Consider the following 72089-nt stretch of genomic DNA (forward strand, 5'->3'; position numbering starts at 1 on the left):
GTGTGTGTGTGTGAAGATTCCTCTACTGACCACTTTCTCTAAAACATATCCACTAATTAATAAATAATCAATAATTAAAATGTCATACTTAGATTCACATTTGACTCTGTTGACAAAGGATAGGCTAAAAAGGTTTGGCCAATTTCAACAGTTTTATCAGCTGTATCTAGAAAACTGTATCCCTCTCCTGTCTGCTCCTATCTCCTCCCCTTCCTTCTAGACTCTTTCTCCTCTCTTCTGAAGCATTTGCATCATGCCGTTGCTTTTCTTTTATACCTTGCTCTTGTATAGACCTCGATAGTCACGGGACGCTGTGAAACTATGGTTTTAGCAGAAGTCCCCTTTGCACGGAGGAGATGTCTGTGAAGAAGGGACAGAGGCCCATGAACCGCAAAAGCTCTGTGGGCTGGTCCAAGATTCCAGTGTTGCTCGGTGGAAGTCAGAGCATGAAGAAGAGACAGCTGAGACTGGCGCTTGGTCTTTCAGTGCACGGGCAGATTGCAGCACACTTAAACTTGGGTACTGCAGTAGCCACACAGCAGGGCTTTCGTCATATCTGTTTCCCTTTAGGTACTACCACTGGCCTCTACTCATCTCGAAGAGGTAAATGCTATTCCCAATTCTTTATGGATTAAGAGACTTATTTGCCCCAAGTCATAGTCAGTTAGTGTAGATGCAAGTGGTTTTTCTGATTCAAAGCTTCTGCTCAAAGCACGGGGAACAAAAGTGGCCAGGGTGCCTGGGGAAGTCAAAGAAACTCAAGTAGGAAGACCAGAGGACTGTCAGTAGAGACACCAAACTGGATAAAAATAATTAAGGACTATAGGAAATGAGCTGCACTTGTATTTTCTTTTTTATGGCTCCAAAGGAAATAAAAAGATTACATGATATAAGTCTCTGAGTCACAGAAAGAAGGCCTTTCTAAATCCCTCTGGTCTAGAGGATTGGGCTGGTTTTTGGAGGAAGTCTGAGCCTGTCTCTTGGCATTAGATAAGCAGTTATCTTTAAAAATCCTTTCAAATACACAATACATGGTTCCGCTTACTTTATAAGCTAGGAAACATGATCTGGAAGTTTGTGTCTTTTCATCTGATTTGTGCACAGTGCTGTTTCCCTAGTAACCGCGAGAATAAGCCGCGAACTCTGTTTTTCTGTTTCCCAAGTGTTCAGTGGGGTGGATTTAGGAAATGTATGCCGTGGAGGTTGACATCTGTGATAGGAAAAGCTAAAGCTTTCGTTTTTAGTTTTATTTTAAATTGTGTGTGTGTGTGTGTGTGTGTGTGTGTGTGTGTGTGTGTGTGTGTGTGTATGCATGCAGGTAACATAGGAGTGCCCCATGCCCAAGGAGGCCAGAAGAGGGTGTTGAATCCCCTGAGGTGGAGTTATAGGGCATGGTAAGCTACCTGACCTGGAACTGAACTTCAGTCCTCTGCAAAAGCAGCAAGTACGCTCTAAGCTGCTGAGACATTTCCAAGACTCATGCCTAATGCTTTCCGCTAACTAAACGCTGGTGCTTCAATTATAGGGTTACACGTCTACCTGTAGTACCTACTGTAGCTGCTGTCTGGATGGAAACTGTGTTCGTGCCCAGAGACAGTACAAGTGTTTTTTATTATCTTTTCTGAAGTGAAACAGTCACATGTCCAACGACAGAAGAATGTGTCTACCCATCTATAGAACGACTTAAGCTTGACGAAGCAGCAGCACCTGGGTGACGTTTCCTTTCAGTACCCAAATGCCTCTGGGGAAGCTGATGTCTTTCATATCTCTTCAGTTGGGGTTTCCTGACTGATATGCCTGCCATTTCACTTATGGTTGACTGTATAAACCCGGAAGCTGTGTGACACGATTACCAGGCAACGGAGAGTGATGACTTTTAATCCATGGAACACACGGAACTCGAGAAGACAGATGCAGAATGTCTCACTGCCCAATCTTGCAATGCCGTACAGTCATTTAATCAAAATAATCATCATGCAAAGCACAATAAAGTCACAGAAACCCATGTGCTGCTTCTCAGTCACAACCGAGGAAAGGCAAGAAAAGAAGTTGCAGTGTTTTTAGGTCAGGTCGAGTATTCTGAAACCTTCTGTGGATCAAGGTAAGCGTTCTGTAAGGATTATTTAGGGTAAGGGCCCAGCCTGCTTAGACTCAGAAGGAAGAGTGATAACCTTATGTAGTTCCTTCTCAGAGTGAGGCAGATGTCACTATTTTATATTCTTTTTCATTTAACTTACTAAAAGATTGTTATTGTATGAGTGTTTTGACTGCATACATTTATGTGCACCACCGGTGGGCCTGGTGTCCATGGAGATCAGAATAGGCAGGGCATATCCCCTGGAATTGGAGTTATGGATGGGTGTAGACCAGCATGTAGATGCTGGAAACCAAACCTAGCTCTTCTTCAAGAACAAAACTTGCTTTTGACTCTGGATCCATCTTTCTAGCTTCTTCATTGTCTTCTTAAGGTATAGTTATCAAAGGTTTTAAAAAATTTATTTTTGCAGGTATATGTGTCTATGTGGTCATGCTTGGGCCATTGTGCCATTGTGTGTGTGTGTGTGTGTGTGTGTGTGTGTGTGTGTGTGTAGGTCAAAGGGCAGTTTGCGAGAGTCGGTTCTTGCTATGATGTGGATTTTGGGGATTAATTTCAGGTCATCAGCGTTGACAGCAAATGTCTATGTCCATTGTCTTAGACAGTATTCTATCGCTGTGCAGAGACACACCAAGCAAGGCAACGATTATAAAAGAAACCACTCAGATGGGGCTGGCTTATGTTTTCAGACAGTCTTTTGTCATCGTGTCAAGGAGCATGGGAGCAGTCATGTTAGGTGCTAGAGCAGTAACTCTGAGCTTTACATCCTGATAGGCAGCAGGCAGAAGGATCCACTAGGCCTGGCCTAGGCTTTTGAAACCTTAAAGTTCACCCCAGTGACATACTTCTAGTAACAAGACCACATCTTCCAAACAGGCCAACCACTGAGGGTGAGCACACACAGGTATAAGCCTATGGGAGGGCGTTCTCATTCAAACCAGCTCACCCACTGAGCCGTCTCACTGGTCCCTTTGTGAGAGCTCCTAGTCACACTGTATTGTCTGTATTGTAAGTCAAATGATGTAGCCCAGTTTGAGGGACTCAAAATCCTGATTTGTACTTCTCAGATGTAGTTGCTTTTGACTTTTAAGTTATTGCTTCAACTTACACATCCCTAACAAGACTCCTATGACACCGTATCACCAGGTGTCATGTATTTATTAACTGTGAAGCATGGAAAACTTGCTTTTATATACCTTAGTCCCCCCATATTTTTGACAGTCTTGCAAAATTGCTTTATAGTTAAGATTTTATTTGTAGTGTCTGATAATTTGACTATGTGAATACTTACCATCCAGTAAGTATCTTGCGTAAACTTTTATTTTTGTCCTGAACTTGACTTCTTTTGGGTTTCTAGTTGAGGTTTCCCGCGTCTTCTAGCAGTGCTGTAAGTTGTTTCCCACACATTTCCATCTTGTTTGTGATTCACCTTTGCTATCATTTGATGAGGTTTCTTCTTGCACTGGGAATAGGGATCTAGGGCAGAGGTCCCACCGTCAGGGAAAAGTCCTCGATTTGATCCATAGCCAAGAAAACGAAATGGTGTTCTCTCACTGTCAGCTCTTATTCTGCAGACATCTTTGTTTTGAGGGGGTGCAGTAGCCAGCAGTCTTCTAAAGGGGAAGGGTGGAAACCAATTCTTTGTGAGATTTGGACCTCACAAAATAGGTTTATTCCTTTTAATGTTTGGTTGATATTAATTTGGATTTGTCAAAGGTCTTCCTTTGGGGGAAATATTCAAAGTGGCAGGAGTTCACAGTTCCTTGAGAAAACTGTGTCTGGTGTAGTCATATTTAGGAAGAGTAACCAGAAAGATTCAGAGCCTGCGCACAGCCGTTTCTCTAAATGTCTTAGGGACAAAATGAATTTATTTCCACCACTTGGAAACAACATTCAAAGCTGCTGGTGTGGTGTCTCCTTAGCTGGTCATGATGTATGTTCATTTCTAGGTTATTTCTATTATTACAAGGAAATGGACCATACCGTGCTATCATTCTGTGTGTGACTTAAATGGGAACAGGTGCTGTCTCTCTATTGTAAAAAAAAAAAAAACATACACTTGTAGAAAGGTCACTCACTCTATCTATCTATCTATCTATCTATCTATCTATCTATCTATCTATCTATCTGTCTATCTATATGAAATTTTAGTTTTAAGTATTCTGTTTTGAGATATACCCACTCTTAATGTAGCTGTAGGCATTTTGTTCCATGCCTGCCAGTTATTTCATATTGTTGCTGTAATTTGCCTGCCAGCCATTGACATAGAAAAATAATGGACTCAGATCAGGGTCCTGTTGAACACATACCCTGTTATGTTCTGAGGTTTGTTAATCTTGAGAAATTTGACAACCGTAAATTCCACTTAGGACCAATCAGAATAAAGGTCAACTAGAATTCTTCTGTCTAGCTAGCCCAAATAGCTTGAGTCAGAACTGACCACTGGGCAGCACTTCCTGCACCTGCATATGAGCTCACTGTGTTTTTTTCCCTTATAAGCTGGCCCTGAGAAATGTTCCAGGCCGGAGCCCCGAAATTGTGAGCTATGACCCTGATGGATCGGTCTTAGGGTGTGCATTCATTCAATAAACCCTCTCTGTCTAACTGGGATCAGTGTGTATGTGGTTTGTGGGGCAACTCCTGGACATAAACATGGTTCATGGATTCTGAACAGAACTGGGCCAGAGTGCTCGTTTTCTTGACCCTCAGACTGGAGTGTTCCTATGCCAGTCTTATCAGAGAGGTGACAGGGTCAACTCCGTCTGTGTCATTTACTTCTTTCCCCAGAGAAGGCCAGGAGAAGGCTCCTCCAGTTCAGTGTGACTCAGGGAGATCGCTCCTCCAGACACTGTTAGAGGATAAGTATCATTGTTCTCTCTTCTCACGCTGTCAAGGAAAAAGCTGACTATGGATAAATCAGTGCAGCTTTAGAATCTTGACAATATTTTATGACTGGAATGTACATCAACCCTCAGGACAAAGGTGTTGGAAGAGTAAACACGCCATTGAAGCACTTTTGGCCAAGAATCCTTGTTTAACTGATTTCTTTTGAAAACTCAGTTAATATAATTCTCTGGGAGTAGCCTTATTAATTGACATATTGTGATCATGAAATATGTAGTTAAAAAATTACATTGTTTGGGTATATGTAAAAATGTGAATTCGCATGCCATAGCATAAAAGTATAGACCAGAGGACAATTTGAAGGATTCTGCTCTTTTCTTTTTCCATGTGGTTCTCAGGGACTGAACTCAGGTAGTGTGGCTTGGCAGCAGACTTCTTATCTGCCAAGCCATCTTGTTAGCCCACAAAGTCTTACATTTCAGTGACTAGCTACCTATCATTTATTACATGTGAATATTGCTCATTGTTCACAAAATAGTTTTATATATGACTTTATTTAGCCTCAAAACAACTCAGAACGTCAGCTTGTTATTATCTTGGTTTATAAATGAGAAACCAAGGGCAGGGATCTAAGGAGACTTGCTTAGATGGACACGCTCATAAGTACAAGACGCAGAATGGGTGCATTTAAATTCGGTCACAAACTCAGTTACTTTTCATCAGCCCACATGATCTGCTGATCCCCACTGACAGTGATGTCTTTTAAGGTGAAAGTGAAACCTGAGTTTCTGTGGTGATGGTGAAACCTGAGCCAACCATGCTGTCTTCAGTAGTTTGCAGCCTCGTTCCAATCCCTTGCTGGGCAGGGACAGTCTGTGGACCTGTGGCTTCAGAACTGGCCGGCTATGAGATCCTTGGGAGCCTAGATAGGCCCAGTCACTCTCTTGCATCATCTTTCCTCATTCTGAGTGTTGCAAGAGGGAAGAAAAGACATTACAGAGACTGTGAGGCAGGTGGGCCAGCAGACTTATCCTCCTCAGTGGGCTCAGTGTACGTTCTTCTTGTCAGTTATGTTGATCAACAAAGTTTTTGTTAAAATCATGACTCATCTAGATTTTATCCCAAGTGAAGTTGGCCTATGTAGATAATGGATTTCATTTCCCTTATCCTTTTGGTGCCTGAGTGTGTCCTGACAGGTGAAGGGTTTAAACTTCAGTCCTGTTTAGTCCAGGTCCAGGTCAGGACATCTCACCACTACTATGGATGTGTTGCAACCTTGATTTTCACAGACTCTAAGTAGGAGACGCTTATCAAAGAGCTTTTGATATTTTCTATGAAAACTAAAAGCTAATAGGGTCCTTCTTGGATCCTATTCTGCTTTGGTCTCTGGATAAGAACCTTGCCATTGGCATTAGTCTGATTGTTTGAGGTATGGCACACACTGAGACTGAGGAACTTTTCTAGTGAGATCTCTCAGAGTCCACTCAAAAGAACCCCACTCGACTTCATGTCCAGGGTACACAGCTTTGAATACTTAGGGTACCCGTTTTATGCAACTGGAATTTTCCTCACTCCAACCTCACGATTTTGCTTCAGTACTGTCTTAGTTATGGCTTAGTTATTGCTGTGATGGAACACCATGACCAGTTGGGGAGGAAAGGGTTTATTAGGCTTATACTTCCACACTGTACATCATTTACTGTACTCCGTTAAAGGAAGTCAGGGCAGGAACTCAAGCAGGGGAGGAACTCGGAGGCAGGAGCTGATACAGAGGTCGTAGAGGAGTGCTACTAACTGGCTTGTTCAGCCTGGCTTCTTATAGAACCCAGGACCACCAGCCCAGGGTTGGCACCACCCATGACAGGCAGGGCTTTTCACATCAATTATTAATTAAGAAAATGCTCTATAGGCCTGCATGCTTCCCAATCTTATGGTGGCATTTTCTCAGTGAAAGTTCTGTTAACTGGCAACCTTCCACATTTCTTCTTTTAGATCTAGTCCTAAGTAGACCATTACTGGCTGTTCCTTGCTCTTACTTTGTGTGGGTTTGATTATTTTGAAGTAAACTCCTGGGAGGATGTCTCCAAGCTCTGGACAGTCTCTTCTTAGAACACTCCTGCAAACTTGTACATGGAAGAAAGCCACCTAAGGGGGTGTGTATAAAGGGTTACAAAATTACTGGCCCTAATCCACCGGAAAAGAGAAAAACAACTTTGTTCAAACACCATCCTCCTCCCCCATCTTTGTGGTTTCAGATGTTAGCACTTGTGGAGCTCAGGTACATTTCTTCCATATTCTACTCTCTGGAGAGATGGGGAGAGGGGAGGGTAGTGTGTGGAAGCAGCTTAGCAAGTGCTCAGGTATGTGGATAGACCTGCTATCAACATGCTTTGCTATTATCTTTTAGCTCAGATTGTGGTTATGAATTCTTTGAAGGCTGAAGAGAAACCCTTGTACTTGACAACTGAAGGAACAGCTTGACCGGAGGAAGTTGAACAGTGATGAAGCCTGTCAGTGAATGTAGCTAACATATGTTGTATTTATAGACAGGGAGAAAACAGAACTTAGCAGGTCCTTGGAAAATGTGCAAGCTGTCTGACAGGTGTGACACTTCTGTGCAACAAGTAAGAGCTGTGCTGAGCCGCGACCATGTCTAGTGAGACCTGATTGGTCACAGATGGCCATTCCAGCTCACTGAAATGTTTCTTTAGGGTCTGCTGCAAGTAACACCAGAAGTCAAGTGAGGCAGACTACCAACAACAAGGTTGGGAATACACTCTGCTAAATCAGCCAAAGATGGCTGGAGAGAGGCTCAGTTTGTAAAGTGGTTGCTGTACAAACATGAGGGCCTGCGTTTCGTCCCTTGGAAATCATGTAAGGGAGACAGAGACAGGACAATCCTGGTAGCTTGCTGGCCAATCAGCAATTAGTAAAGTCCAGGTTCAGTGAGAGACTGGATCTCAAAAAATATGATAAAGAGGAATTGAGAAAGACATCTAATATCTGTCCTTCACACACACACACACACACACACACACACACACACACACACACACACACACGTGCACTCACACACATACAGAAAGAGAGTGTGAGGAAGAGAGTGAGAGAGCAAGAGAGAGTGGGAATGAGAAAGAAAGAGAGAGAGAGAGAGAGAGAGAGAGAGAGAGAGAGAGAGAGAGAGAGAGAGAGCCAGTGAACCTAACTTAAGATGTTAGGTTCCAATGACAGAATTGAGCTATCCAAGACATTTCTCAGGTATGCCTACTTCTTCAGGACAAATTAGTGTAAAAGGTATGGCCACTATAGGGTAGCCATACTCCACTGGGTGGCTTTACACCTATGGGCATTTGAGCAGCACACGTTGGACTTCTTGGTGTGTTATTAATGGATATAAATGGCATTGGAAGGGGGAGGGGAGGTGAGGATTGATCCCCAAGGAATTAGAAAGAGGAGTAGGGGTTAAATATAATTAAATACACTATGTGGATTCTCTAAGAACTAGTAAAAGATACTAAAAACAGAGATGTTGTTTGATTTTTTTTAGTGATGGCTGCATACATGTTGCTTACAAATATGTAAGCACACCACACACATACATGTATGTATATCTTCTTGGGTTTGATGACTGCAAAAGCCAGAAATACTTTATAATCACTTGTTTTCTAAAGATACATTCTCAGGAGATGAGTATGAAGATACCATTGAAGGCTTTGCTTGGTTTCTACCTTTCTTTTCCAGAAATGGGTTCTTTGATGTTCCACGCTGTCAGCTTGTTTTGAGTTGTCAGACTCTTTTTTTTTTTTAATTTGGCGGTTGATGACAAAATTAGTTTTTATCATTCTATTTCCAATATCTTGGATCAGAGCTTTTTGTCAAAATATTCCTATTTTTACAAATGTTTGGATTAAATACCTATTTTTTGTTGTCTCCCAAACCCACTTTGTGAATTTCATCTATGCATGTGTATATTTGTCATCAATAATTCCACAAAGACTTGTAATAATGACACAAATAATAAAATAATACTGAAAATGTAAAGTTAAGGTTAAGACTAAGCGCACTCTGTTCCACCCTATAGGCTATTCATCTTCTTGTTCTCCTGTTCCTTTGTCACTAGGTGCCAAAAATTCCCAACCTATAGGCTGCCATGTTTCTCTGGGATCTTGCTTATCTGTGCTTCCACATTGATAGGGCCCCTGATATCACACCAGCCTCACTTTTTCCACCCCATAGGCTGACCAGCTCTTGCCTCTCATCTCTAGTTAGGCCTGTTTGTCAAGTTAGGTCTATGCTCCAGGTAGGCTTCATTCCTTCCCACTGAATAGGTCTCCTGCCTCATATGATCTAAAGTCCCTGTGTTGTTTGGATTCTTAACCTCACACATAACTCTCCCAGAATCTCACTTCCACTGTGCTTTCTCTGCTCTGCCAGGATGTCTCATCCCCAGGACGAATACTATACTAATACTTTCCACTCCATAAACTTCCCAACTTCCCAATTGGTTTCCTTGGGATCTCCTGCATTTCAACCTCTTGTTGACCAGAGATGACTCAAGGTAGGGCATTCAGGCGTGGAGAGCCAGAACAGAAGGTGGAGGACAAGTTCAAGAAGGGTTATGGGGTGTGCTGACTGTGGTGGTCTGAATGAGCTGTCTCCCATAAGTCTTATTTTGAATACATGATCCTCAGTATCTAGCTGTTTGGATGACTAGGAGGTATGGCCTTCATGGAAGACATAAGTCACTAGAGTAGAAGTTTGAAGTTCCATGTCTCTCTGCTTTCTTTGTGTGGTTCACGATGTGAGCTTTCAGCTGCTACTTCAGCTGTCTGCTGTTTGCTAGTTCAACTTTGTCATCATGAGTTCTTATCCCTCTGGAACCATAAACCCAAAACAACTCTTCTATAAGTTGCCTTGGTCATGATGTTATGTCACAGCAATATAAAAAAGCTAATACACTGGCCCTTAGATACTGACTTAGCGCAGAAGCAACAAACTCTTAAACGAAGACCAAGCACAGAACCTGCAGCATGCAATACCATTCCCACAGAGGAAAACAATGCCTCTTATGACTTAGTCCTCTCGTAAACATTTTACACAGATCCACTGAAAGAGGAAAGGTGATTTGAATAGAAAGAAAGGCTCAACTAAGATGCACAAGTTCCCATGAAGAAACGAAAGTAACATGGAAAAAACAAGACGGCATTCACACACTGTTACTAACCCAATAAAGTCGACCCCTCATTCGGATGACCTGGAGGAGCTTCTGGATGAAAAAGTGTAGAAGGACAATTCCAAATATGCTCAAGCACCTCACTGAGGACATGGATATACTCCAGGAGCACAAACGCACTGGGCTGAATGAAAGGAGGAGGTCAATTCAGGATATGCAAAGAGAATGCAACAGAGACAGAATTGCTGAAGAAAACCCAACGTGAAATAATGGTAAAAATGAAAAACTCAGTAACAGAGAAAATTTGAGTGTAAAGCCTCAGCAGCTGGAGGGACCATGTGCAGAATTGAGTTTTAGGGTTGGAAGACAAAGTAGAGAATTGGATCACTCAGTAATAAATTAAAGATAAAATGAACTGAACAAAAGAGAGATCTATAGAGAGGTCTCTTTTCTACAACATGAAAAGGTCCAACCTTCAAATTGTGAGCAAGCAGAAGGATAATACAACACCGAAGGTATGGAGAATATTTTCAATTAAATCATAGAGTAAAAATCCCAAACCTAGAGAAAGAGATGCCAATTCAGGGACAGAGAGGTCTGCAAAAAAAAAAAAAAAAAAAAAAAAAAAAAAAGAAAGGAAGAAAAACAAATAGATCAGATCAGGAAAGAAGCTCCCAGTGACATATTGTAGGTCAATCACTAAAAGCTCAGAGCGATGAAAAGTTACTAAAATCAACAAAAGAGGATGGTCAAGTCACTTATGGAGGTAGCCCATCAGAACAGCACCTTATAATCTGGTAGAAACACTTACACCTAGAAATGTCTAGAAAGGTGAATTCCAAGTTCTGAAAGATTATTTCTGTCAGCTAAAGCTATTCATCTCAATAAACTATAATTATTGAAGGAAAAATAAAATTATTTGATGATAAAAAACATGTTAAAGTAGTTTATAATCACTAAGCCAGCTCTAAAGAGAATACTGGAAGGAATTCTCTAGGCTAAGGAGAGGAATAAACACATTTAAGGGGCCAAAAGATAAAGAACATTAGATAAGTTAACTAAAGATGTCTAAGGAAACACTCCCAAATTTCAGGAATCAAGACATAATTTTCAATAATAGCTCTGAATATAAATAGCTTCAATTTCATAATAAAATTACAAAGTCTAGCAGAATAGACAGAAAACAGGATCCATCTTTTTGTTGATTCCAGGAAGCATGTCTCAGTATCAAACATAGACCTCACCTTAAGGAACAAGGATGAAAAACAGTATTCCATGTGAATGGAACTAAGAAACATGGGTGTAGTTCACGTTACATCTGACAAAATAGACTTATAACCAATACTAGTCAAAAGACATAGGAAGGGCAGAACTTATTTATTTAAGAAAAAAAATCCACTAAGAGGATATTGCAATTCTCAACACAGAGTCTCCAAATACAGGAGGACTCAGTTTCACAAAAACATGCTACTAGACATAAACCAAAGATTAACCCCAACAGTGATGGTGACTTCAATACTCTACTCTCATCAATAGGAGGATTGTCTAGATAAAGAGAGCAGAGTTGGAGTTCAATAACATCAGAAATCAAATGAACCTAATAGACATTTATATAACATTCCACCTAAATAATAAAGAAATTGCTAATGTTCTCATTAGCCCTTGGAAATCTCTCCAAAAATCTGCTACATGTTAGGACACAATGCAACTATTAGCAAATATTAAAAAGTTGAAATAACTTCCCATATTCTATCTGACCACAGTGGATAGCTGGATTATCAACAGCAATAGCAACCACAGAAAGTATGCAAATCTGCTATACTGACTAATTTTATATATTTTAAAAATTATTGCATTAAAAATTTGAGGTTATCAAGCAGTATTACAGAGCAATAGTGATAAAAACTGCATGGTATTGGTACAGAGACAGACAGATAGACCAATGGAACAGAATTGAAGACCCAGAAATGAACCCACACACCTATGGTCACTTGATTTTTGACAAAGGAGCCAAATCCATCCAATGGAAAAAAGATAGCATTTTCAGCAAATGGTGCTGGTTCAACTGGAGGTCAACATGTAGAAGAATGCAGATCGATCCATGCTTATCACCCTGTACAAAGCTTAAGTCCAAGTGGATCAAGGACCTCCACATCAAACCAGACACACTCAAACTAATAGAAGAAAAAACTAGGGAAGCATCTGGAACACATGGGCACTGGAAAAAATTTCCTGAACAAAACACCAATGGCTTATGCTCTAAGATCAAGAATCGACAAATGGGATCTCATAAAACTGCAAAGCTTCTGTAAGGCAAAGGACACTGTGGTTAGGACAAAACGGCAACCAACAGATTGGGAAAAGATCTTTACCAATCCTACAACAGATAGAGGCCTTATATCCAAAATATACAAAGAACTCAAAAAGTTAGACCGCAGGGAGACAAATAACCCTATTAAAAAATGGGGTTCAGAGCTAAACAAAGAATTCACAGCTGAGGAATGCCGAATGGCTGAGAAACACCTAAAGAAATGTTCAACATCTTTAGTCATCAGGAAATGCAAATCAAAACAACCCTGAGATTTCACCTCACACCAGTGAGAATGGCTAAGATCAAAAACTCAGGTGACAGCAAATGCTGGCGAGGATGTGGAGAAAGAGGAACACTCCTCCATTGTTGGTGGATTGCAGACTGGTACAACCATTCTGGAAATCAGTCTGGAGGTTCCTCAGAAAATTGGACATTGAACTGCCTGAGGATCCAGCTATACCTCTCTTGGGCATATACCCAAAGATGCCCCAACATATAAAAAAGACACGTGCTCCACTATGTTCATAGCAGCCTTATTTATAATAGCCAGAAGCTGGAAAGAACCCAGATGCCCTTCAACAGAGGAATGGATACAGAAAATGTGGTACATCTACACAATGGAATATTACTCAGCTATCAAAAACAACGAGTTTATGAAATTTGTAGACAAATGGTTGGAACTGGAAAATATCATCCTGAGTGAGCTAACCCAATCACAGAAAGACATACATGGTATGCACTCATTGATAAGTGGCTATTAGCCCAAATGCCTGAATTACCCTAGATGCCTAGAACCAATGAAACTCAAGACGGATGATCAAAATGTGAATGCTTCACTCCTTCTTTAAAAGGGGAACAAGAATACCCTTGGCAGGGAAGAGAGAGGCAAAGATTAAAACAGAGACTGAAGGAACACCCATTCAGAGCCTGCCCCACATGTGGCCCATACATATACAGCCACCCAATTAGACAAGATGGATGAAGCAAAGAAGTGCAGAAGTGTAGATCGCTCCTGAGAGACACAGCCAGAATACAGCAAATACAGAGGCGAATGTCAGCAGCAAACCACTGAACTGAGAATAGGACCCCCGTTGAAGGAATCAGAGAAAGAACTGGAAGAGCTTGAAGGGGCTTGAGACCCCATATGTACAACAATGCCAAGCAACCAGAGCTTCCAGGGACTAAGCCACTACCTAAAGACTATACATGGACTGACCCTGGACTCTGACCTCATAGGTAGCAATGAATATCCTAGTAAGAGCACCAGTGGAAGGGGAAGCCCTGGGTCCTGCTAAGACTGAACCCCCAGTGAACTAGACTGTCGGGGGGGAGGGCGGCAATGGGGGGAGGGTGGGAGGGGAACACCCATAAGGAAGGGGAGGGGGGGGGGGGATGTTTGCCCGAAACCGGAAAGGGAATAACACTCAAAATGTATATAAGAAATATTCAAGTTAATAAAAAAAAAAAAGAAAAAAAAATACAAACTTTGAAACTTTCAAAAAAAATTGAGGTTATACTATAAGTATATTATTTTTTACTTTCTCCTCTTTCTAAATCCTTCCATATAACCCTTGCTGCCCTTTCAAATTCATGATTTCTTTTTTCATTAACTATTGTTATATGCATCTCTCTCTATATATATGTAGAGGATATATCTTTTTTTAAGAGGATATATCTTAATCTATATCTATAATCTATCTATCTATCTATCTATCTATCTATCTATCTATCTATCTATCTATCTATCTATCTATCCATCCATCTATCTATCCATCCATCCATCCATCCATCCATCCATCCATCCATCCATCCATCCATCCATCCATCCATCCATCCATCCATCCATCTATCTATCTATCTATCTATCTATCTATCTATCTATCTATCTATCTATCTATCTATCTATCTAATCATCCATCTATCTTTTCCTGAACACAACCCGCTCAATCTAAATATGTTGCTTGTATGTAGTTTTCAGAGCTGACCTTTGGTATTGTTTAACCAGTTGATGTGTTGCCCTCTGGGGAGAGTTCCTTTCTCATTCTGAGCATTCCTTAGTTGCCCGTAGTTCTTTGTGTCATCTCGGGGTCTCCTGAGCTTTCCCCTTTCTACTCTGGCATGTGCTTGGTGTTGTTTATATTCAGGTCATGTTTAGGCAATCAGGTTGATTAGACTTTATGTATGTAGCTTCTAACATTAATACAAGACACGATCTGACAGCACACTCTCTGATTCTGTCTCTTATAATCCTTATGCCCCCTCTTCTGCAATGTTCTCTGAGCCTTAGGCATAGGAGTTGTTTGTAGATGTAGTCATTGGGAGTGGGTGCCACCATTCTGCATTTTGATTGGTTGTGGTTGTCTGTCATGGTCTTTATTTGTTGCAGAGGGAAGTTTTCTTAATGAAGAATGAGGACTATGCTTAACTATATGAATAAAGGCAAATATTTAGAATGGGGTTAGGGATTATGTTGATTTCATACTGGCTAGTTTTTATGTCAGCTTGACATAAGACAGATTCATAATGGAAGACAGATCCTTAGTTGGCCTAGAGGGTATTTTCTTTTTAGTGATTGATGTGGGAGAAGGGGATAGTCTATTGTAAGTGGAGTCACCTTTGAGCTGGTGGTTCCAGGATTTATAAGAAAGCAGGCTGGGTAAGACATGGGGAGCAAGTCAGTAAAGCAGTACCCCTCCATGACCTCTGCTTCAGTTCTGAGCTCCAGGTTCTTGCCTTAAGTTCCTGCTTTGACTCTCTTGAATGATGGCATGACCTGCAAGCTGAAATAAACCTTTTCCACCTTAAGATTCTTGTCGGTAATAGAAACCTTAACTAAGACACTCATGTAGAACAAACAGCATGGTATTAAATGATAATTAGGTTACGGAAGAAATCAAGAAAGAAACCAATCACTCCCAGAATATGCTAAGTATCTTTTGTGTTATCGCATTTACTCTTTACAGAACTCGGTATGATGGTGTGTGGGGAACCATCTATTCAGTCATGAAGTACTTAGTATTTACTTGTTGTGGGCCATTTTTCTAGGCACTAGATGAATAGTAGAAAAAGACAATAGTTTTTTTTCTCTCTCTCTCTCATGAGATTTCTAGTGTTTTGGGGGAAATATAAATTAAGAAAATATCCAAATCAAATAACTTGCAAACAGTGATAAAGCTCAGTGTAGCGACATTACCGGGAGCTGTTCTTGTCTAGGAAGAGCCTTTAGCTCTATGGTGGAATAAGTGTTAGCTGCTTTTGTTCTGCCGCTTCGGTTAATGAAGCCGCCTCCTTTATAATGTAATCAGAGCGTGAACAATTCTCTCTCCAAATATAAAATGACATGCATAGGATCTTGTCAATGAGTGTCCCTCGGGAAAAATCACCAAAAACTGCTTAAACATACAACCTGACCTGGTTGTGTAAATCCAGACAGTTAAGAAAGGGATAGATAATTTCACGAGCGAGATTTTAATTCCTATGAAGGATGTTTAACAGTGTCTCTTTTGTATAAATGTACTTGTCCTTTTTGGAACAAAGGAAGCTGTTGTGTAAACATGTTTTTATTTACCCCTTGTGAAACATTTTTATAATGGCAGCAATACATTTATTAATAAAACGTTAAAATTTGAGAAGAAAAAGACTTGGGACTTGGGATAAATAACAAAATTAAGCTTTTAAATTTTGTCATTTAAATGCTAATTAGTACAGGATAAGTCCTCGAGCAGATGGTGCTCCAGCAAGAGGCAGTACCCTGTACTCTAGTAGGTCAGATCTGTACCCTAGTAGGTCAGATGTGCTTCTCCTAGACAAGGCACTCTTCAGTCCAACTCAGAGCATACACACCAGGTCTCCCTTCCATAAGCATGGGGTGCCTTTATATTTGATTGGCTAACTTTACTTTTATCTTTTCAACTCATTGTACACATTTTATACAATAAGGATTTTTTTTTTTTGCCTTGGGACTTGGTACAGTTTGTACCCTTTCCTGATGGTAACTGACCACACATAGTCAGGGAGATAGGCTCCAGTATGTGGTTGAAGAACAATGATTATATTTTAAACCACAGAGTACACAGTTTTCATATTTTCAGAGATTCATAATCTACTGTCAGTCACTTTTTGATGTTCACATCGCTTTGAATTGGGTCTGACTTTGTAAAATGTGGGCTCTTTTAGGTCTGGAGTTTAGACGCAGTATGTAATGTTTCTAAGAGGAGACCAGAATCTCTGTCATTAACTTTCAAATCTTTTGACTTTTTCACATAAAACTTGTCAGACTCCATTGGGAAGAAGTATGCTTAACCAGAATAGCCTGAGCTTAGGTTTTTACGGCTTTTGGTTGCTTCTTAATTCATTCAAAATTTGAGAACTACAACCACTATCATTTGCAATTTAGCTTGAATACCAAGAAAAAAATCCTCCTAATTCACATGGGTATGGTTGTTCTTCATGGTAGAGGGTAGTGAAATGATAGCTATGCTTTTCTTTGCCATATTATAAAGATTCAATGATTTGCTTAGGACGTTTATATAGAAGCTCTTTTAGTTAAAACAATAAGTTTGTCATGATGATGCAGAGTTTCAGGGCAGCCTTGGCTACAGTGTGAGATTTTTGTTTCAAAACAAATATGCAAACAACAACAAAACAACACAAAACACAAACTAAAGAAACCAAATCATATTGTCATTTATAGGCGTCTGTATATATAGAAACATTTTGTAAGGTTAGCTCATGTCTCCTGAACTTACAGTAAGAGTCAGTTTAGCCAATACAGAAAGGTTATTTCATTGGGGCATAATGATTGTGCTTCCTCATGGATCAGTGGGGATGCTATTTCCAGGGCCATTCAGAATGGTCTGTCACACATGGCAAAACTGTTTATATATAGTTGGTAGAAGAAATGCCCTGAGCTATTAGTTTGAGAGAGTGGGGTGAGGAGGGCAGAGCTATGTTCAAGCATTATTTGCTAGTGAAAAGGATGTTGGGTAGCTTGGGGTGCCTAAATAAGATGACCCCTTGTTTTACAGGTTGATGAGTAGGGGGAAGGAGGGCCATGATCAAAGCTGGTACCAAAGTCTAGGTCACTGAGCAGAAGTTTGAAACAGCATAGCTGGGAGCAGCAAAAATAGTCAGACTTTTGGTCACCAGTTGTTTAGACCATGGGAAGGGAAACAGATTGAAAAACAGTTTGTTTATCAAGAGAACAGCTTCGAGAAATTGCATGGGAATGAGAATAGACACTTGGGGTCATTCTGCTCTACAATGAAATTGGAGTAAGAACTCCCACAGACACAGTGCTGACAGCCAAGGGACCTTAATTAAGTCTGGGTTGTTTGTGTGCATTTGAGTCCTAGCTGTTTCACTCTGAGGAATTTTTCATCAAAGACACCCCTGTCCATCTGAGTTATCTATTTATTTTACTGGATTTTGTGTATCTTGTCCAACTCACTTCCAGAATGGTGTTCTTGATGCAGTGGCTTCTAAACATCCTTTCTTGCTTGTGCTGTGATCTCATTGGCATTTAATTCAAACTAAAAAAACTAGAAAAGGAAAAGAAAGATACCTTTGTAGAGCAAATGTCTGAAACATCTAAGGTATTAAGTGTTAAATACAATGGACAATACTTTGAATTTCGTGGTCCTGAAATATCAAGAATGTGAGATATTTTTGATGGAAGTATATACTGTGGAGGAGGGGGTGTATCTTAGTTGTGGTGGAGTGCTTGCCTACCACACTTGAGGCCCTGGATTCCATGCCTGGCTCTACTTTATCTGGCTGTGATAGGGCAAACCTGTAATTTCATCATTTCATAAATTCAAGATCATCTCGACATGTTCAAGGCCAGCCTGGACCACATGACATCCTGTGTCAAGAACCAATGACCAGAGTAAGGAAGCAGCGCATTGCCATCTGAAGTGATCTGAAAAGGGAAAGCCTTGTTCTCAACACATTAACCAGTACAACTCATGCCTTTCTAAAGCCCCAAGAGTACTGACCAGAGTCACTAAATAGACCCCAGCACTGGCTGAGGACACGGCACCAGCAGATCTCTGCATGACCTCAGACTAATTGTTGCTTCTTTATATTATCGTCATTATTATTACTTACTAATTACCTGATTTGATGTTTTCTTTGGTTTGTTTCTCAATCAGGCTACTCTAGCTGGCTTTGCTGGATGCTGTAAATTCTCGATTCAATATTTTGGTGTCTGTCTGTGACTTGCTATTTGTTAGTTTCCTTTTGTTTGATATATACATAATAAACTCACTCATTCTGAACCAAAGGTCAGGCTATCATAGATTCTTCTCTGGACTGTGACGAGCATCCTCATTGTCCTATTAGATGAGAGATACATAAAATTTGCTTCTCTAAGCAACAATGCATAAGTATACACAATAAGTACTTAATTAGTAGACATAGTACACATTTAATAAAATGGTATATTAGCGTACCTAGCAGGTACTTAATAAAACTTAATAGAATGAACTTTCTCTTTAATATTTCTGATTTTGTAGATTTCTAAGAGAATCACTTTTTTAGAATGTTTTATTAGCATATGTAAATCATATATAATGAATTTTGTTTTGACATTTTCATGAAGTTATATAACACCTTTTAATCAAATTGACTCCTGCTACCCTCTCTTGTCCCATCTCCACTCCAATTGAACCTCTTACTCTTTCCAACCATCCCTCTTTCTACTCTGCATTCTTTTCTTGGTGTGTAATTCCACAAGTTCCATCAGGGATGAAACATGGGTGAGAGTTTGATTATAGGACATGGGCATCTTACAAGTGGTTATACCATACTGCACCCCCCCCCATTCCCTCTCTCTCCCATCAACTGCTATCTGCCTATAAATCTTCAGGAGGAGGGTGGATCTAGAACTCTTTCCCTTGTACAGGGGCTGTGAGTTCTAAAGGACAATAGCAATGACACGTGTCAGAATTCTGTCCCACTCCAGTCACTTTCCTTTGGCTCTTACATTGCTTCCTTCTTTTCTCCCATAAATCCTGAGACCTGGAGAAGTAGGTATAGGTATCCCATTTGGTACAGAACACTCAACAAAGACAAGAGAATCACTTTAAAAAAACTTATTGTTAAATCCAGAATGAATAAAAAGTTAGGTTTCTTAAAGATAACGAATTCTTGCTTTCTCTTAAAACATACACAAACACCCACTCCCATTCCACAGGAGAAATTCCACACGGAAAAGACAGCTCCTTACATAGATCCCTTTTCATTTCACTTGCAATTGCTCATACAGTATCCGTCCATCTTTAGTCTTATTATTGTCAGAATATTATTCTGTCCTTCCTTAGCTCCCCAGTCCTTGTGATTGTCATTGAGTAAATTCAGATGAGACACACAAAGTCTAGTGTAGAAGTAGAAGGAAGGCAGTGCTTATGACAGAACAGCGTGAGGACACATCAAAGATGGAAGTGAGGGGTGACCAAAGGGAGGGACCATTGCATAGGAAAAACTCTCAAGGAGCAAGAGTAGACAGTGACCAAAGGGATCATTGTGCCAAATACTTGTAGATAGGCTTTACTCTATTTCTTTAATTCTCAATGAGAGACATGTTTCCAGAGGAGTCTTGTTGTTTTCCTGCCTGTTTACCCCCTCTGAGAAAGGCCTAATTGAGTAGCAGGGAGAACTGAAGTTAGTATTGCCATTTGCACTCTACACACCGGTTCCTGAGCCTTGGTTAATTTAGCTTCAGCAGGAGGAAGACTGATTTGTTTTCTTGTAATATCTGTGGTCAATTGATAAAGGCTGCTGGAGACACGAGAAGGATTTGGAGAACAACACTATGCCCTGTGAGAAATGACCCATGACAAATTCATTCAACAGATATTTATTGTGTGTGTGCTATGTAATCAGCATGGCTTCCAGTTGTGCAGGAGAAAAGAACCAGCAACCTTGTGAGTCTTTCTCTGCACTTGAGGAGATGACAGGAATTCAGAAGTGTCTTCCTCTTCCAGCTCAAAGCTTTTTCAACTGTTACATGGCTTTTGGTAGCCATCTTGACTTCCTGCTTCCAGAAGCCTGTCTAATGGAGGATTTGCTGTTAGACTAGAGTCTAAGGTCTTTTTCTCATTAAAACTCTCATATTGTCATAACTAGAGTCTGCTATACACCATGTTCATCTCTTGTTTCTCTGCCCTCTGCCTTTCTTTTGAGAGATATAGTTTGCTCAACTAACTGCTACTGACAGGAATATGAGGCAGACATGGAATCTGGGTCATCTGATGAGCTTAGTGAGGCTAGCCTTTGTGGTCTTTTTTAATGAGAATTGTCCTTGTGAAATCATATGTTCAAATAATGGGATCCTAATTGTTAGAACTGTTTGGGAAGGATTAGGAGGTGTGGCCTTGTTGCAGGGAAGCATGTAACCATGACTGGGTTTTATGGTTTAAAAGGCTTACACCATTTCCTGTCCTACCTCTCCATTTCTCCTGCCTTATGTCTGTAGACCAGGATGTAAGATCTTAGCTACTGTTCCAGAGTCATGTCTGCTTGCCTGCTATCATGTTCCTTACCATGGTAAATAAGAACTCTAATCCTCTGGAACCATGAGGCCCAATAAACATTTTCTTCTAGAAGTTGCCTTGGTCATGGTATCTTATCATAGCAATAGAAAAATAACTAAGACAACCTTGAACTTCAAGCTCTGACATGTCTTATATAAACATCAGCTAATATGTTTAAGCTAATGTACTCTGTCTTCTATTATTTGCATCCAAATTCAAGTCCCAATCATTCCTGCCTTATTTGACTCTTTCTAGGTTCCTTATTTTGCAATAATTTAGATGAGACCTCTCTCTTCACTCATGAGGGAATCTTACAACAATGTGAGATGATACATCGTATGAGGTCAGGGAATAGGACTATTCTGTCCAACAGTGTTTCTGTATTGTCTAACAATCACCTGGTATCCAGTAGTTGGCACAGTAAATATTTGATGTATGAATGAAAGCTTCTCTATGGCCCAAGAAGCAACCAATCAAGGGAGGAGGAACCCCAAAGAAGAGGAAAGAATCTTTGCCAACTATATATCTGACAGAGGATTAATACTCAGAATATACAAAGAACTAAAAAAAACAAAGAGTCAAGGAAACAGATCACTCAATTACAAAATGGACCTGGCCCCTGTTGTTGAAGATTGCACATCCTTTAGGACACAGGACTTTCTAACCTGAAATTCTCCTTCCTGCATTTAGTGTCCATGGAGCCAGAAACCATTATACAAGCTGCCAATGGAAGGAAGAAATCAATAGTTTTACCCAGTTGTGACGCCTATGAATCTCAACAGTATACAGTATGGGAAGGTATTCATGAAGGTGCAGTAACTGACACTCACATGGTGTTGGTGGGAGCCAACAGATATGTAATTGGACTTATGCCCACTACACAGGAAGGAAAACATGCCTAGAACTAGAAACCTTGCCAACTTCCCAGAGATAGTGAGGTCATAGAACATAGAAGAGAATCTACTATGGCCACTTCATTAGATCGATATACTTCCTTACTACATCCTAAATCTTCTGCTTATCCTAACAGGTACGTGTAGCCCCCATCTGTCATCAAAGAAGCTTCTCTTTACAGCAAATGCAGATCATCATATAAAGTGACAACTGGACACAGTGCCATGACCAATGGATCATGGGGAGCATAGCCCTACTGGGTACACCTACACCACAGTTCTGGCATCCATGACTTAGAACCATGAAAAAGGGACAGAAAGATTGTAAAGGCCAGAATACCAGGAAGTCTGCTGTGAAACAGCCTTTCATAGAGATGGCTGCATAAACATGATCTGAATAATGGCAGTGTTGATAGACATGTTGATGCAAAAGTGAAGAAATATCATGGGGTTCATTACCCCTTGGCAAGGTGCTACAGGCAACTGGTGGTTGTTGAGAGACAAAGAGTTAGCCTCTCTCAAGGATGAATCACCTAATACGTTGTCCAAAACAAAGTGGTCAGCACCGAAACCGTACACATACAAAACCTGACTTGGCAGCCTATATTTATATATTTTTGCTTATGTACACAACGTACATATGTACATCTATGAGTACATACCTACACACACACACACACACACACACACACACACACACACACACACACCAATAGTGATCAAGGAAGGAGGAGATCAATTTGAGACATGGAGGAAGGACATGGAAAGAGCTGGCAATAGGGGACTTGGGAGGACCAGAGAAAAGAAAACTGTTACATTTGAAATAAAAAATGAATGACAAAATGAAATGTACGAAAAATTTCATAAACATAGAAAGTTATAATGCATTCGAAATCATTAGCAAGAATGCAGCTACTAGGAAGGAAATTTCTTTTTTTTTTCTTTCTGGATCATTTTGATTTACTCCAGTAAAAGTATGGAACCCTTAAGCAAGGCTTTTCTTCATTTAAAAGAAAAACAAAATAAAGAAGGCAAAAGCATGCAGTAGTCTTTCCTCATGTTCACTGCACAGGTGAGTCCTGCTCCCAGAACTCTACGCTCTGTAGGATTTTGCAATGCGGGAGCTCACTTTTGTTTTCTATCCCAAACACTCGACCTCTTTGGGAGGGTGTAGGAACCAATATTTCTGCAAGATTCACTGGACTTTTTTATTTGTAATTAAAGTTTCTAACACCAAAAGACAAAACAATGAAGTCCTCTACTTATGATGGTTTTTGCAGCTGTGACTGATCCTCGGTTTTGTAGCCGCTTCAGCCACACCGGACTCCAGCTCTACTTTGATGTGTATCAATGCATTGCACACAGGCGAGCACTCTGAAGCAGCACCTCGGGAAAGAGATCTGGGAAGAATACATGGACTAGTGAGTACCAAGACAGCAAACAGCCCAGTGCACACGAGGCAGAGACACCTCACTCAATGAGATGCCTTTGTTCTATTATTAAGATTTCTTTCCCAGGATTATAATTTCTTTTTGTAACAGCCATCTGGTCATCAGAATGGATCTGACAGTGCTCTGGAGCAGCGGTGACTGTAGCAAAACTATTAAGTTCTAAAGGATTATTTATACCTTTTCCAGGAAGGGAATTTCTTAATGATTAATGAAATTTTTCTCTTAAATGGATGGTCAATAAATATTATAATGTATACTCATGCATATAAATATCACCGTTTATTTATGTAAAATAAAAATTATATGCCATTATGCAGTATGGCTTGGCATTTGGTATTCATAAGCAACTTCACTTTAGTTGTAATAATAACGTCTGTTTAATATGGCTTAGTGGAGGACATTAATTTCTTTTTTTTTTTTTTTTTTTTTTAACTTGAGTATTTCTTATGTACATTTAGAGTGTTATTCCCTTTCCCGGTTTCCGGGCAAACATCCCCTTCCCTCCCCCTCTTCCTTATGGGTGTTCCCCTCCCCACCCCCCCCCCATTGCCCCCCCCCCCCCGACAGTCTAGTTCACTGGGGTTCAGTCTTAGCAGGACCCAGGGCTTCCCCTTCCACTGGTGCTCTTACTAGGATATTCATTGCTACCTATGAGGTCAGAGTCCAGGGTCAGTCCATGTATAGTCTTTTAGGTAGTGGCTTAGTCCCTGGAAGCTCTGGTTGCTTGGCATTGTTGTACATATGGAGTCTCGAGCCCCTTCAAGCTCTTCCAGTTCTTTCTCTGATTCCTTCAACGGGGGTCCCGTTCTCAGTTCAGTGGTTTGCTGCTGGCATTCGCCTCTGTATTTGCTGTATTCTGGCTGTGTCTCTCAGGAGCGATCTACACTTCTGCACTTCTTTGCTTCATCCATCTTGTCTAATTGGGTGGCTGTATATATATGGGTCACATGTGGGGCAGGCTCTGAATGGATGTCCCTTCAGTCTCTGTTTTAATCTTTGCCTCTCTCTTCCCTGCCAAGGGTATTCTTGTTCCCCTTTTAAAGAAGGAGTGAAGCATTCACATTTTGATCCTCCGTCTTGAGTTTCATTTCTTCTAGGCATCTAGGGTAATTCAAGCATTTGGGCTAATAGCCACTTATCAATGAGTGCATACCATGTATGTCTTTCTGTGATTGGGTTAGCTCACTCAGGATTTTTTTTTTTTTGGAACTGGAAAATATCATCCTGAGTGAGAGGACATTAATTTCACATCAGCTCACTGAGGCCTGAGAACTTGCTGCCGGCATGGTCCAGGTCACCATCTTTACTTGCTGGATGATGGAAACAAACTTCAGGCTAGCGCAGAGTTTATTCCTACTCACTCATCTCTAGCAGGCAGATCGCCAATGTGACCTGACTCTTGATGTTCTGATACATTCTCTACTGTGACTCAAGTCTTTTAGTTCATTCTGGGCTTAGTGTAGTCTCTAGAGACCCAAGAAAGCAGCTACAAATCTCTGATCTTGATGTCTGTCTATCTCCCTGTGCATGTGCACATGCACATGAGGGTACATGTGTTTGCCTATGTGCACCTGTGGCAGTTAGAGAACAACGTTGTTCCCGAGCTTCAATCATTCACCTTTGCATTTTGAAACAGATATCTCACTGGCTTGTTAGCTATGCTGATCTGGCTGCTGTGTGAACTCCCTGTCTCCCCATCTCTACCTTTGCAATCTGGGATTACAAACCACCCATGTTACCACTCCTGGCTTTTTTTTTTTTTTTGTTTTGGTTTCATTGATGTTGAAGATGAAACTCAGGTCCTCATTTTGCAAGTTAAGCACTTTTCTGATGGCTATGTCCTCTAACCTACCCCCTCATCCTTTTTCTCCTCCTGGGCTTCCTCTACCTCTTCTATATACGTATGTAGGTTCCCATAAATGTCAAATCTGTATGTTCCCCTGGAATTGGGGTTTCAGGCCATTGTGAGACATATGTGAGTACTGGGAATCAAGCTTAGGTTGTCTGGAAAGGCAATAAATGCTCTTAGCCACGGAGTCACCTCTCCAGCCTTTTCCTCCTCTTCACATAGTGAATTGCTATTCAAAAATGAAAAAGAAAGAAAAAATTAAAAGGTATACTTCATTTAGAATAATTATAGAGTTAGATAGTGATGGACAAGGGCAGGGGGAATCTTCCAAGGAAGACCAAATAGAACACAGCATAATTAAGGGATAATGGGAGAAAGGTGACCAGGAGAGTTAAATAAAGAGGGAATTGGAGGGAAGAGTCAAGGAGGGAATATTGGGAGAAACAGCACACATTAAAGGCTTTATGAAAAGCCATATGGAAACTTAGTACTGCAGAAGCTTCTAAACTATAAACATACATGAAAGGAGGTGATATGGAGTTACCCTATAATGGGAAAGAAAAATGCTACCAAGTAAAACTTCAGTACCAAGAATAGGCTACATCTTGTTCAGTTGTTGCCCAAGAGTCCCATAGAGATCTACTTGTCTCTACTTGCAAAGTGCTGGAATTAAAGGTATACATCACCATTCCTGGAGTTTCTTTTGTTTTATGTGTATAGCTGTTTTGCCTGTATGGCTGTTAGAGCACCATGTGTGGGCAGTACTTAAGGAAGAAAGGAGAGCGTGTCGGATTCCCTGGAACTGGAGTTACAGATGTTGTGAGTCACCATGTGGGTGCTGGAACAAAACCACATCAGCTGCAAGATCAACTAGTGCTTTTGTCACAGCGGTGCCCCTCCAGCCCCCACTGGAACTTATTTTATTATCTTGTTTGTCATCCCTAATTTTCCCAACTTGAATCTTCTTTTCTCTTTATTTTGGTGAGATTAGTTAAGAATTGCTCAGACTGTTTTATTTTTATTTATTTAATTTTCTAATTGTCTCCAAGTGCTGTTTTTTAGTCTCTGTTTTTATTAATTTTTTGCACCCATTTTATTATTTATTACTACTTACTATTTAGGGATTCGGTTCTTGCTTTTATTTTTCTAGAACTTTGAGGCACATTATTTTGATTATTTATTTTAGATTTGCCTGATTCTTCTTTTTTTTAAATTTATTTTTCTTGGATATTTTATGTATTTATTTCAGATGTTATCCCCTTTCTCCCCTCTCTCAGACATTCTCCCCCTTTCCCTGCTTCTATGAGGAAGCTCCCACTCCCACCCTCCCACTCCCACCCTCCCACTTCCACCCACCCTCTCCTGCCCACCCTCTTCCACTTCAACACCTTGGCATTCCCCTAATTTTCCTGGGGAAATGAGCCTTCACAGGATCAAGGGCTTCTCCTTCTATTGATGCTGGACAATGCCATCCCTGCTACATATGTGGTTTGAGTCATGGGGTCCCTCCATGTGTACTCATAGGTTGGTAGTTTAGTCCCTGGGAGTTCTGGTGGGTCTGGTTGGTTGATATTGTTGTTCTCTCTATGGGGTTATAAACCCCTTCAGGTCAGTCTTTCTCTAACTCCTCCATTGGAGCCCCTTGTTCAGTCCAATGGTTAGCTGCAACCATCCTCATCTGTATTAATAAGGCTCTAGCAGAGCCTCTCAGGAGACGCCCATATCTGGCTCTTGCCAGCAAGCACTTCTTGACACCAGCAATAGTGCCTGAGTTTGGTGGCTGCATATGGAATGGATTTCCACGTGGGGCAGTCTCTGGATGGCCTTTCTTTCAATCTCTGCTTCATTGTTTGTCCCTATATTTCCACCTGTGAGTATTTTGTTCTCCTTTCTAAGAAGGACTGAAGCATCCATACTTTTGTCTTCTTCCTTCTTCAGCTTCATGTGGTCTTGTGAATTGCATCTTGGGTATTCCTAGCTTTTGGGTTAATATCCACTTATCAGTGAGTGCATGCCATGTGTGATTGGGTTACCTCACTTAGGAGTGGAAGTAAGCATAGAAGTATTTAATGGGAAAATGTGTGTGAGCAAACAGAAAAAAACCGCAGAACTAGACCACTCTATAGGTAGAAAAACAATTTATTAGGGAGCAAATTGCCAGGTTGCCTCTCTCTGTCTCTGTCTATCTCTCTGTCTCTCTCTGTCTCTCTGTCTCTCTCTCTGTGTGTGTGCGTGTGTGTGTGTGTGTGTGTGTGTGTGTGTGTGTGTGTCTGTCTGTCTGTCTCTGTGTACCAGCAGACTTCTTTGTTATACTTATCTTCTCTCACTTCCTAAATGTCTCAGTTTATTCTCCATCTGATGACCAAGGTTCTTGCTAGTTGATGTCCCCAAGTGAGTTGGAAGTGGAAAAGCAAACAGAGTACTGGGTTTGTCTTTGTACTTTCAAAACCTTATCATTAATCACCCTGTGGAGGAGATGCAGTTGCGGGGGCCAAGAATCCTGTTGGAACTACAGTGTTCTCCAGTTTTACAGTCCAGAGCGTTATGGCAGGTAGATGACTGCAAAGGTTGACATGCCCATTGACCTCAACCTCTCCAGAGTTATTCTCCTTTGGGAGTCTGTACACAGGCACCAAGGGATGGAGTGAAGCTTCCCTGTAAACCCTGGGGATGTGATAGACTTTGTTCACTCTCCCTGATTCATGGTTGCTCACTGTTGTTGGATCTCCTGAGGAGCTCAGTTTTAAACAATGCTTTCCCTCTCAAGGTGGCATCCAGTCACAAACCCCTAAGACAGGGCACTTTTCTTTCTGACTAACACATTTTACCAAACATCTATGGTTTAAGAAGTCTTTGAGACTTGTGAGAACTCCAGTGGTTTAGGCTACAATTTTTGTTTTAGTTAGGATTTCTATTGCTATGAAGAGACACCATAATCACTACAACTTTGTAAAGGAAAACATTTAATTGGGGCTGACATTTATCCCCAGAAGGTTGGTCCATTAGCATCATGGCGGGAAGCATGGTGGCATGCAAGCAGAGGGTACTAGAGAAAGAGCTGAGAGTCTAAATCTTGATCACAGGGAGCAGAAGGAGACTGCTCTCTAGGTTTTGAGCATATGAGACCATGAAGCCTGCTTCCACGAGGACACACTTTCTCCATCAAGGCCATACCTCCTAAGTGCCATTTCCTATGGTCAATCATTCAAACACTTGAGTCAATGGGGTCATCTCTATTCAAACCAACATGGTCTTTTTTCACAAGGACTGTCTGACTTACCTTTTCGATGAACATTTTGCTTCTTGTCCCTTCTCCAGAGGCTTGAGTTTGTTTGACTTGAATCAGAGTGTTATTGGATCCTGGACTCCAGTAAGGACAAACTACAGTAACTGAAATAGTTCACAGCGTAGGAGACACCTCCCATCCCCTTTACCAGTAGTTCAGAGAACAGAACACATTTTTTTTGTCATAAGATGTAGGACAAAGGAAGTCTCTTAAAAATTCAAATGGCACAAGAAACAGTGAATTATACAATTCTTTGCACCATTTTAATTTCTATTTTTCTCTTATTTTTTTATGTAAAAAGTCTTGCCTCCATTTCATCTGTCAGTTGCTCCTCCTCTCTTCCTGTTAGCACCTTTTTGTAAATTATGAGGAGCCTATATTTGAAGCATCTTCCTAAGAAGTCGTTTGTTTCCTTAAAACTGTTCCGTTTTCTTTGGATATCACAGTTCTGTCCTTCCAACTCTCCATCCTTCATTTTGTTTCTTCATTCTCAGTCTTTCTTCTTTCTTCACTTCAGGTAACTGCAGGAACTGCAGGAACTACAGGAACTGTGGATGCAATTACACTCAACTCCATCCTTCCTTGGGCTTCACGATGTCAGGGTTAGAGGATGGATGTCCTCTTGGCTTTGTGCTGCATGATCCACTTTAGGCCAAGTGAAAATCAGTCCTTGGATGTTTTAGAAAACTGCACATCCATTTCCAAAGGAGGACATAGCAGATCTGTGTGGAATCTGACCAGAAAGTACCAGGCAAACACTCTTAACTTCATACCCGTAGGCTGGTAGGGAAGAGCTGTCGGGAACTGCCATCCTACAACTGTGCTCTTCTAGTTTTCTGTCTTCTCGGCCTTAATAATTGTGACTCTCAGAGGATTCAATGCTGCTCTACCAAGGTTGAACTCCAATCCTAACCTTCTAATTAGCTCTAGACCCTCATTGAAACTGTCAAAGTTCTGCTTCCTATTTATTGATTGACTTACAAAATTCTATATTGATCTCAAAAGACCCAGTGTAACATAGTCTCCTGTGAATTTTCTGAAGGCCACAAAACTGAACGTGCTGCAAGGATCCTCTTTTCCTGTTGTTTACCAAAGTCAGTGATTGAAGCCCCCAGTTCATCTTTAATTTCTTCCCCTTGTTCAGTCTCTCCATCTAATTGGTTATTTAGGCCCGTTCAACCTTCACACTGACACCCAAACCCCACTAAGTCTGCTATAGAATCCTCTGTTTGAAGGAGGTCTGAATATGTTACCCTGTTACTAAAAGTCATTTGGTGATAGTCCTTGGGTTACAGGACTGGGGAAATTTTAAAGTATGCCTGTCCTTTATGCCGCTGTGCTTCGTACATATTGAGCCTAGTTATGACCACTTCATCTGTGTTAGCAGACTTAGTAGAAATGAGGGGCAAGGATATTGCCATTTTCATCTTAATATGGAGAATACTGAAAGTATCTTAGACCTGCAGTTAATAACAAGTATGATATTTTGACAGCAGAGGGTGCATGTAATCACTTGTTTATCTATTAATCAAATAAATATTATCATTAATCCATTGAATAGCTATGCTCATCCAGACAGTACAAAGCTCTGGGGAAGGGGGACGACTCAGATCTCACATTAAAGAACAGACAATGGGAGGCAGCATGACAAACGCTCGGTAAGTGTTCATCCAGGTGATATTGGAGAAGGGGGGTGGCTTTCCGGGAGAAAATGACGTGACACCCAATCACAGGAGTTGGCCAAGTAGGAATGAGGAGAATGAGTTCCACACTGAGGGAGGAACATGTGAAAGGGCCTGTGGATGAGGAAGCAACACTGGTTCAGAAAACTGGAGATGACCAATGAGCCAGGGGCATAGCCTAGAATAGACATGCTAGACAGGCAAGTGACTCTACAGTACAGTAACTGGGACCAGGTAACTGATGGGCTTTCTCTCTAATCCTAGGCCCCTCAGAAGGTTGTTCTGCAGACACTAAGGAGATAAAAAAGGAGGGGCATAGTTATCTCTTCTGTTCACGGTCCAGAAAATAGCACAGAGTAGCATTCAAGACTTAGACAAAAGAGTAATTAGCATCTTTCTGTACAGTATTAAATTTGTATTAATACGAATTAAAGTATGGGTACAAATTAAATTTGATTAAAATTGAGGAAGTATCCATTGTGAAATTCTGGACAGCTAACTTCCCTTCATTTTGAAAGTTGTACATATTTACTTAATCCAATATTTTATGGTCAAATATTTCAGATAGAATTAAATCTGTTTTCCACTCTAGTAAAAAGGAACAGAAATGTAGCAATATGAACTGTTAATATTGATAAGATTAATTTAAAAGTAGTGTCTGCAGATTGCATATGTGTTCTGGTTATTTCAAAATTTAGGAACTTCAGATAGCTTAACATTCATTCCTGAACAGCAAGGTGAAACTATGGGGGAATTCTCAAAGGTGAAGAATTCCCACTGTTGTTTTTATCTGTGGACCAGAGTAGTGCTTGGCTTACTATTTAATGTTTTTTTTATCTTTATTTATGAGATCCAAACACAAGAGAAAACGAAGGCTGATTTGGTAGCAAAACCTGACTGAGCCGGAAACCTGTGGCCACAAAACATGACCCAGGCTGGCAGGAGACAAGCTTTCATGTCAACTTGGTGTGAGTCGTTAGACACTTTGCTGGAGAAACATGGGTGTGTTGGCACTGTTTAATGTTAAACAAACATACCTCAAATGCACTCCCTCGTTTCCATATATTCATAGAGAACTGTAGACTCTCAAGGAGTTGTCAGAAGTGATAGAGAGAGATACAGCTTATGGCTTTTGTTCATTTTCCCGTGTTAACATTTGTACGACCACAGTACTGTATCATAACCAGGACATTGAAACACCTCATTTCCCCCGTCTGGATTTCACTAGTTTTATTCACTGTCTATTGTGTTTCCCCATATCTGTGTATGTTAAGTTCTGTGCAGTTTTGCCTCTAATTCTGTTTGTAGGATCATTACCTTCACCACAATGAAAGATAGCCTCATGCTCTTATTTAGTGGCAGTCCTGGCTAGCCCCCCATGGCTCCTGCCTGCTTTCTAGCCCGTGACAAACAGTAATTGGTTTTCCATCTATCATATCAGTGTTTTAACACTGCTGGGTAAGTGGGATCATACATTATGTCACATTTGGTGAATGGCGTTGTTCTCTCAGCACAAGTCCTTCAGAGAGCCATATAAGTTGGCACATGCATGAATGGCTGAAACCCCTGTACTCTCAGCCCTACTCGCTCCAGAAGTTTCAGATGAGAGGCTCTGGAACTCCTTGTTGCTAAGGAACGGGGATGGCAAGAGCTGCTGCCCCCATGACATTGGCTCTATTCTGCAGTCCCCCTCTCATTTACCTCACTTGCTGTGCCTGGCCTACTCTTCACCGTGATTTCCTTCTGGGCTTTCTAAATCTTAGCTCTAATTTGCAGTCTAATTTCCCCAGCCTTGGCAGTTCATTTCCCCGCGACTGCACCTGGCTCCCTACATCACGGAATACTGATGCAGGTCAGCATTCAGATATGAGACTCGGGGTTCAGATTTCAGGCAGTGAGCACAGGAGTCCAGCAGACTTCTAGAGCTGGATGCTGGGTCTTCTTGGGAGAGCTTTTTGGTAGGGATACTCATTATCATTAGAGTGGAATTTTTGGTGTGAATAAAATAAAGTTGTAAATATAGTCCCCGTTAACACATTCTAAAGTAAGATCTGCCTTACTTGAACAGACACGCTGCTCAAAAGTAGTTTAGTAAATTGTGTGGTGGAAAGTTTTCACTAAATTTAATAAAATTATATGCCTTTCTTGACATTTGACAAAAGTACCTGTCTAGCCGTGCGTGTGTGCATGCATGGGTGCATGTGTGTGTATAAGATAGAGTTAGAGAGAGATAGAGTCAAATGGTCAATGTTAAAGGAATAGAGAAACATGGTAAACATTGTTCAAAGGGTGACCCTGGTCTCATTTGTGCTCCCACCCAGTTCGGTCCCCATGATGCAAGACACCAGAACAGGTGAAGTGATGCTGCTCTCCCAAGTCACGGTTAATTTCCATCTCCCTCTTGGATGAGGCTAAACCGAATCTGTTGCTTCTCATGAAGATTCTGCCTGCAGCTGCGCTCCCCGGATTATAAAAAGACTCTCAGGTGGAAGACAGAAACTTCTGCTCCAGCCATTCCAATACTTTATCCAGTTGAAATAATTGTCTAGGAAAATTCCAGATGTTCAGATGTTTCGCTTTTCCATCTGGAGTTCTCATCCTGTAGGATAGCTTGTCATTGATCTGCCCTGCTACACTGGCGATGACCAGCAGGGGTCTGCTCAAGGACCAGCAAGGGGATCCACCAATTCCCAGGAGAAATCAAGTAGGAATCAAGAAAGATGAGGAGAAGGGCAATTTCTAACCCTAGTCTACTCTCATGTCCTCTTCACCAAGAGAACCAGTCAAGGAGGAGGGGCAATAAAGACAAAATAAACATACAGGGCAGGAGCTGGAGAGACGGCTGAGCGGTCAAGAGATCTTGTCACTCTTGCACAGGAAGGACCTGGCTTCAGTTCCACAAGGTACACCACAATCTCTAACACCAGTTCCAGGGGATCCAGTGACATTTTCTGCCCTTCAAACAGGACACGTGGTGCACATGCACATACATAGGTAAAAAAACCTCACATGTGAAATAAAAAGAATACATTCAGTAAGATTTTAAAATATATAGGGTGATTTAAGCAATGCTTTAAACATTTGCATAAATTAAGGGGGCCTGCTCTCTCTAAGCGGGCTTTGTGGGTTTTGTGGTGTAATGTGTAAAAGATGAATGTCTTCTTTAAAACACTGTCTTGAAGTCCTTATGCCCCAGTGTTCTAAGAAATGTCAGAGATGACAACACTTTTCTCTAACGGTCTTCTGTAGCAATGCATTGACTTCCATCACTTTTTACCTTTAATCAAAATCCCTGTTTTTCTCTTTTTTGAAAAGTGACTCAACTTTGATGATGCAGCAAACTACTTCACAAAAAAGAATTCTACCTGTCAGACGGTCTTACAGACGAAAGAATGAGGAAATACGCAAAACGTAAAAGAAACAATTAAGTGCACCTGTCTGGCTGGTGACCCTCCTGGAGTTGTGAGGTCAGGGGAAAAACCAGGGAAAAGGAAGATTGACAATCTGCTGTATTTTGATTGTAAATTATAAATATACACATGTGTGTTTAGCCCTTTATCATATCAAATATTCAAATCACAACTTCCAGGAGACCTTACAAATGTACTGTTGTTGGCGGCCCAGACATCAACAACATCAAGGGCACTGGCATCAAGGGTGTTGAATACATACATGAATGCATGCATGAATGCACGTATGACTGAGTACTTTTGTATCTACTCTTTTAGTCATTAAAAATACCCAAGGACTGAAAAGGAACTTTGACCAGAGCAGATATTCATTTCTAAGTTTGGGACTAACCTTTAATTTATTTTATCAGATGTTGGGGGAATGTTTTCCTTGTGCAAGCTTAGTCGCACATAACACAATATCAATCTTCTTTTATACTTGCAAAATTAAAAACTTTTTTCTATCTGGTTAATTATCTCATTAGAATTTAGTAAGCTTGGCAGAGGCTGCCCTTTGGGGCTCATTAAGCCAAATTTCCACTTCAGGATTAAAAAATGCAGCAAGAGGGGGAGATACATTTAGAGTTGGGAGCCTGCCTTACAGACAGTCCTTTGGTTGCTATGACACTGTAAGGAGAGAGCTGCCTTTGGACCAGGGGTGAGCAGGCATCTGGTGCAAGAATTCCTGGGTGCTTGGGACTAGCTATGTAGTACAGAAGAGAGCCACCTCCGATGGCTAGGATCTAGGCCTCAGGGCATTGAAAGAGCAGAAGCAGAAAGCTTAATGCTCTGAGCAGGCTCTCCCCTGGCTTTGCTGGGGAAAGGGGCTCAGTTACAACTCCCTCTGGGTTGAAATCTGAGTTTTGCTGGAACGCAAACTCTGTGCTGCCGCGTTAGTGCTGGGAAAAGCTTCAGTCTCTAGGGCATTGGGATCCAAATCTTTCTACCAACTTGAAAGTCTCCCAAGAGTTTATGGAGTTGAAGGAGAAGATGGAGGAGGAGGAGGGGAAAGAGGAGGAGAGGGAGGGGAGGGGGAAGAGGAGGAGGAGGAGGGGGGAGGAGGAGGAGGAGGAGGGGGAGGGGGAGGAGGGGAGGAGGAGGAGGAGGAGGAGAGGAGGTAGGAACAACAACAGCATACAAGGCCAGGAGGTTATTCTATTTCGATGTGACTCATGCTACTTTGAAAATAGAATTTATAGCTTGCTGCCTTAGGAAGGGGACCTTAGTCTACTGTGTATTTTTCATGGTTACTGTTCTGTGAAGCTCTTCACAAGCAAACAGCAGTGCTTTGCACCTGGATACAAAATGCCGCATGTCTCGATGGCATGGTAGCGTGCCTCCCTCTCTCAAAAGGCCAGCTCAACCGCAGGGAGGTACATTTCCTCATCATAAAGCCACTGACTTGTCATCCTTTCTTGGGCCCCAAAGACTGGATTTAAAAATGCCTCGGTGACCTGTCATTTTGAGATTTTTGACGGTATGGTGTGCAGCCCTAGGAGGAATCGTTTCATCCTTTAAAACTGTTCTGTTTACCCAGGCTCTCACTAAAAGTGCATCTCCATGGGAATTTACGGAGCCTTCCAGCCCCAGCCTGCTGCCCGGCTCTCAGAGTTGGCTTCTCTGCAGGCTCCTTTTACTGGTTTTTGGCAGGTTGCTGAGGGCATATGTTTTACACTTCGCCGCTCTGATTTGTGAGAATCTGCTGACGTCCAAGAAAGTGCTACAAAAACCTGTTGCTCCCATCCAAGGGTATGTGTTTTATGGCAAACCCACAGGGCTCAAGTTTCTTGACAACACGTCTTTTTTTTCCCTTCCAAACCACGAATCACCCCGTCTGATTTGTAGTCCATACTAACAACACATCTTATTTATGGAGAAACAAATACAGGCAGTATTGTATGGGGCCGTGGTGCCATCCTCCTGAGAAGGACTTTTGGCCGTGTGTGTGTGTGTGTGTATGTGTGTGTGTGTCTGCATGCATGCGAAAAGGGGCACAGGTTTTGCTTGTCTCTGTGTTAGGTTTTTGGTGAGCATCTCGTCTTTTATGTATGTTGGAGAAAGGGTTCTCACTGCTGCCAGCTGTCATTTACTGGCATACACCACATGCCAAAAACCATGCATTGATTTTCTTTTTTACTGGAAGATTGCAAGAGAAATGTTACTGCCTCCTGCTGAAGAGGAAAAAAAAAAGGTTTATTGGGCTTATGCAACATTTGCAGCATTTTATGGACCAATGAAACCAAGATACAAACCTTGGCGTGTTTTGCCTCTGAAGTTAATGATTTTATCCCTGTAAAAGGCAGGAGCCTCTTTTTTTCTTTGTAATTTTCATAGTATTTTATAATAAATTATTAAACTCGCACAATGTCACAGAGATCCTGTCATGACCAGACATCATTTCTTTCCTCTACAAACACCAGAGTTGTCTATTTTAAATGAGGAGCGACTTTGCTCCTTCAGGGAAGACTTTCCAAGGGCTGGAACCATCTTTATCGTCATGTCCGGCAAACATAGAGCACATGACACCTACTGGGTAGAGACCGAGGAGGACAGAGCTTCTGCTTAGCATTCTGTAACACACAGTGTCTCCAAAATGCTAGTACTGCTGGGGTTGAGGTGTTTTGGAGGAAAAAAAAAAGTAATAAAAACAGGAAATAGTCTTGAGATTGGACTTTACCTTTAGCGATGATTTGGTAGATTATGTTATCTGTTCTAAATACTTTCTGTTACTTGGCTTTTACTGGGGTTTTCTACATGGTGGAATTATACCTTGACTGGCAGTTTATTTTCTTTGATGAATAAAGTACGGGAACAGCATAGGAAGCCATTGTGTGGCGTTGGCATCCTTGTTTTGCTTCCGTGAGCAGATCATGAGGCTCCAGACGAAGTCGCCTTCACTTCATATAAAGGCAACATGGAGGACAGAGCCAGCCTACTCAGAAAGCATCGGTGTTATAACGAAACTGCACGTCTTTTGAAAGTCCCTGGGATAGCTTATCACTGTACCATAGACTACATGGTTGTTATTTCAAAAGATGAGGTTAAGATTCAATCGTAATGCCAGAGAAAGCTGGAAGGAAAGATTGGAGTCAATGTACACTAGCCAGATAATGCTGGGTTTAAAATTTTATGAATGGGAAGTTTGGGGGGGGTGAGAAAGAAAAGGTAGGAACTGATGGGATAACTACCTAGACATGGATACCTTTAGGATGCAGAGCTCCCAGTCAGGCTGTGATCACAGTCTTAACAAGAGGGACAGGAGACTCCACATTATTGGGTCTAGGTAAATAAAATTGTGTGATCTTACATGAGAAATGCACATACGCACACATATGAAGCTCATGGAAAGATAAGATCAAGAGGTTGAGCAGGGCTATCTCGGAGGATGCTGCATCAGACTGTGTTTTGGAGTGGATGCGGCCTGTTTCTCTAAGGTTGTTGCATGTGAGAACAGTTGGTCTATTGAGTGAGGAACACTCGGTGTGGCTGACCCTGAGGATCTGGAGAACGGGCATTGTGATATGAATTTGGGAATTCTCTGTGTAAAGTGCAGGCTGGACATTATCCACAGTTTGGCTAGAATGGAAAGAGAAAATTGAAGCCAATGAAGTGGGAGTTTTGGTGGAGAGATGAGGGGAAATGCAGGCTTTTCAGTGGAGAACGTTGACTTGGCTGACTGGTAAGAAGCTATGCTTGGCACTTTGAGAGGTGCTTGTGAGGTTGAGGAAGCTGATGACTGGCCACTTCTTGGTAGGTAAGTGCATGAATACCTTTGAAGCTACTCCAAAACAGATAAGCCTCTGGTTTGGAAGAGTTCATAGTTCACGGTTATAAAATCAGGGGTTCTAAAACTCAGGAACAGAATGTGAATTCCAAATTTTCCTCAGCATGAAAGTAAAAACAATTGAAACAAAAACAATTGAAAAAAAAAAACCCAAACCTCTTGTATTTGAAAATACATAGTTTTAAACATTATCGTGACTTTGCTATTGCTACTAATTTGAAGTGAGCTTACTTTATTAATCATACTTTTAGTGTATGTGTGCATGTGCATGCATGTGCCTGTGTGTGTGTGGTTATCTCAGTATGCACATTTGTGTATGAGTGTACCCATGTGGGTACCTGTGGAAGCCAGCAGTTGACATTGGGATGTCTTCTATCATTCTCCACCGGAGACACAAGGTCTCGCTGAACTTGAGTGGGTAGTTTTGGTTAGAGCAGCTAGTCTGTAAACCCTCCAAATCCTGTCCACACTCCCTGTCCTGGGGTTACAGAGGGGGATTGCCATAGCTGCCTTTTTATGAGGATGGTAAGGATCTGACGCCAGGCCCTCATGTTTGTGCTGTGCTTTACCCACTGAGCTGCCCTGAAGTCCTCGAATGTTTTCAATTGCTCTTTTCCTATTAGTTTTTCTTCCCAGTTTTCATATCGTAGGGACACCTCAACAGCAGATATTCACAACTTTAAGTGAAGGAATGTTTGTTCCTGTCTGTCCTCTTCCTCATCCCCTCCAAGCTCCATGTTCGACGAACTTGTTATGAAGCAGTTTTCCAAGAGCTGCTCCTTGGATAAAACAGATTGGCAATATGGAACCTTCCCTACGAAGAAGCCAGGAGATATCCCCTTTCTTTCTCTGGCCTCACTTCAGTATAGTAGGCTCTTGGCGTTATGGCAGAGATGTGGGCAACTACTGGCTTCCACTAGCTAGCTGCTGACTGTAGGATTGGGTACACAGCACTGGGAGAAGTCAGAGAGATACATGAGATTTCCTGGGAGGGGGGGAGAGCATTAAACATGCTGGTGTAAAATACCACTGGTCTCCATGAAGACTAGCCCATCCCTCCGCAGAGATCAGCCCTGATCTGAGCAAGTCCGTCTGCAGTAATGATTTTCTTTCACTTCTCAACCAAAATGACTCATCGAGTTTGCGTAAGGTCACAGGTCTTGTCTGAAGCTTGGGAGAGTTTAGAACATTATGGTCTTTGAAGAATTTATGAACTTGTTAAGTAAACCTGGTTGTTTGAAATATCTTCATATTTACACCCAGAGACGGTAGTTTGCTCTCCACTCTTTTCTTTCACAAAGCCTTTTTTCTCTCTTTCTTTCTTTCTTTCTTTCTTTCTTTCTTTCTTTCTTTCTTTCTTTCTTCCTTTCTTTCTTTCTTTCTTTTTTATTTTTGTAATTGGTAAAATACTTTTTGTAATCACACAGTAAATTGCAATTGTGGAATTCAACCATGAAGCTCTGTGTTTGTTTTTAGGTCTTAGATAAAAAGTTCTTCCAGTTTCCTCTTCTTCCCCTTTCTCCCCCATTCTCCCCCATTCTCCTCCCCCTCCCCCTCAACCTTAATGAGAGGAGGTCTTGTCCTGTAGTCATGCTGCCCTTAAAGTCTTAGCAATCGTCCTGCCTCAATCTCCCTAACGCTGGGACTACAGGCATGGAACCCCATACCTTCTCACAGGCTTCTACCTTCCCTTCTTTGACCGTCTTCCTACCAATCTTTGTGGGCTTCGGATCTCACAACCCAGCAGTACCCTACATTTTGTTTCTTGTTCCTGTTGTCTTCTTGCCATCTCCGAATGTTAATGGTCACACCCCCTCATGGAAACTCACTGAGGGCTTGCTGTCTAATCACTGAGCTGTGTTTCCGTCTATGTCCCTCTCAAGAGAGTTGGTTGGGTTGCAAACCCTCATAAAGCTTTCACCTGAAAACATTCATCACTAACAGTGTAATGTTAGGCAAGTAGAGATGCTTCTCAGAAGCCTTTAGGCCTTTTCATTACCTCACACTGGTGGTCAGCTCTCTTGCCTCTCCTGTGTACATGTATGCAGATTGATAACTGAATGCCATTTTGATGGGACTGAACGGAGATTAAGCTGTGGAACATTACTAATATTGTTTCATTGTTAATTGGTGTGGAGAACTACTCATAGGAGCTAGCTTAAGGTAATTTTCAAGATTTCCTCTTCCATATAATTCACATTACAAACACCCCTTTGAAGACACTGAGTTATTCACAAGACTCAATAAAGACAGACTGCATAGGCCCACAGTATGTCCTAATGAGGAATGCGGGGTCTCTAATCTCGCAGTTGGCGCCATCTCTCTCTACTCTGTCTGTGTAGCAGGAACATTATGCAAATCATTATCTCAGTGGCGAGGGTATGATGGGCTTAGGATGCTTAGAATGCAACATGGGAAAGTAAAGGCAAGGGCATGAGGAATGGAGATGTGAAGGGGCTATGCCTTCACATAAATGTAATGTTCGAGAAGGAAACAGCAGGAACAAGGACTGGAGACAAAGAGTCAAGAGCAGAAATGGGCTCAGACAAGAGCAGTGTTCCCTCAGTCTGTATTCCTGGCTATTCCTGTATGGGTTGAAGCCCACTCTTTGCCTATGGTGTTCTCTCATGTGCATGCAACTTTGCTTTGTTCAGTCCTTAGCATCTTTGGACCTCTAAGAGTAAGGGACCAAGCTCAAATTTTCTTCCGTTCAGAGGCCAGAAATATATATCTGTATTACTGATGGGGTTAGAGGGGCTAACTTAACTTGTCCACATTGAAGAGCTAATATTTTAGCAGTTTAGCTCTTACCTTTCAGTTGGTTTTTCTGTGCTACCTCTACTCTAAAATTTCACAAAATAACAAAGCTAAAAATACTAAAATATAACTAGTGATGTTCCTATGTATTATCTCTTTTCCAAAGTCTACATATGTCCTGGGTGTTTCTTCTCTTGTCTACTGCTGGTGAGGATGCTAAGCCAAGGATTTGGAATGGAGGCAAATAAAGCATTTTCCTGGGAGGCTGACAGTATTAACATTGGGAGAATTTGTATGATGAGTTGGCAAATGAATCAGTTGGTTGTTACACCCAAGATAAAACAAAACGAGCTCTCTCTGTACCACACTGCCTAATCACTGGCGCCTCTCAGAATCCCTTCTACTCTATTCTCACTTGCTTCTACAGGTGAACATCTGCACCTCCAATTGTAACCGTCTCCCCACATGTTCACTAGGCTTCATGAGTTCTCCTTCACCAAAGGACATTACTCCAACAATTCAAATTTATGTTCTACCGATCCAATACACATGCATGGCCTGGGAACTGTAATGGCTCTCATCTTAAAAGCCTTCCTTTGATCTCATTTCTTCTAGCTATTTCTCTTCCAATTTGACCTTGTCTCTGACCATACTCCAGAGACCACTGTTGGCAAGGTAACAGACGACTTCTCTGGCACTAAGCCTCATGGTCAGCCCTCATTGCTTATTGTTCTTGTTCTCTCAGAAGAGTGACAGTTGGTCACTTTTCCATCCTCACACTTTCTTTACGTGGCTTCTGTGGCATTATGTACGTGGTTTTCTGACATGTCGGGATTCCTTTTCTGTTTTCTTGACTCTATTCTAGCATCAGAGTGTCACATAGTACAGCCATGGGGTCTTTTCATGTCTGTCTGCGTTCATTGCCTTGATGTCTTTTCACTTGTATGGCTCGAAATGCCACTTATATTCCAGAGACTCTTGAATTTATATCTTGAGCTCCTTTTTTTTTTCTTTTTTTTTCAGAGCTGGGGACCGAACCCAGGGCCTTGCGCTTGCTAGGCAAGCGCTCTACCACTGAGCTAAATCCACAATTTTGTTTTTCTATTTGGCCTTTCCATCTGAAAGTCTAATAGAGACCCCAGTTTGATCTGCCCCAAACTCAACTCCATCTTTCTCTCTTAAGCTGAGGTCTTTGTACTCTTACTTCAACAATGGCGTCTTCAGCCCTCACTGGCTCAGGCTGGGAACCTGAAGTACCCTCAATGCTCCTTTGTTCCCGTCTCACACCCAGATGTTCAGGAAGTCTTATTTGCTCTAAGTTCCCACCTTCTCCACTCTGGCCTCACTGTGGTGAGCGGTGCCATTGATCATGTGGACCGCTGCCATGGCTCTCTCTCTCACTCATAGGCTGGCCTCCGCCGAACTCTTCTGGAACCCAACTTTCCCACAGAAGCTACAGCGATCTTTCCACGGTGCAAGTCAGATCAAGTTCCTCCTCCATTCAAAGCTCCAGGTGATTGCCATCGTAATTAGAGTAGAAGCTGAAGCCCTTCTGTGCCCAATTACCTTTCTGAGCTCACTTCCTACCATCCGCTCGTCTTCCCTTCCCGGCACATAGCACACGGGCTTTTTTTCTTTTGCCTTCAATGCTTTCCTCTCATTCCTCATGCGGGCAGCCCCTTCAGCTGTGCTCTAGTCTGCCTCTGGGGCATCTTCTGAAGGCCAGTCCTCAGGTTGGTGATCTTGGGTGACGGAAGCCCCTTTAAAAGGTGGGACCTATAGGAGGTTATTAGGAACATGTCTTCAAAGGGCGTGAGGGAACTGCAGCCTCTTCTGCATCTCTTATTTGGACTCTTGAGGTGAGCAGCTTGCCTCTTCCAGGTCTTTCTGTCTCACATGATGGGCTGCTTTCAGCACAAGCCCAGAGACAATGGGAATAATCACCTGTAGCCTGGACGCTCTAGAACTGTGTTACTTAACCCTGGATAAGTTGATCATCTCAGGTATTTGCTACCATAATGGGGGAGGGGAGGAAGTTAATGACTCCAGTCTCCTTTAAGACTTTCTTTGAATGCTTCCTCTCTTGAGTTTGCATTGGTAATAACACTTCCAGTTGCCAATCCCTCTTTCCCCAAGCACCCAGAAGTCCTGTTTTACTCTCTTTCTCCCCCTTCCCCATCGCACATGTCAATTTTTTTTTTTTTGGTTCTTTTTTTCGGAGCTGGGGACTGAACCCAGGGCCTTGCGCTTCCTAGGCAAGCGCTCTACCACTGAGCTAAATCCCCAACCCCACATGTCAATTTTTAATAGGTCATAAAATTGGCTCATTCATACTGTCTATTGTTTGCTGTCTCTTTTCTAGAACATCGGCTACACAATGGTTCTTGTGTTCACTGATGCTCAAAATGCTTAGAAAAGCTTGTCAGCATTTAGGTGATTAATAAAATGTTTGCTAAATGAATGAATATCATCTTTTACCAGGGAGAGAGAGAGAGAGGGAGAGAGAGAGAGCCATGATGGGGTGGAAATGTAAGGGATGTGGGATGGGAACACAGAGCTTTGGACAATTTTTACGTAGATTTTAGTTCTTCGGGATAAAGTCTTACCTTACCATGCAAGCTGTCCTCAACCTCGGCCTTGATCCCCCTTCCACATGCTGGGATGATAGAACTTCATCCACCATCCAGGGCCAGGGCTTTCTATTTGCAGTGTAGTGGGCCTAGCAGACGCAGCCACCTGCGTGGTGCCATGTGACTTTACAGCATCTCTCTGACCTAGGTTTTTCCACTTGGTCATATTCAAGCTCAAGATTCAGATACACTTAGACTGACCCACAGCGCATTAGTATGGAGGGGCATTGCTGGCCTTAGTCTCATCCTACACACTCAGCAGTGCAGTCAAAAAGGCTGTTAACTTCCCAGGGTTCATAGATGCATGACTCATATGGAGCCTGCCGACAGCCAAACACAGGCCCATTTTGCTTATTTTTTTTTCCACACAAACTACACTTAAACAAAATCTTTCCAGGTCTGTTATTCTTAACTCGGATGTATGGATTTTATATTTTTCCTATTAAAATGTATCTTATTTAGGTCCAGTATTCATGTCACTATCTCAGTCAGTAATTTTGTAAACCATCATGTTTTTTTTTTAATTGTCTGAAAACTGACAGCTAAAAACAAAAATCATTAAGGTATTGATAAAATGTCGTCCTGGCCAGGGCCCAAGACTAGACTAAACCCGTGCCAAAATGTTACAAACCTTCTTTCCCACAAGAACAGGACCTCCTTAAGCCAGCTATTTCTTAATCTTGCCCACAAAATTGTTACAGAATAACTTTCAAATGCATTGCTGAAGCTGAAGCTAGCGACACCTCCAGGCTGCCACTCACTTCCCAGCCCATCCTTTGACCCACCAAAAAAATAGGCCAGTCTGGTCTCGCTCTGCTAGATCAAGCACTGTTGCCTCCTGGGAGCCATTTCTATGAGTTCACACACCATCTTTTACTAAGCCTGCTTTAAGGTCAGGTTTACTACCTGCAGTTTGAAGCTTTGGTTTTCTTTAGCCCAGTGACATCATATCGTTATTATTTTATGACTTATACTTGGAAGGAACTGTTTACATACTACTGGGTGGGTGGTCTCCGTCATTTAGGGATGTAAAAATTTATTATTTTATGTGAATAGAGTTTTGAAGACTTATCATACAATTTTGTGTCTTTTTTTTTTTTTGCCTCGTTTTTAAAATCGGTTTTCTTCTTTTGCTTCTGTACACTTTAGCTCTCTAATCTTTCTCAGGTCTTTCTGTCTCAGCATCTAACCGGTGTGTAAACAGTAAACATTCCGTGCAGCATTCCAGTCGTCTCCAGACTCTTGCAGGCCAGAGCTGGATCTGTCATATAAGGAAAAATAGGACGAGCATAGCAAAAGTTCAAAAACAGGTTTTTTTTGGTGGGGGGGCAGGGGGACACATGACAGGGAGAGGTCCTCTCTGGCAAGGGCCTTATTTTAATCTGGTTCAGTTAGATTAGTATTTATAAAACAACAAAAGGACAGTATGAAGCTTTTCCTAAAAAAAAAACCTCAATTTTAAACAGATATTTTAGGGTTGGGGATTTAGCTTAGTGGTAGAGCGCTTGCCTAGGAAGCAAAAGGCCCTGGGTTCGGTCCCCAGATCCGAAAAAAAAAAAAAAAAAAAAAAAAAAAAAGGAAAGGAAAAAACAGATATTTTAACCAACTATGAAAAGCTTTCTGTGTAGTTATGGATTCTATTGCTATGATCTAAAACACCATAACCAAAAGCATCAGGAAAATGGAAGGGTTTCTCTGGGCTTTCAGTTCAAAATCACAGTCTGTCACCAATGCAAATCAGGGCAGGAAGTAAGACAGGACAGGAACCTGGAGGCAGGACAGGAACCTGGAGGCAGGACATGATGCAGAGGCCATAGAGAGGTGTTGATTTGCTCCTCACCACTGTTTCATTCTGCTTCCTTATAGCACCTAGGAGGACCTGTCCACTATCAGCACCCCCGGCAATGATTTGGGCCATCTCACATCAGTCACCAACCAGGAAAGTGCAAGGCTTCCTCATAGGCCAGTGTGTTGACAGTATTTTCTCAGTTGTAGTTCTTTCTTCTCAAATGACCCTAGCTTATGTCAAACTGATATAAAACTAGCCAGCACGCCTTCTACATGTATTCTGTGGTTGTCCCACGCTTTGTGTGCTTTACCTGTCTTATAAGATGTTCTTTGTGTTTCCAACTTCTTTGTCAGACTCCTGTCCATCCTGTTTTGCCTTCTACAGGACTTCAGCATCGTTGTGTGTTCACTGTATGTGCTCTTTACTCGCCCTCCAGGATTGTTAGTCAGCGGACGTGTGTGCTCTGACAGTTGTCCTTGTGTGTGCTCTGACAATCATTATCCTGTGTGTTCTGCCATCACTGGGTATGCTTTGACGGTTAGCTAGTCCTCATTGTGTGTTCTGACGGCTAGTTGTCATTGTATAAGATTGGATATTTGTTGGGATGTTGGGGGTCGTGGACCCCTTCCCTGTTTGAATCTGGTTCCATAGCATTGTCCATGCTTGGCACTGTACATGGTCCCAAGCATCTGGAAGATATGAGAATTTTTCCATTGTCTACTTCCAGAAATCTGTCAAAATGGAGTGGAAAGGATTGAGGAGAGGGGAGTGCTGGAGAACAGTCACCAGGCTCCTCAATGCCACCTGGTCTGCACTCTAGTCATCCTTGGCACTTACGTTAGTGATTCCTTACTTCTGGCTCTGAAACTGGGGGCAGGGCGAGCCTGTTGGCTGACAACTACAGAACCTGCACCATCTCATAAATTTTGCTTGTGATCTCCGTAACATCAGTTTTGTAGTTAAATTTCTGTGTGCTGTTTGAGATTGCTGGACACACATTGGGGGTGAGGAGGCAGCCCCTTAACCCAGAGCCAGCATGGTCATTTCAGTGGAGAGAGGAACAAAGAGGTAAGGGTATTGTCGACATCAGGCCTTTGAGAATGGTTGGAAGGCAAACTCCTCCCAACAGAAGTTACCGCTCTTTATCTTACAATATAAGTAATAATATGCATGGGGGATGAGAAGCTGACACTTATCTATGGGGAAAGCTCTGCTCTCCTGGAGGCTCTCAGTCTGGAACCCTAGCTTGACAGTTTCAGCTGGGCTTAGTGCCCAGTTATTTCTGCTGGATGTTATAAGTGTCTGATTTCATAAAACGTTGCTATCTATTGGCTTCTGATAAATGTTCTTTTACTTCTGCTTGACACACACACACACAGACACACACACACACACAGACACACACACACACAATGTAGTTTGTATTTCTATAATATATATGTATATATACTCAATTCACTCACTCAATGACCAAGGTACAGCTATGCTAGCTCATTATCCAGATGGATCAATCACCTTTAGCCTTATTTGTCTCCATCCATGGAGTGTAGTGTTCCAGTTGCCTGACTTTTCCTTCAGAGTTCTGCCTGTGACATTTTCTGTATCCTTTTTATAAGGACAAACTCAGAAGCCAAAGAAGTTAGGTGGAATAAGTCTTAGCTTTAAAAGTCATACTCAGTCTCCAAGGCGAAGCGATTCAGGGCCACATGCAGAAAGCCAGGGGCAGGACCTGGGATGGGGCCATGGAGAAAATGCCAAGGAGCAAGAAGGGAAGTGGCTTGAGCGAGGCAGCCTATTCCCTAGAGAGCCAGCCTCCTTGGGCTTCTTAGAGGAGGTCCTGAACTTTTTTGTTTCCCAGAAAGCTTCCACTCTGTTCTCTGTTTTTCACCACAGAAGCCTTTGCCTCGCAGCTGGGTCTCATTTGGTTTGGATTCTCATCTATAAATTGCTGTCAGCAAGGATCTTTGGGAGCTAATTGGTGAAAGTGACCTGAAAAGGGACCTCCAGAGGGACTGCAGTGCTCTGCATCTCCTCTCTTCCCCCAAGAATTTGCCTTCCCAGTTGCTGAGAAAATATCATCTTTGAAGCACGAGTGGGCTTTTCTTCAGAAGCTAAACCACTCCTTAGATGAGACACCGTCAGGCAAGAGTGTGTCTTGGTCCCAGAGAGTGTGCGGGGCAGCTCGGGTTTGTGACTTACAGTCTCATTTGGACACACTTCAAAGAAACACTGCAGGCAGAACTACTAAGAGCAGAGCAGCAGGACACAGGGCTCCCAGTGGCTGGGGCCTGGGCTCAGTGTCTGCATAGAGGCGAATCTCTATGGCCTTCCTTCTCATCCTCTGTGCAGCCTTTCAAAGGGAAGCCAGTGCACAGCGGGACACACAGACTCACAAGAATAGCAGGACACTTGTAACAATTTGACTTTCCTTTTGTAAGGAAAGATCTTTGCAGTGCTACTGGCACATGACAGGAGGACAGAAATTGAAGCCTGGAATGAAGCCATTCAGCTCTGGCAGTAGAAAGGCGAACATGCCATCGAACATGCCATCGAACATGCCATCGAACATGCCATTGAACATGCCATCGAAGAACCAGTGGTTTCAGGGGCTGTGAATCTCAGTGCACAAACTAAGCAGTCCAATGTCCAATCATCCAAATTTCCATTTTTATACAACAACCAACGTTTTTGATACATCTTTTTATTAGGTCTCAGAATTTCATAGAATGTATTTTGATAATATTCACCCCAACTCCCAGATTCACCCCCAATGTGCTGTTCTCTTTTCATTTAATAAATTATTAAATTAATTAAGCACACAATTAATAACTAATGAGTATTGCCTCTCTATCCATTGGTGTGGGACCATTCCCTGGAGCATGATGGACCTACCAGGGGCCATGTCCATAAAGAAAACAGACCCCTACCACCACTGCACCAGTGATCTGCACTGTGCAGGAGTGTTTTATAGATGAATCCATTAGGGCTGAACTCCATACCTCTGCATTTTGATTGGTTGTGGTTTCTTTTCTAATTGGCTATTTTCTTTATTTATATTTCAAATGTTATCCCCTTTCCCGGTTTCCCCTCTGCAAATCCCCTATTCCATTCCCTCTCCCCCTTTCTCTATGAGAGTGTTCCCTTACCCACTCACCCACTCCAGCCTCACCACCCTAGCATTCCCCTACACTGGGGCATCAAGCCTTGCTAGGACCAAGGGCCTCCCCTCCCATTGATACCAGATAAGGCTCCTCCAGCTCCTTCAGTCCTTTCCCTAACTCCTCCATTGGAGTCCCCGTGATCAGTCCGATGGTTGGCTTTGAGCATTTGCATTTGTTTTGGTCAGGATTTGGTAGAGCCCTTCAGGAGACAACTATTAACAGGTTCCTCTCAGCAAGCACATCTTGGGATCAGTGATAGTATCTGGGTTTGGTGTCTGCATGTGGGATGGATCCTCAAGTGGGGCAATCTCTGGACGGCCTTTCTTCAGTCTCTGCTCCACTCTTTGTCTCTGCATTTCCTTTAGACAGGAGCATTTCTGGGTTAAAATGTTGGAGATGGGTGGTTTTCTAGTCTAGTCTCTGTGTGTTGCAATGGCTGAAGATACAACGTGGAGCTGGGGAGGTAGGATGAATGGACAAAGTGCTGATTGTGAGAATGAGGACCTTTGGTCTTTCTCTATCACACATGTTAACAGATGGATATAGTGGTGCAAGTCTGTAATCCCAGTGCTGTTGAAGCAGAGAGAAGAGAATCTCTGGGCTTGGTGGACCGTCAGGGCACCGAGTTTGAACTCCAAGCACAGTAAAAGCCCTGCCTCATAATAGAAAAGAGAAAAGGGTGGGAGAAATTGAAGAGGACACCAGATGTTGACCTCCCATACCTACACACATGCAAGCACACGTGTTTACCACACATACACACTCTCACACACAGTCTAAATACATACAATTAATGGCTAAGCAGTTTGAAGTACTTACTGATTCAGTGCATGGTGCCATCCCATTCCACTGCTACTATTTATAACTCTCTCAAAACCACCCACAGAGGATGGTGAGCAAGTTCATCATTACTTACTCTTGGTGGCCAGTGGCTCTCCTTCCATAGTGAATCAACAATGACTTCTGTCTGCACTCAGAGTGACATGTATTTGTTAGGTGTGCTCACTAATTTTATATCAACTTGACACATCAGAGAGGAGGGAGGACCAATGGAGAAATTCCTCCAGCAGATTGGTCTGTAGGCAAGTCTATATGTCATTTTCTTAACTAGCAATTGATGTGGAAGGGTCCAGACCATTGTGAGTGAGGCCATCCGCAAGTTGGAGGTCCTGGATTCTATTAGAAAGCAGACTGAGTGAGCACTGTGGATCAAGCCAGTAAGCAGCAGTCTTCAATAGCTTTTGCATCAGCTCTTGCCTCTAGGTTCCTGCCTTGTTTGGGTCCCTGTCCTGACTTCAGTGATGGATGGATTGCCATGTGGAAGTGTAAGCCAAATAAGTCCTTTCCTCCCCATCTTGCTTGTGATTTTGGTGTTTCACCAGAGCAATAGGATAAGACATTAAGTAAAGAGTTAATGAGCTATAACTCAGCAACATATGGTGGGGAGGGGAATAAGGATCCAGATCTAAGTTCCTGATGCTCTAGGCATTTTCACACATGCCTCCAACACCATCACATCCAACAGTAAAAGTTCTTAGGGTCAAGAGTTGAGGGACTTTGTTTCTGAAGTTATTCGGGTAAAATCTGTACAAAGGTTTCATTGATTACCTACACAATTTGTCTCTTGTTAGCATTCTACTTGTCTTCAAAAATAACTTCATGTCTTTGAATAGTAATGGACATTCAGTAGATAGTTGCTTTCTCAAAAAAAGAATGATGCTTATCTGACCTTGGCCCCTGTCTGGTAAGTGCTCTATGAGAATTAAAGGCAGATGTTAGTGGCCGAACTGATGATGTCCTCTGCTGGCTTATATCAATGGCCAACTGGACAGGTCCTCCAGTCACCAAGAAAAGGAGCTTCTGGGTATGTTTGTGAGGTGTCATTTAGATCAGATTCAGATGTGGGGAGACCCATTCCCGATGTGGGGAATTCGTTTAGTCTTGGACTGATAAAGGAAGGGAGGTGAACAGTCCACTTCCCCTCTCTTTGCATATTAACCATGAAAGTATGTGACTATCCTCAATGTCCTGTTGCCATGACTTCCAGATCATGATCACTGTCACCTGGAAATGATGAGCCCAAATGACCCTTCTACTGTTAGCTGCTGTGTCAAAGTATTTTATCATAGCATCAGGAAAAGTAATATACAGACTTCCTTAGTGGACTGAAATCATTCCACAGATGTCCTTGTGATCTGCACACTTTCTTCCCTTCCCCCACATACAGGGTATGCTTCTTTGCAAATAATATATTCACTCCTAGTTAAGGGGCCTTGTTTCCAGAGTATGGACCTGGAATGGTAGCCAGAACATCCCCTGTAAGTAATGTATTAAAGAGAAATCAGAATAAACCCCTAACCAACCAAGACACAAAGATGATGGATTTTGTGACTTAAAAAAATGTATGAGGCCAGGGTGTGGAAAGACAGGAAGATAGGAACAGAAAGGCAATTCAAAGGTAGTTCGTGGGGCGGTGGGAGGGAGACTTCAACTGGCCCCTGAACAAAGAATAACATTTCTGCAGGAAGATAAGAGGTTATTGCGGGGCTAATGGACATTCCAAGAAAACCCAGTGGTTTATCCTGGCTCCAAATCTCCAATTTAGAAGTCTTCCCAGAAGCCCAGCTGGGCCTAGGGTCAGCTTACAAATGGGAATACAACATGTGTGGTTTGGGTTTCTCTGAGGTTTGAATGTCTCAGGGCCAGCTTAGGTGTACCTCAAACAGCGCCAGAGCTCCAGATTAATTTCCGTGAACTTCTGATGTGCTGGAACCACTCCTGACCACAAGGTCAGTCTCTAAGCAAGTGTGGAGAAGGCTTTCAGAAAGCTCTCACAGACATCTCCTCTCCTCACCCCAGAGACCCCTGGAATGGCTCCTTGCTTCCTGGGGTATCACACTGCCAACTTAGTATATAGAGCAACTAATCCTGCTCTGGGCTCTTCGGGAAGGGATCTCTTTTGTTCTATACACCTAAGCATCTCTCGAGTTCCACACTCCCCTAGCCTCTCTCTAAGAGGCACCAAATAAATTGAATGCAAACGAAGATGTGCTATTCCCAGACCCAGCAGAACTCATGTAAGCAAACTACCTTTCATAAGTGTTATGTGGGTCTCACGTAACACTCCATGTAGATTCTCTTTTATTACAGTTTTATTCCTGTTTTGGTTTCCTTTTTCTACTGAGGTAAGAAAATGAAAACTGATTAAGTGATTACAATTACAAGGGAATACTATGTTCTGCCTTGTAGAATTGGTTTTAGCTCATTGATTAGACAGGGAAACAAGTCCTGAGTAGAGCTGGGTTGACCTACTCGCCAAGTCTGAATTCCATGTGGCTCACACAGCAAGTGATGTGAAGTCAGATATGCCCTTGTTTGGAATTTCGCTCAGTCCCATACCATCTTTACGAGTGCCCTTATTAATAGCATTTGTTTCCTGATGCCAGTGCAATGCCCTTATTTTTTTTAATGAGTGTAATGAACACTGTTTGCCAATGCCTTTTCACGATATTTTGGTTAACCTCCACAGTAGCTTGACGAAAGAACATGTATTTGTTGTCCTCATTTTTTAAGGATAAGGAAATATAAGAGACAGACAATAGACAGACAAACAGATAGATAGATAGATAGATAGATGGATAGATAGATATATGGATAGATAGATAGATCGATGGATAGATAGATAGATATATTAATAGGTAGGTAGATGGAATGGGTAACTTCAAAGAAGCGAGATGCTAAGTGGCAGCAGAGCCAGTATGCCAACTGTCAGTCACTAGTGATCTTATCAAGTGCGCCTTAGTCTGTGCTGTGCCCGGTACAGTAATGTATGGACAGAACATGTAGGAATTGATATTCTAGAAATAGATTACAGATTATGAGCCACAATACAGACACTATAAATGAAGCAGTAAGGAAAAACAGGTCAAGGACTAGCTAAGACAACATCTCCAAGGCTGGCCAGATAATTTCAAATCACACAATGGTAACTGTGATGACAGCTGATCTGAGACCTGAAGAATGGACTACCAGGATGAAAGAGAAGAAGTCATCTTCCCAGCCGTCTCTGACTGTGCCTTCAGACTCTCAGAGGTGCGGAGCTAGGAAGCCAGGGAAGGCCCTCATTGTATAGCCTTTGTAATCTGTCCAATATACTTATGCCTGTCTATATAGTAAAGCACACACACACACAAATTTATAAATGTATATATTATACTACACATCATTACATATATTATATTATAATATATTTTATAAATGCGTATACATATATACACTTATATACACATATATTTATATTAAATTTAATATTTATATGCAATATGTGATATACAATATGTGATATATGATATACAATATAAAATATATAATTTATGACATATAATATATATTGCAAGCTATATGTTATATGTTATACATCACATATATCACACATCATTATATATTATCACATATTATGTACTATAAATTATATATATATCATATATTACATATATTATATCATATATCATACATCATAGAGTATATTCATATTAATATGTTATATATTATAATTCATATATAGTATCTTACACATTACACATTGTAACATATTTATATATAATTACATGTATATGTATAAATTATATATAGATATATTATATATTATATATTTATATACATATATTGAATATATTCTAGATTAGTTCAGACTATTCTAAGTCCAATATAAAGCACATCCTGACCATGTTAACTAAAATTTTCTTCCTAGTTGAGTGAGGAGAACCAGTTAGTTGGCTCTCTCACAGCACATACTGTCTTAGGAAGGTTAATTTCCCCCTGGATATATTTCAAGTTTCATAAGAATCTAGAAAAATGAACTCTCATGAGCTGATACTAATTCACAAGATGGAGACTGCTTCTAAGCGAGCTTGATGTACTAAGGTGATTTTGCCTTGTCAAGGGATGTATACCAATACACAGAACAGCCAGCAATTCTGGGAGCAAAGCCTGTCCTGATGGGCTGTCCAACTGAGAGACGGCCAGAAACACAGAGGCACTGCCCACTGGGGTCAGGGTTGGGGGGAGTTAAGGGCAGTGTAGGGCATCTCTGTCTTTAGCGTCCCAGGCTTACCTGAGACTTACTCTTGCTTAGGATCAGATCTGTATCTTTCTGTGGAGCTGTTCTTTTTCCTGGATTTGGGAAAAAAGCATTATAAACAATCCTATAGGCCCAAGTCACTAAAATACTGAGGAACTGCAAAGAACCCCTCATCTGTGTGAGTTAATGTTTGCATCTCGTTTTCTGCAGGTCGCTTTACTGACTAGATACCTTTAGGTGACCCACAAGCTTGAGGATTGATGGAGCAAGACAGGGGCCTTGGCAAATCTGCTACCTGCCCGCTGCATAAGTGCAGTCATTCTCAGGATATTAAAGACAGCTGCAATAATGACCGTGTTGGAAACTTATTTTCCATAGAAAGTTTTAGGTGGTTCGTGTCATAGTACATCGTTGATGCTGTCTTTACATGGTTTTTATTTGTTTGGCTAGCTATGTGTCCATTAGCAAGTATGAGAACAATGTGGTCCCTACTCTGTTAAATAAAAAAAAAAGTGGGATCCATGTCAGAGCTCATCAAACATTTATAAACAGCATGAACTTTGAGATAGCGTGCACATGCCGGGGTTTATGGGAAACGCACCTTTGTAGCGGTGATCAAGAGCCATGGGCTAGTGGAATGGGAGGTCTAACGGGAGCGAGCAGAGCTGTATTCAGGGGTTTTTCATCTTTTGCTTCCTTTTTGACTTTAGAACACTTTCTTCAAGCAAAAGCTTTTGTAGAAGCCCAGATACATGCAAAGGGAGTCTAGGGATTTCGGGCTTCCTGAACCTTCCCCGGAAGAACCGAGTCTATAGAACAGGCGTAAATCCGCAGGGTCATCTACAGGGCTAGCTGCCTTGCGTCATCTCTAAGGAAACTGACCAGACTCACCTAAGGCTAAGCTGTAAAGACCTTCAGAACCTAGACACACCACACCACTAAGAAGGGATTGGTTTTCCCTCACTGAAAGTTACGTGAAGGAAGGACTACGTGGTTAGTGTTAATGTCAATTAGCTTGCTTAGATCCCTCAAGCTTTCAGAACGGAGTTGCAGGATAATAATGAGCACAGGTATTCATCTCTCTGTCATTCGCCCAGCATTTGGAGGGGTCCATTTCGTTTAGAGAAAGGCGTGAATTCTTGCAGTTCGAACCCTAGCTGTCTTTGGGCACTGCTGAGAGCGCCGTGGCCCACATGGTGCTCCAACGTCTCGGCATGCCGTGTGACCTCTTTTTTCCCTCAGGATCCATGTGTCTTGGCTCCTTCTCCCCCATCTCCTCCTTCAGGTGCTTCTCTCTTGCAGGTTTGCAACTAACAGTCCAGCGCAGAGGTTCTCAACTTGTGGGCTGCGGGTCACCTAAGCCCGTTGGAAAACACGTATTTACACCATGATATATAAAAATAAAAAATTTACTGTTAAGGGGTAGCAACAAAAATAATTTTATGGCGTCATCAAGACATGAGGAAATGCATTAAAGGGTTGCAGCATTCGATATGTTGAGAACAACTGTTCTAACGGCTCGCCACTCAGTTCCTCCTTAAGGCAGTTCAGAAGTCTTTCTTGGCTCTTCCCAGCCTTCCAACTTTTCTGCAGATAAGCTGCTATCGGAGATGGCCCGAGTTAGTATTGACTAGTGTCTGCATCTCTTTAATTCTCAGTGTTTGAGCCGCACGGAAAAGCAGAAATAGTTTTGCTGCCAGGTTTTCACTACCTGCGATGACAGATGCATAAAACAGGTGGCAGGTATTAAAAGTAATTAAAAATAAGTCACCTGAAATGTTGAGGATTGCAGGGGTTATTGAGCTGTTCACCTGGCTCCTGGTCTCACAGCGCTTAAGATTTCATTTCGAAATATTGCATCTCGGCTGATGGGTTACTCTGTTATTAAAAAATTCTTTTAAAAAATCCACTTTGAAAATAGATTGGTTTTCGTTAGAAGTATGAAGGCACTAAAAGCTAATTTACTTTATGTATATGCACAGATATGCAGCAAGCAATTCGTCACCTGTAGCACACCAGGCAGATGAGTATCGGTAAGCTTTTCACTTGCTTCTTGCCCCATGAGAGACATCAGTAGGACGGTTGCCCATATTGTTGGTCCTTCTAGAATAATCTTTCGGAAGCTTCCCGTTTTCACCAGAGACCGTGCGGTATCACCCTTAGGAACACGGCTGTGTTCGAGTCAGTTTTACTACCAAGTGCGTGAAGCAGGATGAATAATTTAACCTGGCGTCACGTTTCCGACTTACATATGAATAAAGACAATACTTCCTCAGGAGAGGTGCAATGACAGAGTGAGGTAACAGTTAAAGTGTTTAGACCAGGACCTGGGGTATAATAAATTCTAATGCCCAGATCTCATAGCTACCCTTGGGGTCCCTGCGGGCTCTTTGACATATTACTGAGCATTAGAAGTGCAACTGAGTTGAATGGGATACACGGAGGAGCGTCCTGAGGAAGTATTTCTACAGAGGAGTGGCAGTGGCTGGTTCTTGGGGCACTACTATTAGTAAAAAGTTTGTAAACTAAAGGGCGGTGCTGCTGGTAGTGTGGGTGTGGCTACAGCTGATGGTGTGGGTGTGGCTGCAGCTGGTGGTGTGGCTGCCCTGGCGGCCATGGTGGCTGGTGCTGCTCTTAAGTGAGAGGCAACCAGTCTCGGCAGCTTGAGTTTCCTCAGGCAATACTGCACAGATCTCTGACGTAGGTCTTTTTTCATCTCCATTAGAGGGAGACCAGAATTGCATGTCGAAAAAAATCATTTGAGAGCGAGAGACTTGCTGGTGGTAAAGAAGTCCAAATAGAGGGTCAGGATAAATGGCTCGCCTGCTAAAGCGCCTGCCACCACAAGCCTGAGGACCTGAGTTTGGATCCCTAGTTCCCATAGAAGAAGCTGGGTTTAGCACTGTGCACCTTACAGTGGGAGGGCAGATAGAGACAGGCAGATCTCTGGTACTCGATGGCCAGCTTATCTAGTCAACAGGTGAGTTCCAGTTTCAGTGATAGACCCTGTCTTGACAGATAGGGTAAATTGACATTTGGCTTCCACGCAAGTGCAAGAGCATGCGCACGGACATGTCTAAACAGACAGGATCAATAGATGAATGGTGAGAAGAACTGTCTGACTCAGAATGGCCGTCAAACTGACTACTGTTTATGGCCCTTAGGAAAAGCAAGCTCTCCCAAACAGCTCTGGCTGTTTTTAATGACCCATTGCTTGCTTCCTTCCAGTCTGCATAATGAGATTAGCCTCCGTGACCATTTTTCCTGTGTTCTGAAATTGTGCAGGTTTTTTTCATTACTGTTCTGAAGCGTGGAAGTGTAGTAGGGAAAGGCTCTGTATTGTACGTCACTGTACACATAGATTCTTCTTCCACCTTGGTTTTAAACGCTTTGTAGATATATATGTGTGCACAGGTAATGCTGCCCCTCGCCTTTCTGACTGCACCTCCTCCTTTAATTAGTTAATTCAGCACCACTTAAAGATTTCCCGTTACCCTCGCCATGCTTGCTTATAAAGGCAAATCCCATATCACATGTTTACAACATATTTGATATATTAGATAAGAAACAAAATATGTTTTTTTAGAGCTAGAGTGGCAAGAAGGTAATCAAAAAGAGACGTTTAAATTTATATATTATTTTTGAACCATGACAGTTATGTTCTAGCTGGGATCCTGGCCAGTAGCTGTGCAAGGGGATAGCTTATACAAATATCTAGACAAAAGAAGGCCGTCCTTTAAAACGTTTAGACAGCCTGACTACATCACACTAGAGAGTTCGATCTGTGAGAACATCTGCATAAAATACTGAGGTTATTTTTATTTTAGGTTATGATCTGAATGTGGCCTCGTTACAGGGATCCCTGACTAGGTGTTTCAGTCATTTATTGGAAATCTCTAACTCTGCCCTCTTTTCTTTTTGTTTGCTTTTTAACTAAATATTTTAGTTTTCGAGAATTTCATACTTTTTAATCACATTCACTTCCAAGCCCTTCCCTTATCTCCTCCCAGATCCATTTCCGCCTTCATATCCCTTCAATTTTACGACGGCCTTTTAAAGTATGTGATTGCTCATGGACTTCGGTTTGTGTTGTCTACATACCTGTGGGTGTGGGGCCGTCCATTTGAGTGAAGGCAACTCACCAGGAGCCATGTCCTTACATCAGTGGTTCTAGGCCTTCCTAAAGCTGCATCACTTTAATACTGTACCTCACGTTGTCCATAGCTCCTCAGGAGATAGGGCTCATAAACTCTTTTCTATGGCAGAACATTGGCTGGGGCTTGTCCTTCTGCTGGCAACCAGAGCTGAGGTGAGCTCATGAGAGCAAGATCCTTGCTCTCTCTAGAAGACACTGCTTTGCTCCAGTCCTCACTAATGTGAGACTCTAAAACAACCCCCCTCCCCCGATCCCTAAACCTTAGTTATAGACTATGGCATTGAGGTCCCATTTAGTATTCTCATGCCTTATTCTCTGTGCTTTGACCACTTGCAAATTTCTGCATTAATCATCATCCACTGTACAAAGAAACTTCCTTGATGAGGTTTGAGAACTGTACAAATCTATTGTGTCCATTATCAAAATAGTAGTAGTAGTTTTTTTCTCTGGGGCATGTGAACTTCTAACCATGGGTTCTTGGCCCAAGAACATGTTTTCTCCTGTAGACTCAGCCTCATTAAACAGTTGGTTACCTTCATAATGTTTGTGTCACTATTGCACTTATGGGCATATCTTCCCATGCTGGTCATTATTGTAGTTCAGACTGTTTACCACTGGATAGGACTGTTGATGACTCCTCCTACTCCCCAGCTCTGGTACATACTGCCTTTTAGTACTGTGAGTGCTAGCCCGCAAGGTGGAAAATACCTGGTCAATGTCAACTTCATTTCTCTATGTCCTATGAACAAAGAATGTGGCGTCTTCAGCAATAGGATTTTAGCATCAAGTTCCAGTGGGTAACTGAAAGCAATAGGTTATGTGTTTGGGGGTGGGGTGGGTGTTTTCTAGACACTTCTGAGCAACAGATCCAATGTAGGATTCCCATACATGTCACCATGCTTTTTGTTTCACTACCTATGGCTTCTGTAATGAGAATAATTCACCCTATAGGGTAATCCAATTAAACTCTTATATATATACATAACACACACACACACACACACACACACACACACACACACACACACGCAAGGAGTTAATAAAAGCAAAGAACTTTTTCAAGCATCCTTAGACTTACCCCTCCACAAAGCTCCCTACTCCTTCCTGTGTTCCCATCCCTCTCCCCACCCCTCTTCCTCATTATTGCCCCTTTCCTTTCACATTGCCTGTGTTCTACTATCGCCTGCTCCATAAGACAAGTCACACTCCTCACCAACAGTCCCTTCCTAGTTTCAAGGAGTCTCCTGATATTCCCAGGTAAACACACAAATCAAAAGATTCTACACTAAGATTTATATATGACTGAGAGCATGTAACGTCTATTTTTCTGACTCTGGGTTACCTCACTCAGCGTGTTTTCTAGCATCATCTATTTACCTGTAATTTCATAACTTTATTTTTCTTAACAGTTTAATATTCTATTGTGTAAATGCACTACATTCTCATTGTCCATCAGTTGATAAAGATCTTTGCTGGTTTCCTGTCTTAGCTATTGTGAATGGAGCAGCTTTGAACACAAATGAGCATGTGACTCAGAGTCATTTGGGTACACACATAGACACGCACACACACACAGACACACACAGAGACATACACAGACACACACACACAGACATACACAGACATACACAGACACACACACACGCACGCATATACACACACACAGGCACACATACAAAGACACACACACACATACACACACACACAGACACACGTGTGCATAGTTGGGTACATGGAGAGTTCATTTTTCATTTACTAAGGAACCATCCTGATCCGCATAATGGTCGTACCAGATTGTATTTCCACCAACTCTGCATGAAAGTCTATTGAGTTATTTTAACCCTGATATAAATAGTTGTTCCAATGGTTCTAGAAATGATACACTACAACTTGGAAAAACTCATTTTGTCCCTAGAGAAAAGAAATCAAGGCAAATGTTCTGTGATATTATCTAGAGCAGTGGTTCTCAGCTTATCACATATCCTGCACATCAGTTATTTACATGATGATTCACAATAGTAGCAAAATTATAGTTATGAAGTAGCAACAAAATAATCTTATGGTTGGTTGAGGGGCTGTCACAACAGCAACATGAGGACTGTATTAAAGGGTCATAGATCTAGGAAGGCAGAGAACCACTGTCTGATGTTACTATTAAGTCTGGCTCTATGCATATTTCCTAGCTAAGCTGAATCTCGGTTCTGGGTGACGCACATATATCCACACCAGAGGCTGTGAGAGTAACTATGGAAATCTGTGACTGTTCTAAGACCTGGTGCGAATAGAAGTCTTCGACAGTAGCAGATGTATGGTGGGATCCATAATTTGGCTTTTGGACAAAAGCGTGTGGCGCTGTAGAGTAGCTGTGTTTAATCATATAATAGTTGTGGTTCAGTTGCTTGATGCTTTTTAGCTCATTATTGAGCGAAGTCGGTTTTACTTTCTTAATAACTAAATCTGAGGAGGCAAACTTCAACTAAGAATGCTTGACCAAAGGGGGAAGCTCAAGTTAACAGTTGACAGCCTTCTGCTCGTCTCTGCTGTGGGAAACAATCTCTTTCTTGCTCCCCCGTTGTCAGAAGAGAGGCCAAGAGCTGATTGGACAGGATGGGAAATGGTTATGAAAACTGTGCTCAAAACTGCATGATTTACTTTCCAACTTGCCTGGGTTTTGAGGGATTTACAAAATTTCAAGTAGTTTCAACCTACTTTTTATTCTTCTCACTGACGTTTGGAAGGGAAAAAAAAAGCATATCCAGATAAGTTACTTGGGTGTTATGAATGCAGGAGTGATAGGAGGGGTTGGGGTTATTAAGCACAATCTTAGAGATAAGGTAATGAAATGGTCCTGGTCTCCAGGTTGCGATGGGACCTGGAGGGTTGGTCTGGAAAAGCTGGGGCAGTAACTTCCTGAGAATGGGCACTTGTGGCTGGAGTAGGGATTTTCAAGGGGAATAACAAGACAGGGTCTAGAATCTCTGAGTGCGATGCCTGGTTGCGGGTTCTCTGACAGGTAGAACCTCAAGCTTCTGCTAATAGATGGAATAATCACTGCCGGGTGAAGGGCATATTGGATCTGAGTAAGATATGAATACGTGAAGATGATGTATAATTCCGGCTCCGACGAGTACAGGTTCCATGTGTATGCATGCTAGGAAAGGAGGAAGAATATGTTGCTCTGCAGAATATTTACCCCATTCTTCCTGGAAATTAACACTCCAGACATTTTCTTTCTATCTCCTCTCCGGGCTTGGATCTGTGCTCATGCGCACTAGGGATCTGTGCTCATGCGCACGAGGGTGGTTTGTTGTTAGTCCTCTAGTTTGGTTCCTTCTTCCGTATTCATTGTACTGTGCTAAAGGATTTCTGGTTCTTTGGGGGGAAAAATCCTTGCATTTAAGAATCAGCATTTCCAAGGAAAAAGGACAGAGGAGGAGTGTGTATCTGACCATCCTAACCCCATTTCAGCAAGCTGCTTCTTGGACTACCACTGACTGACTTCAGGCTGCCAAACACCGCGCCATGATGATGTCAGCTTCCCATGTATGACTTCATCTTCTTATTTGCTCTAAGACTTTTTTTTTAAAAAAAGAATTGTGTGTCTCACAGCCATTCCTTCTGTAACTGCTTTGTAAAGGGACTCTTCTTTTTATGAGAAATAAACACCACATTTCTCTATATATGCGTATGCTACTGGGAAACATTTTTTTCTCAGAAGAGTGGTGTCAAGCACAGCATGTGAATTTAGACTTCGGCTTGCCTTCTTTAGGTTAGTTTTTCTACCTGCAGGGCTGCTGCTTCCTGAACAATGTCTTGAAAGAGAAATCACATGTCTCTATCACCCTTAAAGGGCAGAGGTGTGGGAACTGGACAGGTAGAAGTGGAAGAACCAGGAAGAGAATTATATTGGAGAGTCTGTATACTTACCATTCATGGCTGACCACAATCTGTCCTCAAAGAAGGGTGGACAGCACCTGGTAACCGAATGTCAAACCCCTGTGCTAAGGAATTTAGTCAGGCCAGGCTGACATGCACGGTTTACAACTGCTGTCGAGGGGAGATCAGGCAGACTGACAGGTTAACTCGATACCCTTGATTTCAACATCATCGTTGGATAAAAGACAGGCACAGCAAGGGTGCGGAATTCAGAGTTGCTATTGCTTAAGGAACACTAGAGATGGGCGCTAGACAAAACTGTCTAAAAGAAACCCATCTGTGTAATGCATTGACTTCATTACATGCAAATCTGAGCACAAAGAACATAAGAGTAAGGCTGCCCTTCCCGCCGCTTTGTTTGTCTCTCTCTTTGAGAGACAGTGAGGCTCCCCAAATTATATAAACATGTAGGAGCTCGGGCCACTTTTGGAGAAGGGTGAAAAGAGACCTGGCTGAACCAGCTTCCTAAATGACTGCATTATTTTACCCTGATGGTTTCAATTAGAGAAAAATAGCAGCATCGAGACCATCTGCATATTCATAACGTAGAGCATATGGCTGGCTCTCCCGAGTTTGAGAAGGAAAGTGCATTAATAACCATGCTTCTCTCCAGGCATTTTTCACATTCCAGGTTATTTCTTCGAGAAGGAATATATTTGAAAAATATGTTTACTCTTTACAAGAGCCAAACGTCCTTATTTCTTTGGACTTTTCTGTGTTGTGTCTACCACTATTGTATATTTTAACAACAAATGCTGAAAAGAGAATATGATTGTTTATTAAGGAGGAAGTCTCACAAGTAAATTCATAACAGTTTTGTAGGTGCGTATTTATGCCAACACATTGTCTCTCATTCAGCATAAGTTTTCCGGAGTGGGAATTTTCTGAGTGCATGATAAGAACTCAAAACTGCGTGTGTGTGTGTGTGTGTGTGTGTGTGTGTGTGTGTGTGTGTGTGTATGCGCGCGCGCGCGCGCGCGCGCTCGCATGTGTGTGTACACAGACATATCTGTGCTTGTCTGTGTGCCTCTGGGTCCATGCATATCCCATAGACAGAACAATGTATCTTTAAGGGTTACTATACATAATGACTAGCAAATTCAAAAGGTAAAATGATTAAGTATAGAGAAAATAGGTCAGGCGTCCTGTTATGCTGGTCAAAGAGTAAGTAAGAGAATGATTTTTTTTTTCAATTTTAAATTCTTAATGGAAGAAAAAGTAATCTCCAGTTATATTAGAAGAAAATAGGAAACTAATGGAACTTTTGCTTTTATGTCTGGCTGTTCAGGTACTCAGTGGATCAATAAATCCAATTCCCAATGTACAATAACAAACAAGAACCAGGCAGAGAAGAAGAATTGGTACCTCTCTGCCTTAATAATATAGCAGAAAAGTAGACGTTGGGGCGAGGGAGATTAGGAAAGAAATGAAATTTTGTTCCTCTGAGAACAAGGCACCATGTTTGTCAAGAAAAGGTAAAAGGGGAACAAGAAAACAGTGTAGATGGGGGATGTATGTGCTGTGCGGAACCAGCTCCCATGAGAGCTTTGGGAGCACTGGAGTCCAACAGCATCCACGCCTCGCAGTTAAGATGCTGTCGGAGCCCCATGAGCTCAGAGTGGGAATTTCCTCTATTTAGGCCAAAGGAGATTAGGAGCTTCAGTGAAGTGGTTCCTACTTGTTGCTCGGTTTGGAGATTTAACGATGCAAGCTTTCAGCAAGCATTGTACATTAAAAACAGAAGGGCTTAGATAAGTATAGCTTTTGTGTCAACAGTCTACTTTGCAGAAGGAAACAATGTGGTACTACCATTTATTTAGGAAATATCATTTGGAGACTCACAGTATTTCATACGATTTGCTGGGTGACTGTCAGATTGGAAATGAGTCTGCTTCTAGGGACTTAGTTACTGAATGACTATTTTTCAAAGAATCCCCTCGGTCTGAATTAGTTCTCTCTGTTTTTGCCAACCTTTCTTCCAGTTGAGAGACCATGGTAGGAGTTGTGTCAGATCTGGTTGGATCCTGTTTGTAATACATGGTATTAGCTCAGATGAAGAGCCTTAACCATTTTGAGTGGCAGAAAAGTTGATTCTTATATTTTACCTTTTAATATTTATCTACTTCAAGAAATGATAGCATAAGGCTAATAGCTTTCTGCTATGTGTTTTAACTCCTTTATACACCCTTAAAATTCCCTTTAGTTTTTTTATTTACTTGGAATTATGAACGATTTCACAGTGGTTTTTCTTATGCGTACACTTATTTTGGTTATAAAATGTGTAGTCTAAATATTATTTTGGCTTTGGTCTCAAATTGTTTTATTCATTTTACTAATCATGACTCCCCGCACCCTTGTGAGTTTTATAGAGTTTGGAATTCGGTGTATCTGAAGACATTGTGTCTCTTTAATTCAAGGGGTGACATTGTGCTTAGATGCAGTTCAGCTACGTTTCATGATATCAGGAACAATTGATGGATCGATGTGAATTTCTTATTCCTAAGGATTGGTATTTACACAGGTACCATGTATAGTAAAGAATTTGTAATTCAGTACTATGCATGCTAAGTACTTATGTCTAATAATTATTTTTTAAAGTGCTTCAATCAAATTAGTTATTTGATATGAAATGGTTAAATACCCTAAAGTAAAATTTCCCTTTATAAAAATTGGGATAAAATGTATTTCAAATAACCAAACTTACCATTTTTATCACTTTAAGCACGAAACTACCCCATCACTGTTACATTTGCTGCTGAATAGCTATTACGACTTAAACTCCTATCATCGCGACAAACTCCTATCACCCCGATAAACTCCTATCACCCCGATAAACTCTGTCCCTACCAAACAGCCACTCTGTACTGTGTCACGCTTCCTGTTTCTAAGCATTTAGTTATTCTAGACACTGCTAGAGATAATGGTATTCCATACTCCATTTTATAGAAATTTTCTGTCTTTAGATAGATATTGAAGCACTAGGTGAGGACTTAGACCCCGGGAGTTTTTTCTCTATCTCTGCTTCACTTCCTGACAGTCCCTGAAGTATGGTGGGGAGATTCATAATGACTTTCTTGTTAGACCCAGTGAGGATAGACCACGACTGTCATCAAAACCAAGTTCATTTTACATCTATCTATGAATGTAGCATATCGATATGAGATTATTTTCTGTTATACTAGATAGGAAATGCAAGCACGTTAGTACTGATGTGACTGAAAGGATTCTGTCTATCTGTCGTATGTGCATGTGAGAGGTATGCTCACAATGGAGAATTTTTCAAATGACTTTCTCATAGATGTTTTCTCATCCTGTCGTAGCCTCTGGAGAGTAAGCCGTAGCCCTATGTTTAAATGCTATGACCATGGCTCATTGAAGTCATCACACGTTCCCAAGGCAAGTGAGTGGAGATGTTGGGCCTCAGGGCCATCTCAGTGTCTGGCTGTGCTTTGTTCTACTTCCGTGACCTGATGGGCAGATGTGCAGCTGTCCCTTTAATTTGACCTTCCAAGTACCCTTCTACATTTTTTTTTCAACACTGGGCTCCCTTGCTAGGGAGCAGACACTTGACCCATTCTCTGTGAGTTTCCACATGGATCAGCAACTTCTCACGTCTGGCAAACAGCTTTCCCCAGCAGCTGCAGTTAAGGATCACGCTCTCCCTTCTCGTCAAAACTGGGTCACATTGTAGATAGCGGGGAAGTAGTGCGGAACCAGTTCAGGGTGGCGGCTCACCAAGTTCTAATACTGGCAACGAAAATGGAAAATGGCCTTGTGTCAAACTCCAACATGAAATTGCACATGATTAAAATAATAAAAAAAAAATGATGGCAATGATTAAAAAAAAGACCTTTCCAAATGTAAGGAACATGGTGTAGGACATATCAGTTTACTCTGCCTTCCCTCTCCTACACCTCTATGAACGGGCTGTATGGGAAACACAGCCAAGGCAGAAAGGACCAAGTGGAAACCTCAGCTCTGTGCTTTCTTGACTCTTGCAACTCACATCCCCAAGAGTATTGTCAGAGTGGTTTGATTTTTTTCCTCTTAAATGTAGTTTGGCAGTACTGTAGAAGTGTTTTATTTTTTAAGCCCTTGCTGGACACAGCCACTGACAGACGAGTTCTTCTGGTGAGGGAGAGCTGCCAGGACAGGAAAATGAGTTATTCTGCGCGGATCCATCTCTCAGCTCCTTCTCGTTCGCTCCCATTTTCCAAGACTCTTTGATCCTTCCTCATTTTCAACTCCAAATTGGTCCCTGTGTATCCTGTGCCAGTTGGCACAGTCCTATAAAGAAGTATCTTGCTAATAATATCTTTGCTCTTCTGAATCCTCCTCCATAGCCTCCTTTACCCTATCTGGGTAGCAAGTAGATTTCTCCAAATTCTACTCTTGGGGATTGTGAGTACAAGCTGTGCTATTTAGATTTGATTTGAACTTTTATTTATAGATTCACCAAACATCTTTGTTCTCCTGGGTTCAAGTTTCTTCAGAAGCAACTTCTCACCAGACAACATTTCACGATAGTGCTTGACAAACAAAGTTGTCGTAGAATCTATAGTGTCTAGCTTGTTAATGGTGCCTACTAAGCTTATGTATTTGAAATATAGTTTTCACTTTCTAAAAGTAAACCTTAGAAAGAGACAGGCTCTGTGCCTGTCTTCCTCACGGGCTGTGCTACAGTGGACACATTTTATTTTGTTTTGCTTTTCCTGGTCCTTAAGTCTGTGGGGAAAATAGGATTGCATGAACTTTTCGCCTGCTTCTGAACATTAAAATACAACAGTCTATGTGCTTTTAATAGAAGGAGAAAACTTGACATGCTGTCTGGGGACTCTTGGGTGTTGACTGTCAGATACTGTGGACTGTATTTTGGCAAGTCGGTTTCTTTTAAATTTTTTGAAAATCTCTCCTTCCCCCAACTCTCCTTTTCCCCTACCCTTGTGTATGTGCAGTTGTGTGTGTGTGTGTGTGTATGTGTGTGTGTGTGTGTGTGTATTTGTGTGCATTGGCCTATGTGTGCATGCATGGAAACCAGAAATCAACACTCAGTGTCTTCCTCTATCGCTTTCTATCTTGCCTTTTGAGACAGGGTTTCTCACTGTAACTGGAGCTAGGAATTTGTTCAAGGCTGGCTAGGCAGGCAAGTAGCTCTCAGGATCTGTGTGTCTCTGTCACCCTGAGTATCAGGGTTACAAATGCACACTGCTGCACCCATTTTTCATATGTGTGCTAGAGATTTGGACTCAGGCCCCCATGAGTGCACACCAAGAACCTTATCCACAAAGCCATTTCCCCAGGCTTTAGTATACAATTCTATCTCTGGATCTTTCTTTCTGTTCACTGCAATAGAACCAAACTAACTTCTTTCTTAAAGCCAGCAGCTTCCTTTAGGTTTGAAAACACAGCTGTATCAGATAGTGGAGTCTCCCCATGAAATCCTGAGAAAAGGGATTTTATAGAAGAGGACCTTTAAGCAATGGCGTCCTGTTTTTTTTTTTTTCTCATAAAATACGACTTTATGCTGTTTGAATGGTGTGGCTGGGTGTGCATGAATATTTTATCACTGTGCATTAACTTCATCTGGGGCATGATTTTTTAAAGAGTTGTGTTTGAGTAGCAATGTTTCTATTATGCCCTGGGCCCCATTTTTCTATGGAAATGTACTTTGAATGTAACAGAACTCTACAAGAAACAGCACTAAAATGAGAGCACACCATTTGAAGAGCAACTTTCCTACAATGCTGTGCAGTGCCCCAGTAAAGATCTTTTATGGTTTTTCAGGCTCTTAATATTTGATAAAATAGTGATGGGTTTGAGACAACAATTTTATGTTTCATGGTGGTAGTGTATGGAGGTTCTTAATAAAGGAAGATGTCTAGACTGTTAACAACCCTAGGTTTATGAAGCATGTAGTTTTGCTACCCTGCTTTAAGCTCTGGGCTGACTGAACTGCTAGCCCCTGCCCAGAGAATACTGGATCGTGGATGAAAAACACAAACACAGACACACACATGTGTGCGTACAACACACACACACACACACACACACACACACAATTTCAACTTGCCTTCTTGTCTCAATTGCTGAGCATGTCTAATTTACTATGGCTAATGTAATGTGTCGTTCCCAAAACTCTTAGCTCAGTACCGTACATCTGCCCTTAACTTAGTTATGGTTCTCAGAATCAGCCTATGGCTGCTCCACTGGAGCTCTTACATGACTGGTCACCTTTTCTCTCTCTGAAGAATAGTAAAAACCCTTCTCTTTTCCCCATGTCTCCTCCCCTCCTCTCCTTCCAGGGACCTGGAAGTCCTGACTCTTTCTTTCTGCCCAGTAGTTAGACTCTGACATCTTTATTGATAGATCAAGAACCAATTAAGGAACAGGACCTTAGCATCAGCCCCACTCCTACAGACTTAAACCTCAGCTTGCCTTTACTTATATAACATAAGATAAGCCATTTTCCCTCTTTGGGCCTCAAGTTTGCATGGATAAGGTGGGACATTACTTTTTAGAGTGTGAATGAAATACCACCCATCTCTCACAATAAACAAACAACAAACTATAGAGCAAAGAGACTTCTGCTCCCTAGCCATAAGTGGCCATTTATATTTTTTATTTGGAAGTGAAGTAAAACTATTCAGAAATGTACAATTTAAGTATAACTTAATAAATTTGCTTTTGAATGGTGTCTATTGATTATTTCTCTCATACATAAAACAGCCTTTTAGCACATGCCTCTCCCTTTTAAACATTTAAACTCCCAGCAACTCCAGTCAGTGATTCACTAGGCAATAGTACAGTCTGCAAGAATACAACCCCTTTTATATACCTCATTTTGCTACTGCCATAGTAATTTCCTTTAATAGTCCATCCTCTGCCTTTCTTTTATTCAACACATGTTTATTGTATCATTTTTGGCAGATATAAATGAATGTAGAAAATGTTTTAGCAGTATGATTTTCTAACATGAAAGAGAAAGAAAACATGGCTCCGGCTGCATATGTAGCAGAGGATGGCATTGTCTGGCATCGGTAGGAGGAGAAGCCCTTGGTCCTTCGAAGACTTGGTTCCCCATTGTAGGGAATGTCAGGATGTTGAGGTGGGAGTGGGTGGGTGGGAATGGGAGCATCTTCATAGAAGCAGGGAGAGAGGGGAGGGGGGATGGGAGAGGGGGAAAAGGGGATAACATTTCAAATGTAAATACATAAAATATCCAATAAAAATAAAAACAAACAAACAAAAATCTCATGACATAGATCCCAAAACTTAAAAAAAAAGGAACAAAAAAACCAAAGACAATAGACCAACATTTTTGTTTGTCCAGTAATTCTTTCCTTGAAAAATAGCCCGTATAGTTCCAGACATATCATCAAGCAAATTTCTAGCCTTCTAGTACAGCACACTTGACTCCATTCTTGTCACTGTGTAAGAATGACCTGTATTTGGGCCACCCTGGTACCTTACTCTCTGAGCCACACGGAGTGTTTCAGTAGAAGAGCCATGGCTCAGGTAAACGGAAACAATTTTTTTCTCAAGGATTGACATGGAGATAGTAGAAGGCATCCTTTGGGCTGAAATCACAATACTAAAAGTCTCCTTGCAAAACAAAGAAAAAATCGTTTTCTTCTCCAGAGGTTGGGGGGTAGAAAATGGATGGAGAGAGGAAGAGAGAAAGGGAGAGAGATAGATGGGTAGATAGATAATACTGATACGTTCTACAGTATATGCCCCTGTGGCTTTTAATCTGTGGGCAATCAAAATAGTGATTGTCTAGCTGGTTGGCCTAAATTTTTCATTTTTTTTTCTGTCGTAAAAATCTGGTTATTACATGAAACTCAAGACGATGACCAAATGGGATGCTTTATCCTTCTTTAAAAGGGGAACAGGAAACCCTTGGCAGGAATAGGGAGGCAAAGTTTAGAACAGAGGCTGAAGGAACGCCATTCAGAGCCTGCCCCACATGGCCCTACATATACAGCCACCAATAGATAAGATGGATGTAGCAGAAGTGCAGGCTGACAGGGAACCGGATGTAGATCTCCTGAGAGACACAGCCAGAATACAGCAAATACAGAGGCTAATGCTGCAGCAACCACTGAACTGAGAACAGGGACCCCCTGAAAGAGCTGAAGGGCTTTGAGACCCCATATGAACAATAATGCCAAGGGAGTGTGGACAGTGGACTACATGGACTGACCCTGGGACTCTGACCCCAGGGCAATGAATATCCCAGTAAGAGCACCAGGAAGGGGAAGCCCCCGGGTCCCAAGGGAGGGTTGGGGGGGGTGTTGGATGGGGAGGAACACCCATAGAGAAAGGGAGGGGTTGGGGGATGCTGATGAAACCGAAAGGGAATAACATTTGAAACAAATAAGAAATACCCAATTTAATAAAAGATGGGGAAAAAAAAGACTTAAAAAATCTGGTTATCACAAAACGTTGCCAGGGAGTTGCCAATCACTTTTTTCGTTGGTTTTGAGGCTACTCCATGAGATGGGTCCCATACCTGACACTGTTAATAGTGTCAAAGCATCTGAGACTAGACAGATCATGGACTTAGGGGAAAACTCAATACTATTTTGCTATTCTACTAAATATATACAATAATGGATCATAATGATATGTTGCTCTACCCATAGACCAATGTCCCCCTTAGCCTTATCAGAGGACCTTCTTCTGACAGTAGATGAGAACACACAGACCCACAACTGGAAAATGTACAGAGAGTGAGAATCTTTGGAATACTCAGTCCTAAATGGAATATCTCCATCAATATCACCCCCCCCTCTGCAAGCCCCTCCCTCCTCCCACGGCTCAGGGAGCTGTGTATAAGGCCTACATTGGTTTAAGCCACATGGGCCATCACCGAAATAAGGAAGTAAGTTCAACGATATGGTAGTCTCACCGAAACCAAGGATCTCTCAGCAACTGATACCCACTGGCAAAAGAAAGATTGGTTTTCTCCAATGGTGTGTCATTGGTAGATCATCCACATTCCAGGCAGGCCCCATGCTTAGGGGTAGCTGGCAAGCATAAAATAAACTCTAATTATCTTTCCCTCTGTGGAACTTTTGTTTCATGTGTTGTTTTGGACTTTTTAAGTGTGTGTGTGTGTGTGTGTGTGTGTGTGTGTGTGTGTGTGTGTGTGTGTGTGTTGGTTTCTTCATTTTTATTCCTGTGTTTTTGTGAGGCTCTTTTTTTTTTTTTTCTTCGGAGCTGGGGACCAAACCCAGGGCCTTGCGCTTGCTAGGTAAGTGCTCTACCGCTGAGCTAAATCCCCAACCCCTGTGAGACTCTTTTGAAAGGGAAGGGAAGAGAGAGCAGGAAGCGGAGCGGAGCGGGGCGGGAGCGAGCCGAGAGAGAGAGAGAGAGAGAGAGAGAGAGAGAGAGAGAGAAGCCAGCACAGGGAGTTGGGTGGGTTGGGAAATGGGGGGAGTTTTGGAGAACGGGTTGAAAGAGAAAAACCTGATTAAAACATAAATGAAAGATAAAATTAAAAAGAAAGGCAGATAATTTAAAAATGGGATTTAGCTCAGTGGTAGAGTGCTTGCCTAGCAACGCAAGGCCCTGGGTTCGGTCCTCAGCTCCGAAAAAAAATGCGTTTAATATGTTAGGAACATTCCAAGAAACCTTAAATAACAACTGTCTCTGCTTCTCTGGGACACATGATGAATGCAATGCCCTTTGGTTTGTATTTCTGTATAACTTATGTAGTTATTTCTTCCCCCTTGTGTTTATAGCTATTTTTCTTCTTCAATCAGCAATTTTAAAACTTTCAGTTAAATAATCATCTCTCCTTTTCTCTCCCCAGACCAGCTGCTAGGTAGAGTTATTAAAATTTAGGAACCTCACATCCAGGCAGCATATTTTGAGTGATTTTTTTTCCTAGATTGCTTTTAATTTTAAGTATCCCTGAAACCGAAGGCTGGAATGATTGTTTTCTTGCCTACTAAGTAGGCAGATACACGTGAACCTGGTCCACTTTCACGCTACAATTATCAGTAGTAAGTGGCATCGTCGTTGGATACCTGCAAATCGGGGAGAAGATACAGTAACGCAATGCAGTAATACAGCCCAGAAGGTGAAGCGATCTTTCAATGACATTGATTGCAACCCCTTCAATTTATTTCTTGTTAATAATTCAGTGTACACTCAACCTGAGAAAATAATATGTGCCTACAACTGAAACATGTCTGTGGCTAGAATTTATTAAATGTATCAGATGAGAGCTTTCTACTGTATGGCCTTTTGTTGAAATCTTAGTGGTCATTCCATTAATCCATGGGGGAGGGGGACTGAACTTGGAAACCTTTCCAAGACTTTTTTAATTATAATCTGGGCTTTACGACCACATCCAATCTTTCTTCTTTCATGTGCTTTCTGCTTTAGCCACTGACATGTATTCACTGTGAGTTCCTGCATGCTCTGGGGCAGCCAATTGGCAGGCAGTGCTGAAGGCTTCAGGCTCAGTACCATCCTTGTTCTGGCAGGTATCTAAGGAGCTTTGTTCTCCTGGGATAGGAATTACTCACCTTCTGTAAGCCTTGAAGCCTGGGTGGGCCCTTGGTTGCCAACATATTCATAGACACCTGTTTCCTCATACACTGCTGGGAGTCTGCCCTGTAATTTCCTACTGGACTCAGGCTAAGCCAAACTAAACCCTTTCTCTCCAGGCTCTGCCTCTGCTCTCTTGATCTTGCCTCTCTTAACATAACATGCGAAGCTGCCCCATGAGTTGGCTGTACCATCTTCCTTGATTTCTTGAACAAAATTCATCTCTTAGCAAATGACAGATTTTTATATATAAAAATATTTTTGACCTATATATGTAATTTTGTCCATTCCAGCTTGATTTCTACTTCTTCCTTCTTCTGCACTTTCTCTGACCATCTAAACCCAGCTATGTCTCTCTTACTTTGTACTCAAAGTTTCTACTCCTTTATCTGGCCTTTATTTTTTAACCGTCTTATCAGGTGTCTACAACTTATGCTTTCCCATTGGACTGTAAGCTTCTCAAGGGAAAACTTGAACTCATTTAGCATGAAGACAGTTCTGAGAGGCAGTAAGGAGGCAGTATGTTGAGGCCAGTCAGGCATCTGGGTTGAAAATGTCTGCAAGAGTTTGCCTACCTACAACAAGCCTGGACATTGCTTTATATCCTAGGAGGTGGTTGGGGAAGATGTTCAGATCAAGCTGGGTGGAATGGGACAATGTAGACACAGT

At 41.8% G+C, this 72089-nt stretch overlaps 1 protein-coding gene across 1 annotated transcript; it reads left to right on the forward strand.

The window, feature by feature from the left end:
• Positions 1–25900: 25900 nt before the first annotated feature.
• Positions 25901–55410, forward strand: LOC116895235. The gene is given in 10 exon segments (XM_032896559.1): positions 25901–25969; positions 28954–29038; positions 29998–30094; positions 35194–35316; positions 38083–38246; positions 41292–41458; positions 44912–44974; positions 44976–45051; positions 46144–46361; positions 55300–55410. Coding segments are annotated over 10 exon segments (1173 nt in total).
• Positions 55411–72089: the final 16679 nt, after the last annotated feature.

The sequence above is a fragment of the Rattus rattus genome, chromosome 3 (assembly GCF_011064425.1).
Source record: "Rattus rattus isolate New Zealand chromosome 3, Rrattus_CSIRO_v1, whole genome shotgun sequence".
Lineage (NCBI taxonomy): Eukaryota > Metazoa > Chordata > Mammalia > Rodentia > Muridae > Rattus > Rattus rattus.